We start from the raw sequence: 72,089 nt of genomic DNA on the forward strand, positions 1-72,089 counted from the left end.
TCTAAATCTTTTTTCTTTGAAAATGGAAAGACTAAAAAGGACTACTTTTGTAATTAAAAGTCATTTTAAAATAACCTCAAAAGATTGTTTCTAGATATCAAAACATCTTTATGGTCCCATTTCTGTGGCAAGAAAGACAAGCAACTGGGATCCTGTACATTCTACTGTAGTCTACGTTAATTACCTTCTATTAAAAAATGACAAAGACCTTTTTGAAAGGGAATCTGGCACTCTTTCCACAGAAATGATGGCAGACACCCTACTTTGCTGATTTCTTGACACTTCTAATTACCTGTATTCATTTGAAATCGTTCCCTTTGTAGAGAGTTATTGGCATGATTTTCTGAGAACAAGAGGAAAATGGAAAACATTTGAGCAAGTTAAGGAAAAAAAAAATCAACAGTATCATTGTTTGCCGCTTTTGTTGAAACTACCTACACGAGTCATTTGAGGGACATGAAGGTAAATGAAAGGTTATACTTTGCCCTGCACGTTGTTGCTGGTATTTGTAATGTCAATAACTGTAGAAGGTTGTCAGGAAACTGGAGAGATAAAGGTCAATAGCAATGACAAATATATCATTGTATGTGTTTGAATATGCAATATCAGCCTAATCTGCCAGTGGAGGCTTTCACACCCTGGAAATATCAATCAGGTGCTATATGAAACCCATCTATTGTTCTCTAGTCTCCTAGACTGTGATGGGGAGATCCCAAGATTGAAAACCCATCAGAGATTTTTTGGGGGGTGGCGTCATAGTCATTGCTGACTACACACATAAATGCTCATTATTCCTTTTAGAGTTTAGTATATTAACAGTTACTCAGTTTCTCAGATGGCTTCATTGGTGGCGAAATAAAACATTTTCCTATCACCAAAATGGGAAGACTCAATTCAGTTTTGTATATCATTGCAGTAAGGTAGGTGCCAGAACCTTTCAGTGATAGAAGCAAAATTAAATATTAACTATGTCTTTCATAGAGTCTTGACAAAAATTTAGTTGGGCTAATGGTGAACCTTTATGGCAAGTTCTGCCTCCTGTTGCTTTCGACATGTTAGAAAGTGTGGTCATTTGTATTCCATAATAAATTATTTACAAATGAAATGCACAATAGTTTACTTAGACTATGTCTCCACTAAGAACAGACTTATTAAAATGTATTTTGTTGGAGCCAAACCAAAGTATTCAGATTTAGTAGACAAATGCATCTATCTTCCTTTTAGTGAATTGTGCTAAAGAATTCACTTAAAACCTTCTGGGAAATGAAAAGTAAAAATAAAATAGCAAGAGATCTTTTAAATGAATGTGCTTCAACTTGGTCTTGAACACCTGTGGAACATAAAGGCAGTGTGTTTGAAACATAGAGGGATCATATTTTATGGATATTACTTTTTTAATTTTTGCATCTGCTGGTGTTCTCCATTAACATCAAATATTTTGAAAAATCTACTCTTCCTGAGACGTTCTGCATTTTGGGGGGGGGTTGTCTAATGACCCCTTTCCCCAACGCTGGCCCAGTGCATTAGTCAGCCTTCCCAAATGTGCACACGGACCACATGGGAGGAGATGTGAAAAAGAGATGTGCTTCTGAGGAGTGCACGGAGTGACAGGCAAAAGAGTAGTACATTCAGCCGCACCCTGAGGTGACAGAATAAGAGAAAAAGCTGGAGGGGACAGAGAGGGCCTGAAGGAGAAAAGACATAGAAAGAAAAGTAGAAATGATTTAGGGATGGGAAAATAAGGAAGGGGCATCATGAAGGCAAAATATAAAAATAATTTAACATAATAAATATAATTGTTATAGGGAAGTGAGATTTACTGAACATGGAGAGAGAGAAAAAGAGGAGAAGAAAAGAGAGAGTTTCAGAGAAAAATGGGATAATATTCAGGAAGTTGATCAGAAGGGAAAGTCCTGGATAGTGAAAGGGAAACAAAACTAGTCAAGTGTCTGTTTCCCAGCCAAGGTGTCTGTTCAAGCAAGGGACGATGAATCGGAGGCCCCAACTCACCTGTCTTCTGCACACGCCACATGGAAATGAACCTGTTAGGAAGCTGTGTGTCCTGTCCATTGCAGTCAATCTCCAGTGTGCTTGTACATTTCTTTCCAATTTTAAATATTTCAGAAAGTTCATTAGGGATCTTTTACATAGAGTGTTATTTCTAAAGACCCAATGATTTCCAGAGGAATAATCATTTTAGGAGACCTCAAGCAAAAACCATTAATGGGTTACGTAGGACATGTTGAGATTGGATTATTTTATCTTTCACTGGTTTCCTTTTGTATTTCATTAGTTTTTGATTACATTTCTGACCTCCAGATAAGACTCCTATGTAAGTAAACAGTCCGGCTAGATTCACCATGTGCCAAATGACAGCTATAGTACTCTCCCCAAGGTTTTATTTATTTGGCTTTTGATTTTTTGTAAATTGAAACGATATAAGCAGAAGTAGACCTTGACTTTTGTCCTCTTACTTGAAGGTAATATTTTCTTCATGAAGGTAACTGAAAAGTTTCAGAAACAATAAAAGGGCTCATATGCACTAGACAGATGTTAAGTAGAGCGAACTCTTCTTTGTAATTTCAGCAGCTTGCATGAAGGCGCTGGAAACAAAAGTGTCCCGGACTGTCTATGCTGGAGTGTCTCCTGCTTATAGGCTAATGCCGGAGTGAGAATAAAATGTTGAGGGTTTATATTTTTTCATTTATTTCTTGCCCTCCATTTTGGGGGGTGGGTAAAGGCTAGTTTGGAGATGAATGGATAATTTGGTGTAAGGAGTTTCCTATTTCTTATGATCTCTCTCTCTCTTTTAAGTTTGTGATATAACACAAAGAAATAATGATCATTTTGTGCAACATAGGGCTATTCTTTTCTGTTGGATGACTGCTATTGAAAATCAGCTTAGTAAATCGTAATTTTCTATTGAATCTACATAATTTTGCAATTGCTTTCTTCCCTTTCACAGTACAATATTTGGGCAATGACAGGAGTACACAGTAATTTTTACTTTTCTCTCTTCTCTTCTCATTGTTATCACTGATCATTTTAGTCATCAATGACCCACAGTGGGACGCACTCAGAATTTGCAGAATCATTCCATAGCTTTTTCTCTTCGGACGGAAAACTTAATATAATTTCTAAGTGTAATAACCTCCTCTACAAGGTGAACGTGCTGAAAGATAACTGTAATTCACCAGTGTTAGGGATGGGGGAGATTAGATATAATTTTATTCATATCTATCTTCTCTATCTCTCTATGTAGACAGATAAAGTATTAGACATGACAGAGTGTGCAGTTGTGAGGAAAATCACAGTCTCAGGTCTTTTCTGAGGTAAGAACAGGGTGAAGGCTAAATGCTCCAGTGTTGTACAAGTTAACTTATGCTTACTTACACACTTACACACAAGCACCCGCCGCAACTCTCCCTCTTTCTTTCCCACATGCCACACGAACCAAGTTTTCCTGTCTGAAAGGAAAAATTATCTAGCTTTCAATGTAATATTAATCTTTTCCAGATATTGTTCCTTCTTCAAAACTCACTAATCTTATTTATTAAGAGCGTGCTTCAGGAAACCAAATATACACAGAATTATTGTTGGGATTTTGATACCTCTCCAAGATACTGTGATCTGAATTTAAGCAACGGCGAACACCCAAAGGGAAGGAAGAATAGTCAGATAAGCAAGTAGAAAAAATAGAGCGAGTGTTCTCGGTAAAAAGTAAAACCAATGAACTGGCGGAGAGAATAAAATAAACTTCAAGTCTAAAAAAAGGAAAGGTTTGTTCAATCACAGTAAGAAAAAAGATACAGGAGGCCACAGTGGATCACAAGCTAATTTTAGGGGTTGAAAACAGAAACCCATTGTTCAAAGACAAAATACTGATAGACAGTCAGCAAAGAATTCAGGGAACACAAATAACCATCCACATTGTATGCATTGTTAATCAGTTCCGTGTCATCATACTGTGTTTTTAAGGATCCCACAACTTAAGTGAACGTGCAAAATTTGGAGTTGATCCCAAGGAAGCAGCAAAATAACTACATGGTTGGGAAACAGTCCCAATGAAACAAGGGTAAAAGAACTGGCCTTGTTTAGTCTGGAGAAGAAAAGACTTGGAGGGAATTAATAGCAGGCTTCAAGTTCATGAAGGAACACAGTCCGTTGCAGGTAGAGGTGAACAGCTGGTCTCTGTTTCCTTTGAGGAGAGCACAAGACAGCAGTTTTTCAATGCAGTAGATGGGATTGAGGCAAGATATTGGGAAGATCAGGGGAAGTGCAGGGAGAGGGTTCTCAGGATTTAGAATGTGTTGAGGGAATTATTATTATCATGTTTTGGAGTTAATCCAAATTGCAGAATAAAAAGAGAGAGCAGAAATCTCTAAGACGGGAACCTATAGAGGAAAAGAGACAAAGAATGAAGAGTTGTGATCTATGGATAAAGGCCATCTGGGATGCAACAAATACCGAATTCTAGAAGTGTTATAAGAGTTAGAACACTTGATGATAAGGGAAAATATGCTACAGAAAAAAAGGAGATAAAACAGGTAAAGACAAAACCATGGAGATTTGAGGGTATGGCATGTATTGGGGATAAATGTACAATTCTAATAAAAAATTTGTTTTGGTTGGGGGGAGAAGAATTCTAAGTATTCATGTGTACAATATATACCAGCCGCTAGCAATTTTTTAAAAATTCTGTTATATTGATGTCCTTGAATGTTAAAAATACGACTCACAAACAGATTTGCCATATTTTATGCCCAATTTTATAAAAAAACAAAAAAGTAATGGGGAAACGGGCTAAGTAGCTTCTCAAGTCTTAGCCAGCCTTTTGGTCTCATGACATGGGAAAACCGTGATTGTGTGCTAAGTGAATGGTGGTACCATCTATAACACACCAAACAAGATCCAAAACACATAGAATGTAAAAGGCAGTATTATAATCCAGAAAAAAATGATTGCAAAACTCATCAACCTTCCTTATCACAGGAGAATTAACTGAGTAGACAGTGATCTAGGTCTTATGCAGAGCAAACAAAGAAATGTGATCCACGAATTCAAAAAATTTAGAGTCTGAGATTGGTTGTCATTTGATAAGAATGTTGCATTACAGGTATATCACCTGGGACTGCAGAATCTGTTGCACTTAAAATGACACTTAGGTGTATAAAGGACCATTTTAGCAAGTTGTTGTTAAAGAATGTGCATTAGGTTTTAAAATCATTGCAGAGGTTGAAATTTCCAGTCCCCCTTGAACTACGTTACAGCCTAAACCAATAATCGAAATTGTGTTTAAAGATTACACATATATTATATCACGGGTATGGGTAATTAGCTGGATTTCTAGATTCCTTGGTTAGTTTGATCAATTTTCTAGTTACTTTTATTTCTTGAAATGGTCCCTCTACCTCTTTGAAAATGGAATGGATTCTGCTTATGTTTAGCTTTGTTGAGCAAATGTCAATATTTCACAGTTGTGTTTTGTCATTGATAGGTTTGGTAAATGTGCTTTGTAATGGGCTATTTTTTTTTTCCTGATGTTTGAAAGTTTCCTTCACTCTCAGATGCAGAAAACAGGATAGTCCGTATTTGAATTTATTTTGCCAAGATGATGGTTATGTATATTTTATAACATTCTGGTACACAGATCTTAGCAAATCTAAAAATAGATCCCTACAAATATTTTTTCCTGCTTTTAAAAAATATAGTTACAAACACTTCACTTGTAAAGGATTTTGGTTTGGAAATACATCTTGGTTTCTCTCTCTCTCTCTCTCTCTCTCACAAAGAAAAGCCTTTTGTTCTGGTCTCTCTGGCACTACCTATTCTGTGACTTTCTGCTGTCCCCTAGTGGCATGTTAATCTTCTTGACTACTGTGTGATCGCCTCTGGAACCAATTCTCTACTCTTCTGTGCTTTTTTGTGACTCTCATTAGCAGACATTTAAAATACTATTAAACAACCCATGAGCTGCCTTTTAGAAGCAATAACCCTGTTCTTGAGCCCAAACAGTTTTCCACTCATGAATTCCTACTCGAGTAAACATGTCTAGGGAATGCCTGCTATCTACATACATTGTATTATCTCACTACAATAAACATTTCAGGTTTTCAGAATTATAACACAAAACTGATGAAAGCAAAATGTTATCAGTTTTGACTGGTCTATACATAACATACGGTAGCTTAAAAGGTATTTTGTGACAGGTCAGACTATTTATGTCAATGGGTTTACAAACAAAAAATTGTACTATTCCTTTTCCTTTGCTTTTCAAAATCCTGGTTGGTTACTATCATTGTAATATTTGCTCTTTTCATGGTGACATTTTTCAATGAAATGTTTAAAAAGATACAATGAAACTGTATGTATCTGAAGCATCAGATGTAATTCATTTATGTAAAAGATTTTGCATTGACATATACCATGATGATTTGAAAAAAAAAGTTCTTAAATTTTTCTGGATATTATTTTTCCATATGCATCAGAAGCATTTTTTAAATTTTAAGATGGATTGGTTATTTTATCTTCCTTCTATGGTTTGTGTGCTTGAGATACAATGTTCAGCTGTAATTTGGGGCCAGTAAATTTTTCATACAGTGTTTTGTTTTTCTGAATTAGGCATTTTTAAATGTATGTAATGAGAATGGAATGTAAGAATTTATCAAAAACAATATTTCAGGTTTTTTTAAATATTTAATTTTAAGTCATGCGGAATTACTATAAGTCTGGCTTACACAATTCTTTTAAAAGGTGGCTTGAAAAAAAAAAACCACCAAGGAAAATTTACAAGAAAAAAAGGTCTGATGAAATCTGGCCCATTAACTGAACATTACAGAAATCTGAGATGTATAGTGAACTAATGATTTCTTGGCACTGTCTTGTTTGGCACTTATCATGGTTTTGACAATTATCACATGAATAGCAACACTTTTTTCTTTCTGAACTTGGAGGGGGGTGCAGCGGGAAGGGCTCTGGGGAAAAAAGGAGGCCCAAAGCCCTGGAAACTCCCATATTTTTAGTAATTCGAGTGTACAGTCTGGCCATGTGGAAGAAAAAAAAAAAAAAGAACTAAGCTGTAAGGCTCTGTTAAGTGACAATTTTCTTGTTCCTTCAAAAGAAAAGTTGGTATAGTTTTTGAACTGCCTCTCTTTGGAAAGGTCAGATTCCAGCCCATTTTAGTCCATTTTGTCTGTTTATACATGCCTCTGTTGGGATAAGATATCCAAAAAGAAAGCCTTAGATTACAATCAGTCTTGGCTTATGTGCAAAGCCATCCGGCCAATCCAAGAAATCCTATTGACTGTCATGCGGAGAGGGAAAAGGAAGAGTTTAAACCCCCTAAACTTTTTCTCAAGAGAAAAAAATGAACCACTTTTTCAAACCTCCTTAACACACGAGAGGACTCGTGCCCCCTCAATGTTGCTCTGCCACTCAATTTCTCAGATTCAAATTACGTGGTTTTCTAAAAATACACCCTCCATCAAACACTGTGAATTACAATAGCTATTTTTCACACAGAAATGTCTGATTTTTTTTTTTTTTAGTTGTCTATTCAGCTTGTAAATGTTCTAAAAATGTTCTCCTGGAGTTATTTTTAAAAACTCATGGTATGGTGGATAATAAATATTGTTGCTCTGTCACTGGAAACATTGGAAACAACATATTTGACAGGTTAATAGGAATGAGAACTACATTTGAAATTTTAATTCATTTCATTTTAGATAAATATGATGACTCTTTCCCAATCTTAGTGCTAATGACTAAACGGGCAGAGTTCTTCGCCGTTGTAGAGTCTACTCGGTTAATGATCTCGTAGATTATTCGGAAAATAAGAACAGAAGAAAATTTCCTTTTTTTTTTTAAATTTAAATCCAGGGACAGTCTTAATAAATCTTCTCTAATCTAATATAGCATTATCAGTGGCCTATTCTCTGCAGAATTAGTTTTTCCAAAACAAATAATAAAGCTGAGCAGTCCCACTTTTTACAACTCTGGAGACTATCTAAACAAAATGAACAGATTTATAGGGCTATTTTTAGTGTGTGTCACTTGTGTTACAGTTTACATTTGCTTTCGAACCTTATTTGACATTCTTGGTAGAAAAATACAGGCAGAACCCTCATTAAGAATCTTAATAAAGGACAGTCTCCATAGGGCAGTTACCAAAAAAAACAAAGTCGAGGCATGTATAAAAATGTTCTTTTGGACTTGACTTTATGTCACGCTGTTCCATTTTCTGTTGTCTATAAAGGAAAGCCCTGAGCCAAAATGCAGATTGAAGGTTCTGTTCATAAAAAATCTTTAGGCATTGGTGTAGCTTACTAATAATTAAAGTAAAAGCACATTTTTGAGGGTAGGAATTTTCACACAGCAACAGGTAAGTGCTGCCATACCTAAATAACTATTATTTTTCCATAAATTGTATATTCACATTAAAGCGAAAATTAACTTGCTGGAGAAGTATAGTACAATGTTGTGATTTTCTGCAAACCGTTCATCCGTGAATAAAAATGCTTGGAAAAACCTTATGTAATGTTATGAAATATGTCATCGCACATAGATTTATGGAAAATACCATGTTATATTTCAAAATAGAGATGCGAGGATTAAATATTTGCATTTCGTCTAAACTAACTTTCTTCTAGTGGCTTGTTCCACGTGAGAAAGGCCAGTGCCTTCCATAGTCAACGAGACCCCATTTCACTTGCATATACAAATAAGGAATGAAGAGTTCACCTTCTTTTGTTTATTCTAAAAATATATTAGATCTAGAAGAAAATAGTAGAAAGAGAAAACCAGATTCGTGTGTAACCACGTTGTCACATCTTTTTCTTCTTTGCAAAGGGGAACACTTTGATAAGGTTAGAATGTACAGGAAGCCTGCATTGACAGCCTGCTCGATGCCTTGCGGTACTTTCTATTAATCGTGTTCATGTAAAACTCCCTAGTTAAGGAAATTCCTTAGCTGTAGACATCATTTAGCTGAGCCTTATAAATAGAGCTCAAATTCAAAGGTAAGAAAACAGACAAGAATTTTACACCAACCACCCCTGATAAGATACGTTTTCAAAGCAAAAAAACATGTCTACAAAGTGTTGTGGCATGGAAATATCCGATTAAATACTTAAGAAAACATGCTTTCTCACACAGCAGACTTTTTTTTTTTTTGCATGAAATAATTCCTTAGAATAACAACAACAAAAAAGTAACTTGGAACAACTAGTGGCCCTTATTAAAATTCAGTGTACCGCGTTTAAACCTGAAAGAGAGATTTCTATAAAATTATGGCTTGATAGATTGCTCTCTATGAACTTGAGTAAAATTGAAAAGAGAAAGTGATACATTTGGGCTAATAGTAATATTCATGGCAACTGCTGAAGAAATACAAATTGAGGCGCTTTGGGAGGTTTCAAACAGTTTGCTACAGAGGGGTCTTCTAAGAAAGTGGGTTCGTGGCGAGATGAAGGTTTTTAACTAGTTAGAGACAGTACTACAGTTACCTTAAAAACACGTTGAAAACAATGCCTCAGTTTAAAAGATTGCCCCAGATGAGGTTTGTAAACAACTGAAGCTTTAAATCATCCTACTCCTTAGGCTTTGCAGTGTAAAGGAATTGCATTTTTACAATAAATTTATCAATTACTAATTAGTCTGGTGGTGAGTGCCTAATTCGGGTCTCTATGTAAGACCAGTTTCAATTTCTTCTAGCACTGGTTTATCCTGGCCTATTTAACATATGAATTAAGCCCAAATATCTTTCAAAATTCAGGGCCGTACTTATTCCTGCCAAAATAATAAAAAATAATTTATTGTTGTAATCTCGATTTATGGTTTAGTTAGGCAGAGTGAAAATATGACCTCTGTAGGAATCCCTGTAGCCCCTTAAATTCCAGTTTGCTTTACAATGGGTTTGTGTGCTGGTGAAATTTGGCACAACGAACAGTGAATATGTCAATTTAAAAATAAGCTGCTTTTGATTTTAAAATAATGTTTAAACAAAAGAAGAAGAAACACCTAGTCTCTTCAAATAGATTTTTCTCTTTACAACTTTAAATAACCAAAAAAAAAAAAAAAAGATAAACCAAGTCATATGATTAATCTATTACAAGCAGAGACAGATGAGGCATTTTTCAAAATTAAACTGCTATCACCAGCAGGTGTAAAGCAGTCTGCTTTCTTATTTTTTGGTGGTGGTGGTGGTGGTGGGGGTGGTGTTGGAAATCTGGGGTATTATAATTGAAAATTGAAACCCCCAGCCATGAAAATCTTCTTTTAAATCTTCAAATTCCTCTTCTCTTTATCAAATATACACACAATTAAAAGAAACAATTTTGGTGATCTTTATTTTCCAATTTTAGTTTTATAGCATTTTACAACATCACTTTACGTATTATATACTTTGGTCCATGAAGCATTCTCCAAGTGGTAGTTATTTATGTGAATAATAGAAAAAAAGCATGAAAATATGGCTTTTTTCCCTATTCCATTATTGAAATGGAATATGATCATTAGCCGGGCTGTGGTGTGGTGGCAACATTTTGAAAAATAGCCCATAATAAATAGATGTCAAATTAATCAAGAAAGGACTATTATCATTATTTTTAAAAAAGATACATACCATTAGGATTTTTCAGCTATATATAATTGTCATGAAGAAACTAGAAGGTTGTGTGTTTTCAAAATTAGCAAAGTATGCCTCTTGAGAGTGTGAGAAAGATCCAGTACTCACCATGGACTCGTGAAAATCGTGATTAAGGAACTGTTCCTGATCCTAATAAAGTCACATGATTAACCCTGAATTTAGAACTTGGTGATGCAGCAATAGACACTCCTGTGACTAACACGGTGTCTATCTCTTTCTTTTATAATTCGTGAAAAGTATTTCTGAATCAGCTTCCTCACAGCGAAGGAGCCTGACTTCTGAGGCAAAGAAGTTTACTTTATCCAAATTCCTTCTGGTGCTTTCACTTTGTTACTCAAGTCAGAGACAAAGAATATTTTCTCAGGCATTGATTTTTTTTTTTAACCCTCTTGTGGTTAATAAGAATTTATCAGTTAGAGGTCCTGCAGGTTGAAATGCATATAAAAATCAGTTTTGATTTCCAAAAACCATTTGCAGCGAAAGCAGAAGGAGCTTCAATCATTTTATCATGTGGTTCATATCATCGAGGTATACTTTTAATTAAACACTGCTCCATAAATAAGCAAATAATAGAAGTTAGCAGACAAGCACTTGATCTAAATCATGACAGGTGCTCATTTATCTTTGTCCTAACTAGACAATAGGAAACGACACTAGGCTGTTGTTTTCTATGCATTAAGATTTCCTTCTTAAACAAATGCAATTGAGGTGGTTTGTTTTCCGACAGCCCGGCACACACTGCCAGTGGCCAGAGTTTTGTCTCGTCTTCATCCAGAGGAGGATTAATCTTGGTGATGGTGCAAACAAAATGTATGTCTGGGGTCAAAGTGCAGACTGCCTTTTGGGATCTGCATTACATTAATGTCATTTTTGGGTTCCTGACGTTAATCAAAACCAACACCATAAAGCGTCACTTAGCTAATTTGTGTATTATTGTCAATGTTACCATTAATTATGCGTTTGTGAGGAAAAAGAGGATTAATGAGATGTCACAGGTAATTTACAATGATCAGGCTCCCCAGGACATTAAGAAAACACTAGCTGGGTAAGATTACCATGCAATCATAATAGTATGCAAGAAGCAAAAGTCTTTGTTGAGGGACCACACTAATATTGTCCATTGTTATCAAAACCCCTCTTCGCTAGAGTCACTCCAAACTTTTAAATACCTTGCTCCAATTAAATGTTTGTTTTGGCCTAAAACGTTAGGCACTAGTGTATTAATTGCGAGAATTCTGTTAAGGTGTCTCTCCAAGTTCCGAGGATAAGCTATTATTTCTCTTGAAAGGTAGGCAAGTCACAGAGGATTAATTCTTACCGTGCCCCATGAACTCAGGCTCACATGTATTATCTCTACGAAACCATTTTAGGTGAGTGGTTGTATTTAAATCAGGCTGGGAAACCGATCTCTTAAATCACATCATTTTCTCCAGTCTAGTCCTCACTCAGAGCCATGTGAATAAATGACTTTTGCTTTCTGTCATCCCATTTCTGGAACTGACTCAGCGAGGAGAGACAGAATAGCCTCATGTAAGTATTGTACCAGCACAGTATGCATGGGGACAGAAGCACTCGAGTGTAGTTTTATACTGTAATCCAGAAGGCCACTGGGCCTCAGTTTCCTTCTTTTGCCCACTTTCTGTGCCATGTGGTGACCTGGGGGGTCCGCTCAGAGAGGAATCTGGAGCTCCCAGGGAGAAATCAGAGTGGTTGGTGCAACCTGTTGGAAAAATCAGGCCTGATACAGGTGCTCATCAGGAGCCCAAGAGCTTCAGGGGGGAGGTTCTGACAGTTGGAATTGAGGGAGGAGCTAGGGTTAGGATCCAAGAAGTACTTTAAAGGAATTAGGAGACAGGAAGATTTAACTTGTGAGAAAGCAGTGCCATTTACTTATTTAATAGATATCTGTTGAGCCCTCATCATGCACTAGGGATAGCAATATAAACTGGGGAGCAACCCCAGAGAGTATCCCAGGGAATTTGGAGCTCAGGGCTCTGTTAGAGCTCAGCTCTGCTTGCTTTTTGAAATGATCACGGTGCTGTAGGGTAGAGAACAGCTCAGGAGAGGGTCAGAGCGGTTTATGGAAGACCCAGTAGAAGGGGACTGTTTGGGGAGATCATATGCTATTTTAATTTGAATTTTCACTGACCCATTTTAGCTTTGTCTTAGCCTTATTTTGGTTTATTTGGGAAGTTATATGATAAAAATGTAGCATTCATACACATATCTGCAACCTAGGTTTAAATCCCAGCTCTGGGAGACCTTGTACGAGTTATTTAACTTCTCCGTGGGTCCGTATCTTCATCTGTAAATGGACATAATAAAACTTCCCCAATGTAGTTATGATTAAGTGAGATGATGAATGTAAATCACTCAGCACACAGAGAGTGGTTTTAAGTCAGTGGTTTTCAACCTTAAATTTGTATCAGTAACATTTGGAAATTAAAAAAAAATAAACACAGTGACCTGGGCCATACTCCAAACCTATCAAATTTGAATATCTGAGTATGATTACAATGTATAGCCTAGATGAAAATCGCTGCAATAAAGATTCAATTTTTATCATTTATTATTGTTATTAATGTTAATATATGTGGTGAAACTTAAAAAATTTTGTCTGATAGTCCATAAAGTACATACGTGGTATCATGCATTTTATCAGGTAGTTATGCATGTAATGTTTGGGGGCGTATGGTTTGAATTGTGATGTATAAAAATCTGTTAAATGATATTATATTGCAATTACTCTGTGTGCGTACATATGTATGTGTGTATAGATCTATTTCCCTGGGGCGAGTGCAGAAGTTTGAGATGGCTAGTGTTATATGAAAGCTGTATTTAAGAAAAATTGTCCATGTACTAGAATAAGGTCAAACCACAAGTGAGCTGAACTTCGGCATCTATTAACAAATGAAAATAAAACATTTATTACATTGTCCACTCCTGCTTTTTTATATTTATGGTATATACCAAGGAGATTTCCCTGTTGGGATAAAATTTCAGAAGCAGAGAGGGGAAATCAGGGGGAAGTTTAAATAAAAATGTTTTATTATTGATTTGGTTGTTGCTGGGGCTGACCATATAGATTGTGGAAATAATATAGTTTATTTCTTGTTTTTTATTGGCTCTACAAAGTAATAGCTTAGCATAGCTATTAGTTTATCTTGTAACTAACCTTTGAACTACTTCTGAATTGGTTGTTTTCCAGAAAGCAGTATACTCAATAGAATAAACACCGAATGATTTTTAATAATGTTAAGTGCACTAAAGGAGAAGATCCTTAAAAATTTTTGCTTTTCCTCTGGTCTATGACATTTTACGGATCTGAAATTTCTTACTTTATGATTATCGTCCTTGTAGTAACAAAACCCCTGCTCTGACTAAAATTAGGGACATACCCATCTATAGCGTTTATTTATGTTCTGGAATTAAACGGCTAGTCTGCTTTGTCTATTTGCCATGATGTCATGTGGGAAGAAAGAGCTTTATCCAAACACTCTAGACCAAAAAAAGTTTATCAAATGATCAGATGTAATATGTAAAAGACCAGTCATTATTCCTTTTTATGTAAATGATATGTGGGACTGTGTATGAGATCCATTGAAATTATTATTCAAGATGTCATAAATATGTATATGTTTATGGTCATATATTTTATATGAATGTGTTGTAGAGATCAGAGACTCTGGTATCAGGATTTCTAAGAACCAAGAAAGGACTAGAAGATGTTCCTCAAGTGACCACAAAAGCTTCTCTTCAGCATAATTGTGAAAAAAAACTTCTCAAGATCGAGAGGCTTCCTTTTTCATGTCAAACAAAGCTGGTTAAGTAATTATCACAGCATTTCTATTTGTCCCACTGCTGGTCAAAATATCCCAGTAACTTTCTGTATCATTATGGATCTATATCGTCAATCAGGCATTACCAAACCCATAATGTGCATATGGAGTATAAAGTCATGCCTATTTAACGTTTCCAAAAGAAGAATACTTTCAACACCAGTCCACCAAAAAAGGATGGTATCCTCGTGTTCAATACCTTTGAAAAATAATGCATCTATATTTTCTTCTTCAAGATTCATAATATGCAACGACATATTAAATGCTCCCAGGGTAAATAAAATGTTTCAACTTTATCCGCAGTAAAATATTAACATCACTCAGATTTTCAGCTCCATGGAACACACTCTGGTTCCATGGAGCACGGTAATTATGGTGGTTCATGATCTACACGTTTCAATAGATATTTTCTAGCTCCACCAGCTGGCTGAAGAGCAACCCAGTGGGAGATGGGAATTTTTAGGAAATGTGTCCAATCACGCCAGCTTGATGCAGAGAGAACACAGGGCTATAGCTGGTGCATCAGTGCTGATTGTCAGGTCTGCAGGTTCTGGTGAGGAGAGTCAATAATGTGGAAACAACAGGAAGTTTTGAAGAGAACATAGAATTAAGGGTGAGAAACAGGCGTAGGCCTTTGTTTTGAATCAAACTCCAAGAGAGCGCTAGAGGTCCTTTTTGATGTGGTATCTACGGAAGGCTAAAAAGGTGGGATGGAGGCAACCTTTAGGGCTTAGCTCAAAGACACTCACTGCACAAACACTGAGGGAAAGCACAGTCATGGTCTACAATCACCCTCGGCATTTTACATTTTGAGTAGACCGGGGCTGTGGAAGCTGGGGAGCAAGTTTGATGACTTTGAGAAGTTCTCCAACACCTTTTGATGGCATCATTAGAAATCTTAAAATTGATGGTGCTTCTGTTGCTATTTCCAACGAATAAATAATAAAACTGGCTTTGGTCAGCTGGTTTACAGAATTATATTAAGGAGAGAGTAAGGGGCATGAAGGCCTTTTGCAAAATGTGCCAACAGAAAACTTTAATCTCGATAGATCCAGGAATAGCAAAGAAAATAATCTGAATGGCCATCCATGAACCTCTATATAGTGGAAGAACAATGTTTCTGAAGGATATGTGCCAGGGTGATTGGAGATTTTCATCTCAAGGGCACAACATCATCAAGGTTCGTAGATGAAGAATGGATCCCAAACAATAAATTATTGGTTATTTCCACTTTGAGGAAATGGTCTGGACTTCAGGACATGGTCTGGGCCCAACTCATCTCTGTAGTCTCAGCATGTAACATTCCCAAGAGCACAATAGGCAAGAGCTCCATAAACGTTCGTGTGGATGAATGAATATGCAATTTATGAAGTCAACTGAAGTAATATAATTACAAGCAGGAAAAATAAAATAAGTGTATTAAGAATATCCAGACACTATGTTTTAATTTTTTTTTTTCAACGTTTATTTTTGGGACAGAGAGAGACAGAGCATGAACGGGGGAGGGGCAGAGAGAGAGAGGGAGACACAGAATCGGAAACAGGCTCCAGGCTCTGACCCATCAGCCTAGAGCCCGATGCGGGGCTCGAACTCACGGACCCCGCGAGATCGTGACCTGGCTGAAGTCGGACGCTTAACGGACTGCGCCACCCAGGCGCCCCAGACACCATGTTTTAAACTATATGACGAAATTGTTATAACTAGGTACACATGAAATTAGGTCAGAGAGTTTGATGTGATATGTCAAAAATTGTATAGCCTTTTTTGGACAATTGACCTTGTTTCTGAGATAGAAGCAATATAAGATTCTATGAACAGTGACTATAAGTTAATATAACCAAAAAGCAACTTTCATCAGTTCACAATGTGACAAAGACCATTTTTTCACCTGTTGGTCCTTTCTGTGTATACATATATGTTGGTCAGTTCCATATGTGAGAATGGAAAACACTAATAAAGCAAGTAGATCCATATTCTTCATGCTTCAAGAGGACCTATAGGTAAGTGGAGATGAAAAGACTTTCAAGAGTATACATTCCCCATCCCCTTTTTAACTAGGTAGTCTGTCTATACAGAAATCTTTTATTTTTATTAAAAACATTTTTTTTAAGTAGGCTTCACGGCCAGCGCAGAGCTCAATGTGGGGCTTGAATTCATGACGCCAAGATCAAGACCTGAACTGAGAGCACGAGTCAGGCGCTTAACTGACTGAGCCACCCAGGCGTCCCCCTACTGAAATCTTTTTGTATCTCAGAACTCTGTGAGTGAGCAGGTGGCTTGAGAAGGAAGGATTTTTACCTGTGAACCACATTCATATGGAGACAGAGATATCAACAAGACCTAAAATATAAAAAGTAAAAAGTATAACATATAACAAATTGGTGCAGACAAATGTGTATGAGGTCCTCAGACATTCTCCTCATCTTCACAGAGCTGGAATCACTGGTCCTTCTGTGCTCTATGACAGTTTTCCGGTACCTCTGTCACCTAGCCTTTCTTTATTTCCCCATTCTGGATGCTGGCCAGTCTTCATGTTCATTTTGTTTTGAATTTCAGTCGGGGATTCCGATTCTGATTTTTAATACCTCCCTTATTTAATGGTTTGGTTTCATAGTATTGACCATGAATTGAGCTCGAACTTGATTAAACTCATGGTGACTTTCACTCTAGTGCCTTTCCATGAGAAAACTCCCTTATACACCTGTATCGTATCTCTAAGGAGCAAAGATGGCAGAGCTCACCGAAGCATCCTTTTCTTACCTTGTTTCTCCCTGTTGCCCCTCCGCCTTTATCTGGTCTTCCTCCTCTTCCCCCTTCTTTCTTCAACTCATCTCCTCCTTCGTCCTATCATTTTTCTTCAAATCACTGGGGCTACAAACTCATTACATTTTGAGTTCTTTAAAGTATATCAAAGTGAATATATATTCTAGAATTAGTGGGACCAGTTAACAGATCAAGGTACAAAAGATAAACATGAGGAAGAAAAAGTGGCAGCTGAGAAACGGATGGGGTTCTGAATATTCTTCTTTCTTTTCTATTTTCTTCAGTGAGCCGTTCTTCCCGCACTGGACATTCACACATGCATAGCTCACTGTACTACCCTTCGTCTTTGTTTAAAAGTTAAAATTTTGGGGGCGCTTGGGTGGCTCAGTCAGTTAGGCAGCCGACTTCGGCTCGGGTCATGATCTCGCGGTCCGTGAGTTGGAGCCCCGCGTCGGGCTCTGTGCTGACAGCTCAGAGCCTGGAGCCTGTTTCAGATTCTGTGTCTCCCTCTCTTTGACCCTCCCCCATTCATGCTCTGTCTCTCTCTGTCTCAAAAATAAATAAACGTTAAAAAAAAATTTAAAAGTTAAAATTTCTTCAGGGACATCTTCCCTTACCTTCTAGACTTAAACTTTTGTATGATCTTATTACACTCTACAGATAGAATGTCTCAGATTTAATTAATAATCTAGATGTAGATAAACCATGAGAATCAAATGCCATCCTCCCAGAAAGTTTGTACAATTCCTGGGTAATTAGAAATGTGTGGCGAATTCCTTCCAAACAGAAGATCACTGTGGCAGGCAGCCGGTAAGATGGCTGCCTGTGATCCCCACCTTGTGGAATTCACGCCCTGTGTAACACACCCCCATTCACCTTGAGTATGGGCTGGATATCGTGACTCACTTCTAAAGAACAGAAAACAGAACAAGGGATGATGTGTCACTTTTGAAATTAGGTTACAAAAAACTGATTTCCCTCTTGCTGGCTCTCTCATGTTCTCTCTCTCTTTCTCTGAGCCCTTACTTGCCCTGTGGGAAGCAGACTCATGTTGCCAGTAGCTCTGTGGACGGGGCAGCACAGCAAGGAACTGATGTTTCTGGCCAACAGCTAGCAAAGACCTGAGGCCCTACTCACTGGCCACATGAGTGACCTTGAAAGGTTTCCCCCCCAGTTCAGCCTGGAGAGGTAGCCCCAGCTGACACCTTAATTGTAACAATGCAGAAATCTTGAAGCACAGGACCCAGCTAAGCCAAACCTGGATTTCTAACCACAGCACCAGGGAGATAATAAATGTTTGCTATTTTTAACCCACTAAATTTTAAGTTATGGGATAAACTGTTATACAGCCCTAGGTTACTAATACAGATTTTGGTATCTAGAAGCGGGGTGCTATTGTGACCAGATAATGGGTGGAGGCAGAAACAATTTCGAGGAGCGCAGTACAGAAAGTCTACGTTTCCTTGAACACCCGAGCAAGTTTCATCCGCACCTCCTACAAATTACAGCTAACAGGAAAGCACTAACACTAAGGTCTATCAAATGTAACAAAGTACATTTGATTGTGTTCTCACAAAAAATGCTCAGATTAGAGTGTCTTGAGTATTGTGCATATGCAGCCTGGTGAGTATCTATGATTTAACATATCGGTAGCCTTTTATATGCATAACTTCCATCTTTCTCAGACGTAATGTACACCACGCACAACGGACGCGTATGGTGATTTGATGTGGGGCAGGATGCTCTTCTACAGCTTTTTATGAGGTTCTGAATCTTCCCATTAACTTTTTATAGGTATCTGGCTTGAATCTGTGCCTGTGAATAAATGATCACACTTTCTTTTTTCTCCAATAGAGGCAATGCATGACCATCCCACTTCAAATCTTGATTCCATTTACTAAACGATTTCTATTATAAATATATTCTTAGGTGGAATATAATTTTCTCAAGAGTCTATGTGACCTTAGTGCATAGGTAAAGTCCCTTTTGCAAAGTCTTGGACCAAATCCATTTAGTGTTTTTGCTTTGCATGAGTAGGGAAAAAAATTATTACCTACCCTGAAGAAATTCTCACTCACGGGTAATGGGGAAAGGCATACACATGGTTTAAGTGCCTAAACATATGTGAGTCGAGATAGCTAAGTGTATAATATTGTGTTGTTTTATAGATGGCATTGCTTTGAAAGTAAACATAATTAAATGTTTTTTATGTATTATCAGGTAATATGTATGTATGGTATATGTATCTGATGTCTCTCTATATAAATACTGTAAAATTTATGGTAGATTCTGATATATATGTATATAATATATATATTATATATATTATATATATAATAGTATCCACTTTCATTACACTTGGTAAAGGAAAATGTAAGCCCAATCAATATATAGTTTAAAATAACATTTCACCTAAATTTGGCTACTTGGGTAAGACACATTTATTTGGTACAAACCAAAACCACACTGAGATACCACCTCACGCTGGTCAGAGTGGCTAAAATGAACAACTCAGGAGACTATAGATGCTGGCGAGGATGTGGAGAAATGGGAACCCTCTTGCACTGTTGGTGGGAATGCAAACTGCTGCAGCTGCTCTGGAAAACAGAGGGGAGGTTCCTCCAAAAGTTAAAAATAGATCTACCCTATGACCCAGCAGTAGCACTGCTAGGAATTTACCCAAGGGATACAGGAGTGCTGATGCACGGGGCACTTGTACCCCAATGTTTACAGCAGCACTTTCAAAAATAGCCAAATTGTGGAAAGAGCCTAAATGTTCAACAACTGACGAATGGATAAAGAAGATGTGGATCATATATTCAATGGAATACTACTTGGCAATGAGAAAGAATGAAATCATGCCATTTGCAGCAACGTGGATGGAACTGGAAGGTATTATGCTGAGTGAAATAAGTCAGTCAGAGAAAGACAGATATCATATGTTTTCACTCATATGTGGAACTTGAGAAACTTAACAGAAGACCATGGGGGAAGGGAAGGGGAAAAAATGGTTACAAACCGAGAGGGAGGGAGGCAAACCATAAGAGACTCTTAAATATAGAGAACAAACTGAGGGTAGATGGGGAGGTGGGGAAGAGGGGAAAATGGGTGATGGGCATTGAGGGGGACACTTGTTAGGATGAGCACTTGGTGTTTTATGTAAGCTATGAACCACAGAATCTACCCCCCAAACCAAGAGCACACTTTACACCCTGTATGTTAGCCAATTTGACAATAAATTATTTAAAAAAAAAAAAAGACACATTTATTTGGTACAACCTCACCATTTCCATGTCCCTTGAGAAACACGATCGTTGTAAATCCTCCAATTAAATCTCAATGGGAAAAAGAGGTAAATATGGGAAAATGTTCTCGGTCCCACGGACATGTGCCTATTCTACAGAATATAATTTAGCGGTAACATGGTCCAACCTCCTAGAATCAATCTTCAGTCTTGATCACCACCAAGGACCTATATACATACATATTTTAAATATTACCTTTATAAACGACCATTACACGCATATCTAATCTTCCGAGTAAGTGAGGTTGAGTGCTAGTCAGGTGGTGTGCCTTGACGAAAAGTCTCTCTGATCAGAAATATCTTCCTCCCTGGCATGCCACAGAGTTCTAAATTCCAAATATTCACGTAGCCTTAAAGATCTTTCAAGAGGCTGTACATTGCAACTAGGTTTCGCCATCACTCTCAAAGGAGGTGACCAGTAACTAGGTTGTTAGCAAGGATTAATTAGTCTATGCGAATATTTTGCTACTCATTGCCATGCAGCGGCGGAAGAAGGGCCTTAGGCAATCTGACACAGATTAAATCAGGTTTGATGGCGGTGGTTAGAACCAACAAATCGTATTTAGCGCTACTGAGAGTAGTTACTCCTCTACCCCTATGCTGCATAGACGAGGGCCCTGGAAATATAGGAACAGGGTAATAAAAGAGAGCAAGGTGCTGCGAAAAGAATGGCAGGGCAAGTCTTAAAGACACATTTTATTTTATCACTCTTGCCTAAAGCTGAAACGTGTTACATTTTTCCTGTTTTATTAAATATAAACAATTCACAGGCAAAGCTTTGTAACATAATCTGTGTAAAGAAAGGCCCAATTGTTTTAATAACCTACTTAAAATAAAGAGCTCTTATTTTTTGGATTAATTCTGGTAGTTTTCAAGTGCATATTTTATGATTTCACTGCTAGAATCTTTGTAAATTTATCTATCTATCTATCTATCTATCTATCATTTATTTGAGAGAGAGCGGGATTGATGGAGAGGAAGAGAGAGAGACAGAATCTTAAGCAGGCTCTGCACTCAGTATGGAGCCTGATGCAAGGCTTTACCCCAAGAGCCTGGGATCATGACCGGAGACAAATACAAGAGTTGGATGCTTAACTGACTGAGCCACCCCGGTGCCCGTGTAACTTTTTAATAGATATCAGGTGCGTAAATTGGATCATCCATAATCCTTGGTCATCATTAGTCCACAAATGACTTCCTCCCTTCTTCCCTTCCTCCCTTCAGCTCTTCCTTCCTCCCTCCCTCCCACATGTATTCAAATGAGTCAGACAGTTAACACAAAAGTTGAGACCTTGGAAGTAACTCCTGTCTGGTCTGTGGTCCCATTCTGCCCCTTCACCCCATCTTTTCCTACCTGACATAATCACTATTGCAAATCCTGTGTTCATTTTTCCTTTGTTTTTTTTTAAATATCATTTTATCGCATCTAACTATATTTCTAAAAAGTATATGCTTATATTTTATTTTAGTCATTTAAAAAATTTTTTATGTTTATTTTTGAGAGAGAGAGAGAGAGAGAGAGAGAGAGAGACAGAGTGCGAGTGGGGGAGGGGCAGAGAAAGAGAGACAGGATCTGTGCTGTCAGCACAAAGCCTGACACGCAGGGCTCAACCCCATGAGCCAGGAGCTAATGACCTGAGCTGAAGTCGGATGCTCAACCGACTGAGCCACCCAGAGGCCCCTATTTTAGCCATTTTTAACTTTCAAAAAGAATGATTCTTTACATAGTCACCTGTGACCTTTTTCATTTAATATAAAATTGAGATTATTTGTATTGTGAACAGCTATAGAGTGCACGCATTCATTTTGATCATCATATAACATTTTGCAGAGATTTTTATGAGACTAAATAATCTCCCTATCTCTTTCCTTTATCCCTCCTCTCCTTTTTCTTCTCTCCACTGTCCCTCCTGTTAGTCCTGCTCTCTCTGCTGCATCCAGGACTTTTTAACCGCATCTACCTATCACACATTTCCACCTGTGAGTAGTGCAGACACCCTCAACTCTATTTCCCAAACAAATTTTTTCCTCACATTCCTTCTCTCCTCACAACTCCCCACCAGAGCCCCGGGACAAATGCCCAGCATTCCAGAGAAGAGAAATGGAAAATAACCACATAGAGCAGTAACCAGATGCAGGCATATATTAGGGCTCACTCTCTCTATTAGTTCACTTCAGTGGTTCTCAAACTTCAGGGTGTACCAGAACCATCTGGACAGCTTGTTAAACCACAGATTGCGGGACCTCACCCCTTGGATTCTGATACGTTAAGTCCAGATCGAGTCTGATGATTTGCATTTTTGAGTTCCCAGTTGCTGCTGGTCTGGGAAGTGCACTTGGAGAACTACTGGTATATTTAAAAACATTTTTTTTTTCTTGAAGTGCACCATGCCTAAAACCTTACATTAGTCTCATAGGATAAAGAATCTTTCAGGATGGTTTTGGAAGCTGACATCCAGTGTGCCCAAGGTCAGGAATCTGACTAACAATCCAATAATCTTTCAATTATGCAGGAAAAAGATATCAGTACTTCCCTTGAATTCTATGTTTAAGTTTAAAATGAACACTTGCCTTTCTTGTATGCTGTACAAGGGCATCTACCGAAATTTTTTAAAAAATGAATAAGTTTTAAAGTATTTTTATTTATTTTCATGCTTTTGTAGAACACCTTCTGATTATGTCTTTAAATTCCACTTACAGATAGATATATCTCACTTTACCTAATACATGTAGTTTTGATGGATTGCATGCAGGTCACAGTTCTATATATCAAACATGTTTTTAAACACATTAAGTGACCTACTTCTTTAAAAAAAAACTTATGTGGGGGTGCCTGGGTGACTCAGTCGACTGTCCGACTTTGGCTCAGGTCATGATCTTTGGCTCAGGTCTTTGGCAGTTCATGGGTTCGAGCCCCACATTGTGCTCTGGGCTGACAGCTCAGAGCCTGGAGCCTTCTTCAGATTCTATGTCTCCTTCTCTCTCTTTGCTCCTCCCACCTCACCCCGCTCACACTCTGTGTCTCTCTCTCTCTTGAAAATAAATATGTGTAAAAAAAACGCTTACGTTGAAAAGTCCTTCTGGATTGTGCATAATTATCCTCTAATTTATATCTTCCGTAACTTTAGGGTTCTCCATATAATGTCTTCTTGAATGAGAGCTCACATGCACACGAACTATATGCAACTATATTTCCAGTGCACGAGAAAGGCATGCTGTAAGAGAAATAGTCACTTCCCTTAGATATCCATGTGCAATTTTAATAACAAAAGTTGTACATTTTCATTGTACGTCATGTACAACTTCATGCCTACCTATCTTTTTCCCCAGCTCATAAATACTACTGATTTGCATCTTCTAGGCTGCTACAATATCCCCATAAACCTCTCTTCTTAGAAGAAACACAGCTTCCGTCAAAACAAGTCTTTAAAAATATTTACCTAGCTGTAATAAACAACACTCCTCCAATGTGCTGTACATAAAAAAAATAACCTCTTGAGGGGCAAAACCAGTTTTATCTTTAGTCAGTAGGCTCTGCACCTTTGCCAACATTAGTAAACGATGTGGTCAACCTCACTCATGAAAATAAACCTTTTTTTTGTTTGTTTGTTTGAGGAGATGATCTATAGTCCTTTTCCTGGCGATTCAGATAGATAAAAATATCATCTTTTCAAAGACTGTCCCCTTGGCACTGTGAACGAGGATCTATAGTTAAGCAAACGGGAATGTACTAGATCAAATTATATTGCCTTTAGCAAATAATAGCAATGTTAGCTCCTTGGTACTGACCAGGTGGTTCAATACATTTATTAATTTGTGTTATTGTAAGTAAGAATTCAAATAGCAGAGTAACAATTTTGGCTTGAGTGGGGAATGGGTTGCTGCTCTACTGAGGACAACTTGAAAGCTTGAACAGTGTAGCTGTGGGCTGCGGATGGCCATGAGCCTAAATGAGTCCACTAATAGCAAGGGTTCATTGATCATATTCGGGAAATCGATATACTGGCTGGTCCACTCCATAGAAACAAAAGAAATGGAAACATCAGGAGTCCCATCTTAATGGGAATTAAGCACAAATAATAGAAATAACCATAAATGAACAATTGCTGCTGCTTTATGGGAGTATGTGCTGTTTTAGTTATGATACCTGAAAAATTCTTCCTCTTTTCTCATTACCCAGAAAAATATTTCCATGTATTTTTGCCCTCTGTATTTTCCCCACCCATTTCTTTCTTGCCCCTCTTTTCTTCTCTTTCATTGTCTCTCTTCTCTCTTTTCTCTGCCACTTTGTCTTTCCTATCTTGTCTGTCTTCTTTCCTTTCTGGCTGCCTCTCTGTACATCCACTTTCTCATTCTTTCTCTCCTTATGCCACACATCACCTAAGTACTGAACAGAGAAAGCAGATGATGTGCAGATGAGCTGACTTAACTTCCTAGCTGGATTCTCTTTCACAAAGCAGGCTTCACCATTTATTACCTGCAAAATAGTCTCCTAATGATCTCTTCATAAGCCTTACCATGGCATACTTCCTACAGCTATCTGCATTCTTCCCCTATTTCTCACCAGCTTAAAATCCTTAATTTCAATCAAATTACTCATCCATCCATCGATCCATCCACTCATCCACCCTAGTACCCAGTGATGAATATATTGCTTCTTTCTGCCTGTAGAGGGAAGTAAAAACCCCTTGCCGTAGCCAATGTAGCTATCATCCTCTAGTCTATCTTTTATCTTTACCCTTCCATGAGGTGTGGTAGCCCCTTCCTTCTGTCCATTTCTTATTCATTTTTTGAATTAGCTTAGATATACTTTCTCTTGTGAAGCCTTTTCTGACTCTTTGGTCACCTCGGAAGTGTTTGGTGCTTCTTTACCTTTGAAGCCTTAAAAAAAACAAAAACAAAAAAACACAACACAACACAACAAAACAAAACAAACCACGTTTCTTGTAACATTCACTCTTGCCTTCAGTGTACTGTGGTTATTTCATTTTGATTTTTTGAAAAATATTGTTATCATAAAATTAATATATGCTTCTTTCAGCTCTTGGAAAATGCAGAAAAGCTGAATAAAGGAAAAGATTATTCATAGTTCCACCACCCAAAGACAACAATTGCTAATACCTGGATATGTTTTCTTCCAAAATTTTTTTCTGAGCATAAATTTTATAATTTATTGTATCATCCTAAAGGTAAAAAGCTTCTGCCCTGGAGATTTGTTAAATGTTACTTTACATTTCCTTTTTTTATGGTTGGCTTCTCTTTCCTTATTTTTTAATATTTAAATTTTGTAGCATGTATGTATATTTTATAACATCCCAACTTTACATAGAACTGAAATTTATTTGAGATCCAAATTAGTCATAGTGTGTAATCCCAGAAGAGCTGAAAAATACCTCTAAAACATATACTGACTTTTTTTGGTCATCGCCTGGTCTTTGTACTGCTTTCTTCAAGAGGGCTATTTGGAATCCTCACGTAACCCTGCATGATAAATGTTTTTGTGTCTACTTTGTAGATGAGGAACTCAAAAATCCAAGAAGCTAATCACCTCTTCAAGGTCAAAGAAGTTGAAGTGATAAAATGGGGCTTGACTTTTGCTCTAATGCCAGTAGGTATGGTCCCTGGTTCACTAGGAAGCCTAAGTATAGGATTAGTCTTCTTTCCTTATTTATTTTCAAAACTATATTTTTGGTTTTTGCCTGATGTTTTTCAGATCAACTTTAGAAAGATTTTGTTAAGGTTTTAAAAATATGGCAATACAATTCTGTTTGGATTTTGTGTGATATGCACATATGAATTAATGTGGGAAAAATGGGAATTTTATTGTATGTTGTCTTTTATCCAGAACTGTAGTTTGTCTTTTATATAGCTCAGCAAATTTTTAAAATACTTTTCCTCATTTGGATATTTGGATCCAACGTATTTCCCAATAAGGTCATTAATTTTTTGTTGTTATTGCAAATGATATCTCTTTCACTATAGTTCTAACTAGTTACTGCTTATATGTGTGAAGATATCGACTTTTAAAAAATGCTTGTATACGTGCTGAAGTTTTAAGAATGAAGTATTGAAATCTTTGTTAACTTTCTCTTAAAGGCCTTAGCAAAAAAAAAAAAAATAGAGAGAGAGAGAGAGAGAGAGAGAGAGAGAGAGAGAGAGAGGGAGAGGGAAAATATACAAACATAGATGTATGGATAAAATGAGATAAAAAGCAAATGTGGCAAAAAATTTTAACAATTGATTAATCTTGGTTTAAAAAATGCAGATGGTCATTATATTACTATTTCAACTTTTTTGTACGTGTAAAATTTCCAAAATAGCTGAAAAAAGGATCTTATATTTGGTTATTTTATTTATCTTATTAATTCTAACATTTTTGTGTTGATTCTCTTATGTGTGGGGTTCCAGTCATTGCAAATTATCATCATTTTGCCTTGTATTTTCTAATAGTAACATCTCTTATTTCTGATTTATATCTTCTTGAAATCAGTCAAAATTTCAAGAATGATGCTTGATGAGAATAGCAGATATTTTGATGTTGCTCATCCCATGTTTAATTGACAAGTCCTAAACTTAGTTTCCCTTTTAGGTATAAGGTCAATATCTATCTATCTGTCTATCATTATTATTTTTTAATTATGTTCTGGAACTTCTTTTTCTATTTGTTCCCGATGAGATTTTTTTTTTTTTTCAGCATGACTGGGGAATTTCATCAAAGCATTAGATAACACACTCTTTTCTAATATTTAATTTTCACTACTCTCTCTCACCAGAAGTTGGCAAAGGTCCCAGCAAAATGCCAGGGACATAATAAATGCACAATAAATATTTGATAAATAAACAAGAAGAGGCAAAGCAAAGCAAGGAGAACGATTACAATGAAGAAAAGGAGTGTCAAAAATAATCTGCATTTTTCATTCTTGATGCTGTCATAGCTCTGATTTAAGAGGGGTTGGTTTGCTTAGGATTCTGGATGTTGCTATGATTCAATTACCTTGACATTTGGAGTTGATATTTTCCTCCTAATCCTGTGCTACAGAAATAAAGATCTAGAGTTTCTCAGACCATGGAGAAGGGCTGCTTAGCAAGCTTGATAATCCTGTGATGCTATGCTAATATATAGTGTATTATGACTATAAAAGGAAACTGTTCGGTTATGAAAAGAAACTCAATGTCATGTGTCTACATGCCATCAGGGGGTTCCAAGAGAGGCAACTTAAAGCTTGAAAGCATAAAAATGTGGAGATTAATATTGTTTATTTTAATCACAGTGATATGGGAATAATTATGTCTTCTATATATATTAAAAAAAGATAAATAAATATAAAATATATAAATAAATAAAAATACTAAATATTTTTAAATGTCTTAAGATGTTTCATAATATCTTCTCAACAGGTTTTTACTTTCTTCATGAAAGACCATCTGGTAGCTGAGAGGCAGCATGGTTAATGAGAGAGAGCTTGAAATCTGAAGTCAGAACGGGGCTGTGTCACTTACTACCTATGAGGCCCAGGGAAAATGACTCGGCTCCTCTGAGCATCTAATATACCACGTAGAAGTTTTTGTGAGAGTTAAAGCAATGCCAGTTGGCACATAGAAGGTGCTCAATACGTGTTGGTTTCCTACCTTATCTACTTCTTTTCCTCATATACGGTTTCTTTACTGGTTATAAATGCTCATTTACCCTGTCATGGACAACAAAGACATTGTTCCAGTGGAAGAAAATGACAGGTAAAGATTCTGCCTTTGTTCTGCATAAACTTACAGTCTCCTGGTCATACAAATAGAACCTGTAGGTAACGCCTCAATGGTTGTCCAGCGGGTTTCAACTATTTTCTCATTTTAATATACTTAAAAAAATTGAGGTAGTATCTTTAACAGTGATTATTCAAACCAAATTACCTCTCTCCCCTTCAATATACTTTTCATGGTATCCTGTGTTGGAGACAAATTATAAGAAACCTTAACTTTGAGATAACGAACTAGAGAAGAATTAAAATAAAGAAGAATAAGTTCGAAATAGAGATCAGGAAAACCGCGTAGCTCCTGTAACATGCTGGATAAAGAGGCTGTGTTTTCAAATGTTAGAAGAGTAAGAAAGATCCCCTTTAATACTTTTTTTGAAACTTGCATTTTTGTCAACCTGATTTCCATTTCCTGTTTTAGAGCCTGTGGAAGAACAGCTTAAGGCCACTCAGTGATTGGTTGTTCCTATCCATTCAGCGGCCTGAGCAGAGGGAGCTGCAAACCAGACCTCAGTGGTTGGCTAAGTGCTCCAGTCCACACTAGGGAACGACTGAAGAGGGACAGAGGACACTTGCACAACTCAGGACCAGGCTCCTCCCTCAGGTTGAGTAGCAGTGAGCTCAGCAGCTAAAGCAGTCCACCCACCTTCAAATTCCTCCTTGTTACAGCCTTTTCAGCAGCGGCCCCTCTTCCTTTCCAATCTTCTGGAAGCAGGATCTCCACGGAAGGAGAGATGAGGTGTGGCCTCCTGCAGGAGTTCACAGGGTGGCGGCACCACGCATGCTCAGAACTTCCCTAGGCCTGTATTTACCACCTCAGACCCGCTGAGTGAGCTTCCTTATTGTGGCACGGAATGGCAATGCCCACATAGCACAGAGGAGAGTCTGTGCTACCCAGAATGATGGTGGGCAGGTTAACGTAAGACATCTCCGTGAGAGGCTGGTGGTCGGCCCCGGGATCGGTAAGCACGAGAAGACGCAACTCCAGGAGGGCTGCGCAGATACGGTGCACGAAGCTTCCGGGGAGCAAAGCAGCCAACAACAGGAGTGGCTCCAGCAGCAGCAGCAGCAAACGTCAGCCCAGCTCCGTGGCCCGTGTTCCTGGAGGATATGATACTGACACCAGCTGGGTTTTCAGTAGCGACAATGGCAGGAGCTGCCGGCAGAAGCTTCTCCCAAGTCTCTTCAGATTAATAAGGTAATGCCATAACTTTTCTTTCTGTAGATGACTGTTCCATTTGGAAACAAGTTTGGTGTCGTCTAAATGGTTTTCTGCTGTAAGGAATTTGGAACACCCTCCTTCATTATTTGCAGGCCATCATGAGCTCTAGATATTATAAAAGTTTCCCTTTAAGTTATGACAGAAACCCAGAATGACATTGGATGGAGTCTTCTGGGTAGTGCGGAGAGGCTTGTTTAATGTTGTCACCCTTATTTTATCCATCACAAGAAAAAAACGAGTAATTCTTTTAAAGCTCATTTGTAAGGCAGCGCTTTGAATAAATAATATTTTAGTGATAAACTAATATCTAAAATCTAATATCTTGAAATTATTTTTATTGTGTGAAGAATCATATTTGCAGAATACAATGTATCCATTGAAACATTTCAGTTATTAAGCAGTGGAACAAAACAATGCTACCATTATATAGTACTTAGGCCTAACAGAGGAGAACTGATTCTTTTAGCAAACATGTACTTCGATAAGACCTGCCTGTCAACCCACAAGTAAAGTTCAGTGGATGCAGGACAATGTACTATTGACCTTAAAAGCTTTAAGATGTTGCAAACATTTTAGATATTAGATCCCATCCATCCATCCGTCCGTCTATCCATCCAGCCATCCATGCAACCACCCATGCCTTTATATTTAAGAAACAAATTATCTAATAATAATTGTCTATGCTTTTTAAATTTTTTTTTAATGTTTATTCATTTTTGACAGACAGAGAGAGACAGAGCGTTGAACAGGGGAGGGGCAGAGAGAGAGGGAGATACAGAATCCAAAGCAGGCTCCAGGCTCTGAGCTGTCAGCACAGAGCCCCATGCAGGGCACAAACCCACAGACGGCGACATCATGACCTAGGCTGAAGTTGGACGCTTCACCAACTGAGCCACCCAGGCGCCCCTATGCTTTTATTTTTACAACAGTAAACCTGATTTTCCAAGCAGCGTTACTGTTTTTTTTTTTTTCTATTGAAAACATACATGGGTCATAGGGCAAGGTCCGTAACAAGTACTCTAAATATTGTATGAATAAATGTCTAGGCAGTTGAAATGAGATAGACCTGATTGTTAATTCATAATAGCTACTGATAGCTATTTTAAAATGGTTTACCTCTAAAACTTGACATGTGGTTTCAAATTCCATGTATTTATTTGAATACATATAAGATGCATCTACTTTGTGATAGCATATTTTGGAAGAAATTTTACCATCTTGTTGATGATACAGAGACACGTGGACTACTTGATAGTACAGTTAGTAAACTTTTAGCTATTTGAAAAATGTTCCCAGTTACGGGGCGCCTGGGTGGCTCGGTCGGTTGAGCGTCCGACTTCAGCTCAGGTCATGATCTCAAGGTTCATGAGTTCAAGCCCCGCGTCGGGCTCTATGCTGACAGCTTGGAGCCTGGAGCCTGCTCCCGATTCTGTGTCTCCCTCTCTCTCTGCCCCTCCCCAGCTCATGCTCTGTCTCTCTCTCTGTCAAAAATAAACATTAAAAAGAAAAAATTAAAAAAAAAAAGAAAAAATGTTCCCAGTTTTGATTAATGAACCAATGTCAAACTGGAGTGGTGTCTCCAGTGACCTGTCAAAAGTGTCTATCCTAGATACTTCTTCCTCAGAGTTCACATGACTAATTTGAATGAAGACTTAGGCAGACACATCATATTTGTAGAAGTTGCAGGACTGTGAAAAAGACATTAAAACATTGGACCCATTGAGTCGTTATGGGATAATATATAGATATTATATATATGGGATAAATATAGGGGATAAAATATAAGATATGTTTGAAACCTTGCATTTTGGCTAACAGTATCAACTGAAATATATTTATCAAGATTGTCTCTTTTAAAAAAAATCTGAGCTGTATTCCAGTAAACATTAAAAACAGTAATATTTATGGATAAACAGGTTTGTTACATAGTTGTTTATAATAGTGAAGTCTTTAAAATAAGTAAATTTCCTGGCACAAAAACAGACACATAGACCAATGGAATAGAATAGAAACCCCAGAACTAGACCCACAAACGTATGGCCAACTCATCTTTGACAAAGCAGGAAAGAACATACAATGGAAAAGACAGTCTCTTTAACAAATGGTGCTGGGAGAACTGGACAGCAACATGCAGAAGGTTGAAACTAGACCACTTTCTCACACCATTCACAAAAATAAACTCAAAATGGATAAAGGACCTGAATGTGAGATTGGAAACCATCAAAACCTTAGAGGAGAAAGCAGGAAAAGACCTCTCTGACCTCAGCCGTAGCAATCTCTTACTCGACACATCCCCAAAGGCAAGGGAATTAAAAGCAAAAGTGAATTACTGGGACCTTATGAAGATAAAAAGCTTCTGCACAGCAAAGGAAACAACCAACAAAACTAAAAGGCAACCAATGGAATGGGAAAAGATATTTGCAAATGACATATCGGACAAAGGGCTAGTATCCAAAATCTATAAAGAGCTCACCAAACTCCACACCCGAAAAACAAATAACCCAGTGAAGAAATGGGCAGAAAACATGAATAGACACTTCTCTAAAGAAGACATCCGGATGGCCAACAGGCACATGAAAAGATGTTCAGCGTCGCTCCTTATCAGGGAAATACAAATCAAAACCACACTCAGGTATCACCTCACGCCAGTCAGAGTGGCCAAAATGAACAAATCAGGAGACTATAGATGCTGGAGAGGATGTGGAGAAATGGGAACCCTCTTGCACTGTTGGTGGGAATGCAAACTGGTGCAGCCACTCTGGAAAGCAGTGTGGAGGTTCCTCAGAAAATTAAAAATAGACCTACCCTATGACCCAGCAATAGCACTGCTAGGAATTTATCCAAGGGATACAGGAGTACTGATGCATAGGGGCACTTGTACCCCAATGTTCATAGCAGCACTCTCAACAATAGCCAAATTATGGAAAGAGCCTAAATGTCCATCAACTGATGAATGGATAAAGAAATTGTGGTTTATATACACAATGGAGTACTACGTGGCAATGAGAAAAAATGAAATATGGTCTTTTGTAGCAACGTGGATGGAACTGGAGAGTGTGATGCTAAGTGAAATAAGCCATACAGAAAAAGACAGATACCATATGGTCTCACTCTTATGTGGATCCTGAGAAACTTAACAGGAACCCATGGGGGAGGGGAAGGAAAAAAAAAAAAAGAGGTTAGAGTGGGAGACAGCCAAAGCATAAGAGACTGTTAAAAACTGAGAACAAACTGAGGGTTGATGGGGGGTGGGAGGGAGGAGAGGGTGGGTGATGGGTATTGAGGAGGGCACCTTTTGGGATGAGCACTGGGTGTTGTATGGAAACCAATTTGACAATAAATTTCATATATAAAAAAAATAAAAATAAATAAAAAAATAAAAATCAAAAAAAAGTAAAAAAAATAAATAAAAAATAAAATAAAATAAAATAATTTCCGAATGAGGAACTCAAGTTACTAGAGTCATGACACATTCATTTGATCATGCATCCATCAACATGGAACTTATGAAGAGATAGTTTCCAATGACATGGTAAGATGCCCGTATATTAATGTTAAAAACCCAGAACACCACTGGATGATCTTCATCTATATAAACAATTAAAATTCTATGCAAATAAAAGATTCAGCAGATACGCAGCAAATGCTCTTTGTTCTACTGTGTGGCGTCTCTTAGTTCTACTTCTTTCTGTTTCAGTTTTTACACTGGCGGTGTCTAATTTTTTATAATTATAGAAGGATTTGAAGCCAGTTGCACAAATATGAGACTGAAGATGCCTGGCTTGAAAGCGGTTACTGCTGATGCCTAAGGACAGTCTCAGTTTGCGGAGAATCCTGTGCTTTCCAACCTTGACCTCACTTCGTTCTTACAATAAACTTTGATTCATGTCCGCCTTGCAACAAATGTATGAAGTAGGTATCATCTTCCTCATTTTAAAATTCACGCTTAAAGGCCACGTTATTAGTGTATGGTAGAAATCGTGCTCTGCAAAGTGAAACATGAACCCAGAGTGAAAATAACTATCACTTTGTAAGTTACGATAAGAGATAAGATGTGTAAAGTACTTGCCTACTGAGGCAGGGTAAGAAAGCTCTTATAATGAGCTCTCCGCATGGATATAGTACACAATCACACGCACAAAGATGGTGGTAGTGGAGGCTGTCATGGCCATCTTACAATATTTGAAGAGTTATCACTTGGAAAAGAAAGGAATTTGTGTGTGTGGGGGGTGGGTGGGTGGTTTCAAAGGGCTGCATAGGGACAAACACGGGGGGAAATTACTGAATGCAGATTTCCATTCAATGCAGAATTTGTAAGCTATTGCCTTATTTAGCTCTTTATTTCTGGGAATATTAAAATAGAGTCTGAATGATCATGTATCAGAAATATTTTATAAGGCAGATTTATGTTGAGTGAAGGTTTTCATTAGATCTTTTATTTATTTAAAGCTCTGGAGTTCTTTGATCTCCTAGGCTCTATAATTTAGTTATATTTTAGCTTCCTTAATTCTTAACTATTTTTCCATGTTCTTTATACATCCTATTAAGAAGTGCATCCTTTCCTCAACTGCTTTATTTCAGCATAGGCACTTGTTACTGGGACCAAGTGAATGAATGGTCTCTTCACCCTCACAGCTAGAAACCTCCTATCATTGCTGTCTGGGTTTCAAAGGCCCATTACAAACAACTAGGATATTTGGATGAACCTGATAAGATGGATTTTATCCAAAGAAATCAAATATGAACTCCTTTCCACAAGATGGGGCAGGTGGTGTCTCAGAGGCCTGGTCTGGGCAACGATTTGGAATTTGGAGCCAAAGGAGGCGGAGACAATTAGCAGAGGCAAATCTTAGGGGTTTCCAAGGTCAGTACGCAAGGTAAACAGTGTGGGAAGAGGTGCCAAAGCCAAATGGAACAAAACAAGGAGTGTAAACCAATTCTCAAAGCCAAGAGGGTAGAGAGCAAGAGCAGATGATTTCTGAAATAGCTTAGAGCAATGGAAAAAAGGCAACAGTGGAGAAAGTCTCCAGTCTGGATTTCAGATTATTTCTTACACACAGCCTCAGTGAGCGTGACAGCGGCTGGGAGAGGCAGACGTCGGAGCTCTCACTAAACTGATCTTCTCAGACAACGTTTATTTCTTTAAAAATGTTTAATGGACGCATCTTATGAATAAATCACTTTGCTAAGTACAATAAGAACATAAAAAAAGAAATAGGCATGGATCTTGTTCTCAAAGAGGTCACTTTTTAAAAAAAATTTAATGTTTATTTTATTTTTGAGAGAGAGAGAGAGAGAGAGAGCGCAGGGGAGGGGCAGAGAGAGAGGAGACACAGGATCTGAGGTCGGTTCCACACTCTGAGCTGTCAGCACGGAGCCCGACATGGGGCTCGAACTCACGAGCTGTGAGATCACGACCTGAGCCAAAGTCAACACTTAACCAACTGGGCCACCCAGGCGCCCCTCAGAGAGATTACTTTTTAATGGAGTGGAGAGATATAAATAGAAATATAATTAAAAAATGTAAAAATATGTCATACATAAATTAATTGTTAAAGGAAAATGGACTTATTTTTTGCCTGGTTAGGTAAATATGTAAGTGAGCAACTATGAGAGGAAGAATGGAAATAATCCAGAAAGAAAACATTTCCAAAACTTTCCAAAAAACATTACACCATGTTTTAACTTTCTCATTCAGTACGATTCTACCCTCAAATTGAGCTTAATCTATGAAAAGAGATACGTAAAATGACAGTTTATAATGCGTTAGGGTTAGGAGGGCACTACAAATCGAGCAGTCCACACACTCTGCCTAAAGGTGCTGCACACCAGAGTGGTTGAAGGATTTGCTCACATCACACAGCACTTTTATTTGTTGAGCTCTGTTTGTCCAATTAATAGGCACTCAAAGGAAATGATTGTTCATGTGAGTCTGTATTAACTAGTGTTAACCACCTTTTGTTAAGCACTTTTATAAACTCATGAAATTGCGTGTGAATGAGTTTGATAAATTTGTTGCTCAACAGCTGAAAGCATTAAGACTGATACACTTGCTGAAATCGACGTGCAAAAATTTATACCATTCCCAAACCATGTGATGGTTGACTGATGTATACACTAACACTGTGAGAAAATGCCTTTTGGAGTCCATATTGTTTCTTTTGGGGTTTCCCCAGAAAGTAGCTTTAGGACATGCTTTACTACGAACGTTGTATCTATCTAATCAAACACTAGTGTGGATCATGCCAGGCATCACCTTTCTACCACCTTTAGACCTAGTCCGTTAGGTTTGCTACTATGACAAAATACTACCTATGCAAAATGATACTGAAGCTTGCATCCATCTGTGATGTTGTCTATATTTCTTCTCAAGAGTCTGAAAAACAAAGAGTCACTGAGGACACTAAAAATGTAAAATATGATCTACTTATAGATGCACAATGGTTTTTATTTTACAATATCTAATCCCACTTATAACTTCTTTTGGAATAAATTTAGAGGACAAACAGCACCATTTTGCTTGGGTTTCTGTGAGAAATCTCAGACACAGAAAGGTCACAGTGTGTTAATGACAGAAACACCAAAAACACAGCTGTGGATTAAATACAAGCTTTTTTTTTTTTTTTTTTTTTTTTTTTTTTTTTTTTTTTTTTTTGCTGGAAGCTCATTCTTTTCCAATAAGTATGGAATTTATAAAGTTCAATAAAGACATAAATTCTTTGTGGCCTTCATTTTAGTTAGTATAGATAACCATTTGCAGAAACAGCAAGGTGTTAAAGGAAACGGGTATTAATATTATGGATATATCTGCCAATGCAAAGTAATCTAGGGATTCAGGTTTTTCTATTTTCAGTAATTTTCTTAGACAACGCTTCAATATTAAAAAAACATATGGTGTTTACAATTTTACCCATAGGCTATTTTTCCAAAATGACTTCACTGATGGGCAATCACAGCATTTTCAGAATAGCTTTTCATTTCTTAATTTTATTTCCTCCACCCTCTTTTGACTCTTAACTCTTTGCTACTACCACATCATCCATTCACCAAGATGAGTTCATAAATTTATTATGTTTTGGGAGTGGTAAAATTGCATGTTTTCTTTAGCAGCCTCTGTAAGGCAGGAGTAAATTATTTTATTTATACATATTAAATACATGCATATATATATATATATATTGGGGGTTGGTAGATTGCGTATGTATGTACAACTACTTGTTCTCTGTCTATAGATAAATAGATATTCCACATAAATCTAAAAATTGATGCTTATCCAGGGATTTTGGACCGGTTTAACTTAGTGTGAAAACTAAGCACAACATTTTAGCTGTGAAAACTGGTCATAACAACAGAGATGCCTAATTAGTACAGTAGTGACATTTTCATGTACTTTGAGTAATGGGACATTTATGATACTAGTCTTGGAGTCCAGAGCATTCTAATAAGTCAACAGACACAGAGTGATTTTGGGAAGTAGTAATTTCTCTCTATGCTTTTATGGGCACGTGCTATTTCTGAGACACTTCAAATGCATATTTATTAATTTTTGTATTCTGCCAGCTCCGTAAATTGAGCATTTTGGGGAACTAAGCCACGTGGGAGCAGAGCCATTTGTGTGACATTACACAGATATGAAGGGCTGGACTAGAATTTGAACCCAGATCTGTCTGGCTCCAAGGAACCAAAATAAAGACTGGGAATGACAAACTTGAATGGCATATGGTGGTGCTCTGTTTTTTATTTTATTTTATTTTTTGATGTTTATTTATTTATTTTGAGAGAGAAGGAGCGCGAGCAGTGGAGGGGCCGAGAGGGAGGAAGAGAGAGAGAGAAGGAGAGACAATCTGTCAGTGCAGAGCCCGACACGGGGCTCAATCTCATGAACCCTCGACCTCACAAACCCGGAGATGATGACCTGAGTCAAAATCGAGGGTCAGAACTTAACCGACTGAGTCGCCCAGGCGCCCCTAGTGGTGCCCTGTTAAAGTAGAATGTTGGTCATTTCTATTAAGCCACTATTGATTTTTAGAACGCTGCCTTAGCCCATTGGTGATTAGGGGGTTGGTAGATTGGGTTCACTTGCATGCATGCAGTCTGTCCAAGTACCAATCAAGTGGAAAGGAATGGAGCGTAGTTATTGCATTATTTCTAGATTCATTCGATCTAGGTTGGGGCTCTGGTTATGTTGCATCTGCATTACACAATCATGGCCAAGATACTGACCTTCTTTCAGTTCAAACTTCTCTCGTCAGTAAAATAAACTTATCAATAGCACCTGGCAAATATTATTATTGATCTTTCTTGAGATAAACTGTGTTAAGTCCACTGTAAAGGTTGCTTAGTACATATTAAGCACTAGCCAGTGTGGTGTTAATTGTGATTATGAAATTTCAAAGTTCTAATATTCACTCACAGTTTCATTATAACACAGATATTATTTTTAAAAAAATTTTTAATGTTTTTATTTTTTAGACAGAGAGAGACAGAGAATGAGCAGGGGAGGGGCAGAGAGAGAGAGGGAGACACAGAATCTGAAGCAGGCTCCAGGCTCTGAGCTGTCAGCACAGAGCCTGACGCGGGGCTCAAACTCATGGACTGTGAGATCATGACCTGAGCCGAAGTTGGACGCTTAACCAACTGAGCCACCCAGGCACCCCTATAACACAGATATTATTGATCTAGAATATTCCCGAATGGTACAGGCACCCATCCAATTAGCATAAGTGGTAATTATCATAAAAGATAAATGAGTGCTCATGGTTGGAATACCATACATGGCAAGTGATAGAGCATAGTTTAAAATTCACATTTTGTGCCCGATTCAAATGGTAGGAACAGTAGACTGCTGCTCTTAGCAGCCCTGCTTAGTGACCTGGCACAATAGAAAATTGCTTGATATTCTAAGGAGGTTGGAAGGAAATGAAAACCTAATGAAAATGTTCATTTACAATGCTGTTCCTTTTTCAACAAAAAAACTTGATTTTCGTGTAGATTTAATATCCTGCCCCAAGTTGTGTAGGTGGCCATGATTCACCCTCAGGTCTAACCTGCCTCTAAGCCTATGTCCTCCCCATGACCTCATGAGTTTAAGTGAACTCTTTCATGGTCCACCTGCATCCCTCAACCCAGGACAGTTTCCAGAGGAGTGCTCAGCCGGGTGGGGAGGCAAGACCCGGTGAGTTAACCTTCCAGGATGGATCAGCAATCAGTGTGGAACAAGAGTTAGTGGACAAATAGTCGAGCTGTAGGGACGCCTAGGTGGCTAGGTCAGTTAAGCATCTGTCTTTGGGTCAGGTCATGATCCCACGGCTTGTAACTTCAGGCCCTACATTGGGCTCTGGGCCGACAGTGCGGAGCTGCTTGGGAGTTTCTCTCTCTCCCTCTCTCTGCCCCTCCCCTGCTCACTTTCTCTGTCTCTGAAAAAAATAAACAAACTGAAAAAAATAATTTAGCTTTACCATCTACAGTGACCCAATTTTAAGGCATGTTCCTCAACCTCTGAGGGTCCCCGGCCAAAAGGATCCTCATTTTTCCACAGTGGTAACCCCCACACCAACACACCTCTATTAATTTCCATTGTCTTACTCATTTTCATCTTCATTTCCCTCGCAGTATTTCCTGGGCTGATCTCCCAAACAAAATACCTGCACCTACATTTTGTTTTTTTAGAGGACTCTAAATTAAGACGCATCATTTAAAACAACTGACCATGGCATTGTGCTGGTGGAAGTAGCTGTACGTGCTCAGTGTCCTTGTTCCCCTGAGAAGGCTCCTTGAAACCATCGCTGAACCAGTCATTCCATTGAACGTGGTGTGGAAATGCTGCGCTAGGTGATCTCTGGGGTTCACCCAGTTCAGATGCTGTGGATTTTATCACTCATCTCAAGTCTTAGCACTTGTCTTTGATATTAGAAGAAACCTGCAAGTTGATGGTGGGTGGATACAGGTCTTTGAAGTAGCGCATTCAGTCTTTCTAAAAAAAATTTTTTTTAATGTTTATTTTTGAGAGAGAGAGAGAGAGAGAGAACAAGCAGGGGAGGGGCAGAGAGAGAGAGGGAGACAGAGAGTTGGAAGCAGGCTCCAGGCTCTGAGCTGTCAGCACAGAGCCTGACATGGGGCTCGAACCCACAAACCATGATATCTTGATCTGAGCTGAAGTCAGACGCTTTTAACCCACTGAGCCACCCAGGTGCCCTGCACAGTCAGTCTTTCCTATAAGTTAATGGCACTGCTTTTCAATTAAAAACAGGTAGAATCTTTCAACTATTTCCTTAGACAAATCAGTTAAGATCTCTGGGCCTCATCTGAGTTTTTTTTAATAAAAGACTAGGCCAGATGGGATTTCTTTCAGTTCCAAGATGTATGATTTTAAAATTCTTCAGGATATCCAATTTTGAAATTTATAATATACTTTTTTACATTTATTTTTTTTCTCATTTTAACATCAATCTGTGTTCATTGTAAAAAAAATTGGGAATCACAGACAATGTTGAAGTAGAAAATAAAAATAATGTTTTTTCTTTCCATTCTTTCATCCTCTTTGTATATATAGATGTAAATCATCATGTACATATAAACGCAAATAAACATGTACTTAAAACATGGGGATCAAGTTTATAAATAGTATGTATCATTTGAAAAACCTAACATTGTCTCGCTGTATTTTCTAATATTAATCGATGTCCTTCCAACCGTCCTATCCCATACTTGATTTGATCCTTTTTCTACTTGTGGACAGTGACCCTGTTTCTTATGTGTCACTGTTACATTAAAAAGTTGCAAAAATCTTTGTTTGAATCTCTGATTTAGAATACATTTCCAGACATAGAAGTTCTGCTTCCAAGGGTATGAGCAATTTTATGTCTCAGTACATTTGGTCTTCGAGAAAACCAGCATATTCCAACTAGAAGCAAATGAGATTGGATTTCTTTTTTTTTTTTTTTAATAATTTCAATAGCATCGAAGAAAATGATTAAAAAGCGAACCCCATAATTAACTGAATTTTAGAAGCTCTGCCCAGTATTTGCAGGAACGGTAGATTCTAAAAAAAAGTCACGGTGAACACTGCACAGAGCTTATTAGCGTTTGCTGTTGATGTAAGCCACGATTTAAATTTCATGTTCTTTCCTGGGGAGGACCCGATTAGGTAACACATCATAAAAGCATCGTGGGCTAGCAGAATTGTGGTGAAGAGTTTCTTATTCACACATTATTGTTCATTTTTGGAGGAGGCTGAGTTAGTACTCATTCTTTGTGACATTAGAGGAAAGCAAATGAGAAAAGGGAAGTGTGACCCTTTGCTTTTGGCCAAAGTGAAAAAGAAACAGTTTCGTGTTATACTAGCAGGTGGCTGAACACGAACCACAACTATGGAGTTAAATTTTTTTTTTTTTCCTTCACTCTGTAGGAAAAAAAAATGCTGATATCTCATTTGGATGTTTTCTTTTTTTATTGCGGTATTATGCAAGGAAAGTGGTACTTAAAAAGCCATAATCCATCGCTAAAGGCATTAGTTTCCTTTTACAGTTCAGGTGCAAATGCAATATGCTATGAAAGACACGTTACATTCCTTAATGTTTTTTCTAATAAACAGGGTAGGATAGTGGCCCACGTGAATTTTGATTCCCCGAATTTTTCAACTGGGAACTGCAGTGAAGATAGAGATTTAAAACCACAGCAGGAACTCCATATCCAGCTAACACAGTCCATTATTAAAGGAGACACTTTCCTGCACAAGAGTAAACTTACTAAATGATTCTCTCTTTTCAGTTAGGTATTTAAGGAACAGTTTAAGTGCATGAAAAAATATTTTGTGGTATCGAAAAGCGTTTGAACGTTTCGGCTGAGGAATTGAATAGCCACCTTTTCAGAGACACTCAGGGATTTTCAGCAATTGGGTGAGAACCTGTAGGCACATGTCATGTGGCTAGTTGTATTCTGCAGGCCCCAAGTACTACCCTGTAAACCTCAGTATTTTGTTTCTCCACCCTCGTTCCCTCGGTCTGCTCTGTTTACGTATGCAGGAGAGGCCTGTTGAGTGTGGCTGATGTCTCCCAGCTGTGGCCTCTCCACTCACCCTAATTTCTTTCTCCATAGCTCATTTGGACCCAAGCAGTGGTGAAATTGCTGACTGGTGAGTGCGTCCTGCCACAAAAGCCATAGGCAAGACATGGCCGTAACCAAAAGAGCATGAAGGATGGAAAACACCATCTGGACCGTGCAATTTAAATAGCATAACCCCCTCTTTTTTCATTTAAGAAAAATCAGCCATGCGGCCTTTTGTTGCTTTCTGCTGTGGCCAAAAACCACTTAGGTTGCAGTCCTCTGTTAGTGAAAGAAGACGTCCAAAGGGACTCCCGAAGATGCATGGCCCTCTTTTCAAGTTTTATGTGCAGCTTTTCTTGGCCCATATCTCTGTGGACCTTTCCTCTGCTCAGAGCATAGTGAGTGCCTCCTGACTGTACATCTGTCATCGATCACCCTGAGAGTACTGACTGTGCTTCCTGGGATTTGTGTTCCAGTGGTTGGTAGATGAGGAGAGTGTGTTTTCTGTTTAGATACAACCAATAACCCAAGAATGAGCAGGGCATCTCAGAGTCCACGTTCATATGCATTTGGGAAAAAAAAAATACAACAATACCTCTTTCTGATTCTTAACCAGATTTGGTCATTCTTTGGCGTTGGAGTTAATGTTATTACATTTGGATAGTAGTATTTTATTTAATTTTTAAAAATTGTTTTAATTTAATTTTTTATTGTTTATTTATTTTTGAGGGAGGGAGAGAGAGAGAGAGAGAGAGAGAGAGTGGGGGAGGGCCAGAGAGAGAGGGAGACACAGAATCCGAAGCAGGCTCCGGGCTCCGAGCTGTCAGCACAGAGCCCAACACGGGACTCGAACTCAGGAGCTGTGAGATTATGACCTGAGCTGAAGTCGGACCCTTAACTGACTGAGCCACCCAGGTGCCCCTAATAGTAGTATTTTATAACAAACAGTGATCTGGTTGCTTTTATTTTAACCGACAAAACTGAACTCTCTAGCCGTGAGAGTAATTAAGTAATGGTTTTCTCAGTGATTTGGGTTCGTCACAAATAGCATTCCTCTCCATTGAGGGAGGTAAGAGAAGTATTGCCATAGTAAGGACAATACTGGACTCGGAGTTAGAGACCCAGCTCTGGCACTAACCAGCCGTATGACCTGAAGGAAATCACCTAGCCTCTTTGACCTCAGTGCCCTCACCTGTGAAAGAGTTGAGATCGTCTTCATTTCTGCAAACTTCTTCCTAAATCTTCAGAGGGCAAGTCGAAGAAGAAAGTAAAAATAAATCACTGCCATTTAATGATGCCTACGAAGGGCCAGCAACCTGGAGGAATACATGAGATGCTCTACGTGTATTGTCCTTTGCTGTCATCATAGGGAGCAGGTACTATTATTATGCCCGTTTATAAGGGATACATTTGAGACTTAGAATATTTAAGGGATTCCCTAATGCACAAGAGGTAGAACTGAAATAAAAGCTCAAGCCTCTCCAGTACCAAAGCCTGACTCTTCATAATTGTTGAGCATTTATTATGACCACAGCAGTTTCCACACATTGTCCCGTTTAATCTTCAGAATAACACTGGAAGGCTGACTTCATTATTCCTATTATGCAGATAAAGGAGCTGTGGCTTAAAAATTCAGAAGCCTACCAAAAGTGACATGAAAGATGTGGAGCAGGAAGGCCAGGATTCATTCTTTAGCAGCCAAAATCTTTCTACTACGCCAGTTGAAAGTTTGGACGTATTCAATGTTTTTGGGTAACAGGTAGCATTTTGTTTACTTTAAAGTTTTGGATTTCATTTTAGATTGGCACATTTAAATTCAGTAAGCCCAATGTTAGGTCATATCGTGGAAAACGTTATTTATTCTCATAATCTTTGGATAAGGCCATAGAACAAGTTTAGGTTGAGCTCTAGACCCCAAACAAAACCTTGGATGATGTGGAGGATTGACGGATGGCTGGGGAAGAATGAAGTCATTAAGATCAGATCCATGCTATTCATTTTTATGGAGTAGCCTTTTAAAAGTCAGATAATGTGGGGCACCTGGGTGGCTCAGTCAGTTAAGTGTCTGACTTCGGCTCAGGGCATGATCTCGGGGTTCGTGAGTTCAAGCCCCGCATCAGGCTCTGTGCTGATGCCTCAGAACCTGGAGCCTGCTTCGGATTCTGTGTCTCCCTCTCTCTCTGCCTCTTCCCTGCTCATTCTCTGTCTCTGTCTCTAATAAATAAATAAATGTTAAAAAAATTTAAAAATAAATAAAATGTTAAAAAAAAGTCAGATGACGTAAGAGTTCAAAAGTTCTCTTTGGAAAAGATGGTATACTATCTTGAAATCCAGAGAATATCACAAAACATCTGATGTCTCTCTCATGTTTTTTTTCCCACAACAGTTTTTATAAAGGCATGAATGTAAATGAGTATGGCTTATTGGAACCTTATCAACTGATTGTTATCAAAGAGGGAGGCTGTAGGTGTTGACGTAATGCATTAGTATCAACATGGCCACTCCGTCAATAAGTGGAGTAGCATTTATCTAGTGCCGTTGATGGTTTTTCCAAGCCAAATCAGAATCATTTGGGACACGTTAAAAATTCATATTCCTGGGCCTCCACCAGTTATATTGAATAAGAATCACTAGGGGGTGTGCCCAGGGCATCTGCATTTTTTAAAAGCTCCCCAGATGATACTGATATGCAACCAGGTTTGGGAAGCACTGAGCTAGGTTTGGAATCTGGCCTCAAGCAGTCTGTTTCAGTAAATCTCTGAAAAGGACTAGGGATGCTGCTCTCAGCTTTATTTCTAGGAGGACTTTGGTGTTTTAAGGAAGGCATAAAGGGAAAAGTCACCAGGCAACTCACTGAAATACTACTTTTGAACACTGAGGCCTGAGTCACAGAAAAATGTCTGAAATTAACTTGAGATTTTTTTTTTTGCCTTGCTTAAAAGCATAATTCTTCCATTTTTTTCCCTTTCGAGGGAATAGGCAGTAACAATTTAGTCAATGCTTTATATTTTCTGTGGTTGGAGAGGGAAATGAAACAAAGAAAACGTCTTGCTTTTCATTCTGAAAGTATGGTGCACTCCTTTTAGGAGGAAACTTGGTTCAGAATGTACTGTAAGGAAAATGAAACATCAGTTTTCATGAATTCTCTTGAGAAATATGTTTTAGAAATGTGTGCACCATATATCAGAATATTTTACTTCCTTTAGAGTCAAACCATATATTCTGATACTCTCTCAATTTTACAAAGTGCATCAGTTCTAAAGAACAAACATTTTGACATTATTAATTTGCTTTAGATTTATAATGTCTTTTTCCACTATGTATATGATTTAGATTTTAATTTTTTTCCATATTCTCCTCTGAGCTGCAATTAAATAGGTTTGCCATGAGGTTTTTGTTTTATTTTGTTTTTGAGATGATGAGAAGGGAAAGAATTATATTTGGGCCAGTGTGTGCAAAGAAGGAATAGGAATTCTCTGTGGATTATAAAAGAATGAGTAGATTTTTACACAATGCAAGGAGAAACTAATATTGCAGATGTTCAGGATAAAACCAGTTTCGGGGAAAAACCTTAAATCAAAGATTGTAAGTTCTGTAAATTTTTGAAGCTGGGGTATAAAACTCCCCCCACCCCCCAGCTAGTTACAGTTAGCATTGTTTCCTATCAATTAAATTGGTCGGTTAAGGAAGCACTAACGGCAAATCTAAGAAACAGTTTTCTTTTACCACTTTTCTTGTGAACAAGTTGGTTTAGTTGATGTGTGGTTTTCTAACAGCTGCATATTCCAAGATCAGTATCTAATTTATGTGTGAGGAACATACATTAGTTTTCTTTTTCAAGGCAGAGAGAAAATCAGAATGTTACGGGGTCTATTCCATTGATTTCAGAAAAATAAACATACCGACAGCACAAAATGCCGCCAGAAGGATGAGGGCTAATGACTGTGGGTCTGTTTGCTTTTAATCATTTAAATTCCAGCAGGGAAAAGTCCACTGGAAGGAATATTAAAATCCAAACTGAAATTGTCATTTAGAATGAAGTTCTTGGGAAAGGGGGGCAGGGTAGAGATTGACTATAAATTGTGAATAATGTAACACCGATTTAAGATTTAACTGTATTTTATACTTTCCAGGAGGCCGTTTGGATCAGAGCATTTCTTTGGAGAAATTGCACTTTGTTTCCAAGGCCCATATCTGCTCACAACTGGTCTGTGTGGTGATCACAGCATACCTTGGGTGTTTCTCTGCGTGTGTGTTTGAGAAATGCCTCTCTAGCACGCTCCTGGCTTGGCAGCCATTCACAGATGGCATTGCTGCAGGGCTCTGAGTCAGGAAAGGAGCTTTTATTCTGCTTAGAGTGATTCTCTGCTGTATATTCCTGAGCAAAGTGACCCAAAGATAATGTTCACCTTTAACTCGGGTGAATTATGTCCCTTTAAAGAATTTCCTTTCCCTGAGCTTAATCAAAATACTTTTTTTTTTTTAAGGTTTATTTATTTTTGAGACAGAGAGACAGAGACAGAGATAGAGTGTGAACAGGCGAGGAGCAGAGAGAGAGGGAGACACAAGAATCTGAAGCAGGCTGCAAGCTCTGAGCTCTCAGCACAGAGCCCCATGCAGAGCTCGAACTCATGAACCGTGAGATCATGACCTGAGCCGAAGTTGGACGCTTAACAGACTGAGCCACCCAGGTGCCCCTCAAAATACTTTTTGATACGAGTTCTCATGCAAGCCAATTGGCCTCACTTTGTTCCAGGGTCACATCCCCATCTGACCATAGCTGGCCTTTTTTTTTTTTTTAAATACTTAACCACCAGTCTGTAAAGAGAATTATATTAGGGAGCCTGCTAGTCTAAGAAAAATTTATCCCAGCTACCAGTAAAGTCACTTATTAATTTATGCTCTATGATTACAAGTAATATTTTCACATTAGGAGGACAACATGGAAGAAAAAATGTTATTGCTTAATGAATTCTGATCAATCTTATGACGAATTATTTACCTTGTGGGAGAACACTGAATGAATAGAATTTGGAGTTACTTGAACTCCTTGAGGAGAATTTCTCCTTTGTGTTATGGTCTGGATGACCAGGCACCTTCAAATCTACACACAAGCTTCAGCCACAATCAGCGATCAGCACTTCCTAACTCAACTCACATCCTTTGGATATGTTCAAAGTCCCTGATGAGGACGTGATCGATCATTAAGCTAATAGCTCAGTGAAATAAACAAGCCAATAAATTTGTGGGAATGGCAAGATCAACAAGGGCACAGTGCATCAGGCTTTGTGTTGGATGCCTATTATAGAGTCCTTTTGCACATGAGAATCTTCTAGTCTGCAGTTATGGTAGTGGTTCTTTAAGTTTTCTGGGGATTGATGGTCCCAACAAAATCATGAAAATTTCACTTTTGCTAAAAATATCACAATGTGTAAGTTCAAGCCATTGCATACTAGACACATATAGAGGTAGAAGTTTACATAGCTCTCCATAGAGAATTAAGTATTTATTGGAAAACAACCTTGATGTTGTCTCTCCTTTAGAATGTTCTATGAGGGAGTTTAGGCAGTAACTCAGATCATAGAGCATTTTTAATGTTGGAGATTCTGTGTTTATTTAATGACTCCAGTGTTGGTTCATTCCAAGCCTTGTGTTCTTTTTTTCTTTTCTTTTTTTTTTTCTTCAAGGCAAGACGTGAATGGAGTTACCGTGTGTGTGTGTGTGTGTGTGTGTAAATGTTTTAAGAAAGGGGTCCTCACATACTAACTGTAGAGTTATCAGGAAGTGAATGAATCTTGAAAATGGTTCGTAGACTTAGTGACTAGAAAAAGTTTAAAAAACATAATCACCACAGAACATTGAGATGGTCTTAGGTTTTGTGAAAAATTTAGAAATTGATAAACATTAGGGAATCCTTAATGTGGCCAAAGGTTCAGGACTATATTTTCCACTTTCAGCATTTTGGTTTTCTTATTTTTAGTGTAACAAATAGTTGTGGTTAAGGCTTGAGTGTTGGTATTAATGTTTAATGAAAGTTATATATTTTTCCCTTCAAATATATAATTTTAAAAGACTTGCTGCATGCTTAGGTACAATCTTCTCACATTGAGGAGCCATTTTTTTCCCCTAACAGAATGCATCTGTGATTATTATATGATGGGAAAATAGTTCACAGGAAAAGTGTTTTCCCTCAATAGGTCTTTCCTGAATAGTCCTTCTTCCTGTATAGCCTCTGCTCTTGTAGGAGTTCTTGTAGGAAATCAATCACACTTTATATGGCCTGCTCATTTGAGCAAAATGCACTTCTTGAGTGACCATCTCTAATTGGTAAGACAAAAACTGTAAATAGTGACCCTACCTGAAAAGATCACCTAATGCAGTTAAAATAAAGTAGGTGCTAAATAAATCTTCTAGCCTGGCTCTGCACATGCTTGCTATGTATTTACATCATAACCATATGATACAATCCCAAATCATGATAACTTGCCTTTTACTCATAACACCCATTGACTTATTTATTTATTTTCTAATTTTTTAATGTTTATTTTTGAGGGAGAGGGAGAAATAGAGGGAGAGAGAGGGAGGGGAAGAGACGGAGACATGGAATTTGAAGCAGGCTCCAGGCTCTGAGCTGTCAGCACAGAGACCAACATGGGGCTTGAATTCACCAGCTGTGAGATCATGACCTGAGCTGAAGTCAGACTCTTAACCAGCCGAGCCACCTAGGTGCCCCAACTGATTTGTTTGAAGCATAAGTTACAAAAAATTAACTTGTTCTTTTGGGGTTTGTGTATTTGGAAATGGTCGTCTGTTTTATGCTTTATGAAAATATACCTTCCTCTGCTTCTAAATGATCAGTTTGTCTTCTTCCTCCAAAGTTATTTTTGATTCCAACACATTCTGAAATAAGAAATCAGGTTGAAAATTAAATAATTATGGTCACCTTATCCAGGGTATTGGTTCTGAGGTGATGAAGCATGTAGTTCTTTTAGGGGGTGTGGTTTAAGCAAAAACAATTATGTCTCCTTTTGAGGAACAGATAGAAACATCAGAATACATGACTACCTTTAGGAGGTATAGCAGGCAGAATGATGACTCCCAAAGATGGCCTTGTCCTAATCCTCACAACCTGTGACTATGTTACTTTACATCGTGAAAATGAATTAAAGTTGTAAATGGAATTAAGATGATTAATCAGCTGACTTTAAAAGAGGGAGATTGTATTAGATTCTCCAGGTGATTCTCCATTAGATTCACATGTAATCAAAAAGATCTTTAAAAGTGAAAGAGGGAGACAGAGAAGGAGGTCAGAGCGATGTGATGGGAGAAGAAATTGACCCATTATTGCTGGCTTTGAAGATAGAGGAAAAGGCCACAAGCCAAGGAATGCAGGTGGCCTCCAGAAGCTGGAGAAGACAAGGAAGCAGATTTTCCCCTAAAGGGAATGAATTCTCTCCTAGAGCATCTGGAAAGGAACACAACTCTGCTAACACAGATTTTAACCCAGTGGGACCCATTTTAGATTTTTGACCTACAGAACTATAAGGTAATCAATTTGTGTTGTTTTATGCATTATGTGATCTGTTGCAGCAATGGTAGAAAATGAATACAGGAGGTGTCTCGTACCCAAATCTGGCTTTGCTAATTCATTTCTCTCAAGTGTGATATGAGTGGATTGTGATTTAGCTAAAGGCAAAGGTGAGCTAGTGTTCACTTTCACCCTTCCAATAACTATCACATTCTTAGCACAAAGGAATTCAGAATTGGTGAATACGTTTGTGAAATTTATATACCTCATCCTTGGCTACACACTTGTAAGATTGAACTACATGCTCAATTCCTTAATAGATATTGGAAATATATTTATTTTACTTACACTAAATGGTATGACTAACTGAATTATGTTTTCAAAAAATGTGTTTTAATTTTGAACAATTTTGTCCCACTTTATCAACTTATGATTGGCTAACCGGCAAATAAAATAATCCATTTCCAAGAGATAGGGAGAGAGCGAGAGAAAGCGAGAGAGAGAGAGAGAGAGAGAGAGAGATTCTCAGAAGATTTGACAATTAATATCCTAACCCCAGTCAATCTTGTTGGAAAAAGACTTAATTATGCAGTACTGGTTGAGGAATAGTTTTGCTGTCAAAAAGCTTGTATTTGTTGCGATTGAATGTGATTTAGGTAACCCCAGTGGAATGGTAAAGTCAGATAAAGTTGAGATTTGACTGGGTTTGCATGACCAATAACCTTTCCAATTTAATAGAATAAATAGTGCCTCTCTGTGTGCTTAACATATTGACATTATCTATACCAGAATGAATTATTTTTGAAGGAATGGAAGGATTTTCTGAAATCATGTTAAGGAAGACCTGTGACATAATAACAGTGGATCATCTGGATTCAAATATATCAAACTCAGGGCATAAAGACCTGGTGGGATTAGCCCCAGGTGCAGGTGATGGTCCTGTCTTGCTGTCTTGTATGATAATGATGTCCCACTGTATAGTTTATGAATGGAATCTAATATAATCTGATATGAAACTGCAATATTGTAGAAAAGCCATTTAGAATTATTCTCAATTTTTAAGTCATTAGTTCATTATGTGTGCATATATGTATCTAAATATTTTTCTCATGGTAATTTCACTAGTAGATTAATACTATCAGACTTTGAAAGCATTTACAGAATTGAAATAATTTTGAGCTTTTCAAAATCACATTTAGGAATACGTGTCAAGGCCATCAACAATGGTGATTTGGAATGTGTTGATACTTTAAAGTATTTTTTAGCATTACAAACTACAAATTAAGAGAAAGAAGGAAAATAAATGTGCCAAGTATTTTAGCTTTTCTATATAGGCAAAGATATACAGCTAGGGGCACTGGCTATCTGAAAAGAATATGGTTGATGGGCCAATGTACCTTAATGTTTTGTGGCACACTTACTCCTTTGAAATTTTGATGACACCTATGGTCCGCCTCCTTAGAAAAGGGTACATATATATATACACATACACGCATACACATTTGTATATTATATAATATCCCAGAAAGCTCATATAGCCCCTGAAGTCCATTCATGAGCTTGCAAGGGTAAGAACTTGTTCTTTAAAGCATTGTGGCTTTCTTATCTGGACTACAGTAATACAGTCAACTTGAACTTTGGTTTCTCAGGAGATTCCAGGAATCTGGCACTTCTGTATTATAAGGAATGAATTATTTGGGCACATGGTAACTTAAAATTTTAGCCAGTTTATGACCCAACCTCAGGTAGATCTAGGTAATTATTTCTGCTCAAAGTCTAGGGTTTTAAAGAAAGCAGAGAGTTTTAGATGTAAAGTGACTTCTAGAACTCAGACTAAAGAATTCAGATAAAACCAAAGATTATGAAGTGGAAGAAGATTCTGCTTTCCCCAACCAGATTTGTGAATGAAATTTGATGCAGGTGGGAAAGAACCAGAGTGGTCTTTACTGCTATCTCATCAAGGCCAGCAGGGTTGCATGTTCAGGAGGTTTGACTGGAGGTCCCAGAAGTACTGGAGGAGGACCTGAGAAACTGGGTGCCAAAGTACTGGGCCACAGATTTAGAAAATGATTGGTCAAGAGATGGGGGTGGGGGGTGGGGCAGAATGACTAAGCAATAGGTATTATGGCTGACTTGATCTTGAATCTTGATCTTTGGATTTAGGTAATTTTCATGCATTTTCTCTGGTATTGGGACAAAAGGTAGGCTGGGATGACCTCACAACTAGAAACAAGTCTGCAAATCTGGCAAGGGTAGAAAAGCAATGCTCATCTGGGTTCTTTTGGAAAAGCACATGCATTTCTGTATGTGGTCTACGTGTATCTAAATTATCTAGATTAGCAGGCAAATTCTAGCATGACCTAATGTTACTTACTCTATGGAAGTCTTCTGGATCACTCCTCTTTTCCTAATTAAAATTATTAGCAATGTGACTGAAAAAGATGAGTTTGAATCCCCAGTAGAATTTCTGATGACCTTTGATGACCCTTATCTTTGAAGAAGATTTTTGTGAATTCCTGAAAGATTTCACTAGAGACTTGGGTACTCAACTCCAAGATTTTGTGGCTGTTCTTTGATCTTGTTCTGGCATTAACCCAAATGTGGAACTTTGGCTTTTTCTTTCCTTTGCACACACACACACACACACGCACACACTCAAATATTCGTAAACATTCATCTTTGAAACAAGGCTTTGTAGCGTAGAGCTTACTTTGCTGGTAGTTGTAGGACATGAAGGTTTAATATATTTCAGCAATTCAATTGAAAATAAAATGTTCACAAGTCGGTGTGATGACAACAGATGAGGGCTGAATCTAGCCTTTTTTTGCTCCATAAGCTAAGCCACAGATGGGGTATGGGGTGTGTCTGTCCACAGGAAAGGTCACCTTTTAAAACTCCTGCAAAGGTACCATGCCTTCTGCTTACCAACACCTTTAGTGAGGCTATCCACAGGTGGTGTCTTTCCTGCCTTTGTACAAAGGCTCCATATAGACTAGCTACAGTTCTGCCTGTGTCACAGTCTTTTAGCTACTCTGCCTTATTGTTTGGCTGTTCTGAACAACACTGGAGGCAGACTGCATGGGATTGAAATCCTGGCTCTGCCACATACTAGCTGTGTGACAGTGGGCAAGTTCTTTAATCTATCTGTATCTCACTTTCCTCTTCTCTAAGGTAGGAATAGTAAAGGTTCTACCTACTTTATAGGATCGTTGTGAGGACTAAATCACATGTAAGCATGTGAAGTGCGTAGAAACATTGTCTAGCCATAGTGCTCAATAAATGCTAGTCATGAATATTCTCCTAGATACGTCATTTATGCAATAAATGACAATATTTTATTCTTGTAATAAAATTTCTATTAGTTTCGTGTTACCGACAGAATAAAGTTCCAGCACTTCAGCCTGACATTTAAAGTCTGCTCACCACATCCCTTCAGTTATATACCCTCTTCTTTGACATGTGATGAAGCCTTCACATTAGCCACGTGGTTTGTTCATGGACAGCCCATCTCCCTGTTCACCCCCCAACCCTACGCCTCCTCTCAATGGCTGGACACACCTGATGGTACAGTTCGTATGAAAGATTCTCAGAGGGCCTTGGCAAATGCATGTGAAGGTCAAAGAAAAGATTTCCTTCCCCAGTGATGTGTGAAAGAATAAAGGAAGGAAGAAGAGAGAAGAAATCCAAGAGTTCTTTAGCTGGTAGTCAATGAGACTAAATCAAAGACTATTATTGGAACACTTATTATTTGGAATACAATGTGCCCACCATAGTATGTCTATTTGGAAACAAAACTACAAGGCAGATACCTCCCATAGTTTTTTTTTTCTCCTAACACTTTTCACTTAAATTAAGGTACCAGTATCTCTCCCCAAAACATCTGGTTCTCAGTGAGGATTAAAACCTGAAATAGCTGATGTTACAAACAGTGACAGTTTAGACTGGTGCAGGAGTGGGGTGTGTCATTTTTTTTCCAAGTTGTGTTCAAATATCAACCTTTGGGCTGTTACTTAATTTGTGGGAACATGAGCTCTAGTTTGAATGCTCATTAATAAAAGAGGAAAATGAAAAAGATAAAAGAGGAAGGGCATCCTGACCCCTAGTGTTTATTTTTCTGCTCATAGTGGTCGCACTGTTACTCCAGACTATTTAATTGGCCTCTTTTCCGTCCTTATGACCCAGTTCCTTCTGCTTTGTGACTGTCACTTTGGTGTATGAGAGAGGCTAAATGCCATTGATTTCCTTCTTTAATTTTGGTGATTATTTCCACACCCAGGGGTAACAATCATCCGAGAAGCAATCCTAAAAGCTCCTGACAATCTGGTAAGGCACTCAAGAGAGCAGATAATGCTACAGAGAAGGTTTTGGGTACCCATGGGTAAATGAAATGGTTGGCTTATCTGACCTTTTGCTTTTGAAGCTGGCATACTGACAGAGCATCACACAGCTAAGCAGAAGGGCTTGAAGTTCTGACCAGGAGAAACACTGAGCCGGGCCACCCCTTAAAAACACTGAGCTGGCAACCATAAAAAAAGAATGAGATCTTGCCATTGGTGACAATACGGATGGAACTTGAGGGCATTGTGCTAAGTGAAATAAGTCAGACAGAGACAGACAAATACCATATGATTTCATTTATATATGGAATCTAAAAAACCAAGCAAACAGAAACAGAATCATAGATACAGAGGACACACTGGTGGTTACCAGAGGAGAAGGGGTTGGGGGGAATTAGTAAAATAGGTAAAGGAGATTTAGGGGTACAGCCTTCCAGTTATAAAATAAATAAGTCATGGGGATGAAAAGAACAGTGAAGGGCATAAAGTCAATAATACTGTAATAATGGGGCACCTGGGCGGCTCAGTCGGTTAAGCGTCTGACTTTGGCTCAGGTCATGATCTCACGGTTCATGAGTTCAAGCCCTGCATTGGACTCTGCTGACAGCACAGAGTCCGCTTCGAATCCTCTGTCTTCCTGTCTCTCTCTGCCCCTCCCCTGTTTTCTCTCTCTCTCAGAAATAAATAAGCATTAAAAAAAATTTAAAAAATAATATCGTAATAATGTATGGTGACAGATGGTGATTACACTATACATTACACTGTGCTTACGATGAGCACAGCGTAACGTATAGAATTATTGAATCACTGTATTGTACACCTGACTTTAATATAACATATGTCAATTATACTTCAATTTAAAAAAATCACTGTGAGGGAAGGAGGAGACCTATTTTCTATTCTGCTGTGTCATTAAGTCTTTGAACTGTTCCATGTCTTAGTTTTTCATCAAAATGAAGGGTCATTCATTGAAATATTTATTGAGCACATGGCATTGTTTTAAGTGCTGGGGATATATCAGGGAACAAAACTGACAAGATTCTTGCTCTTGGTGTGTTGGGGTGGGGGTATGCAGGGAATGGAGACAGTCAGTAAACCCATAAATTAATATGGAAGCAAATTCCAGATACTGATAATAGCTATGAAGAGAAGGTAACTGGGTGAAATGGCAGAAAGTGACTAGCAGTAGATCAGGGGAGGTCTCTTTGAGGAGACAGGCATTTAGGCTGTGCTTGAATGATTAGAATGAGTCATGCCATAGGGCAGCAGTTCCCAGAGAGAAGGCACAGTTGGTACAAAAAAAGACTAGAAGGCAACAATTAGGCGAGTGTCTTTGAGGGCCTGGCAAAATGCCAGGGTGAGGAGACTGACAAGAGATGTGATTAAAGAGGTGGGCAGGGGCCATGCAAGACCTCACTGACACTGTGAGGGGTTTGAATTTATTCTCATCATCATGTAAACCCCTCAAAGCAACATTGCCCAGTAGAAATATAACACAAACCACATAGATGATTCTAAATGTTTAGTAGCCACATTAAAAAAGTAAAAGAAATAGATAAATTAAATAAGTAGTATTTAACAAAATATATAAAAACATCATCATTTCAACATGTAGTCACAGTTAAAATTATTGAGATGTTTTACACTCTCTTTTTGAATTAAGTCTTTGAAATCAGTGTATATTTTACATTTATAGCACATTTCAGTTTGGATGCCAAATTTTCATTGGAAATAATTGATCTACATTAAGATTTCATAAAATTTACATTTGAGACTGTAGATGCACATACCCAACTTGTTTCAAACATACTTAAATGCTTTCCAATAATTAAATCAAGAATCAGTTTTTAAATTTAGAATAATCAAAATTAAATAAAATTTAAAATTCAGTTCTTCAGTTGCACTAGACCCAAGTGCTCAATAAACCCATGTGGCTAGGGGCTGCCATATTGGACAGATCAGGCTTGGAGGGTTTCAAGGAGGGAATGACAGGATTTGATTTGCTTTAAAAGGACCACTGATTGCTGTGTAAAGAACTGACTGTGGTAGAGAAAGCATAGGTATAGGGAACTGATGACACAGAGGTCAGCCAACTTTTTCTGTTAAGGGTCAGATAGTAAAAAGGGGCCAGATAGTAACTATTTTAGGCTTTATGGGCCACATGGTTTTTGTCTTCATCACACAATCCTGCTATTGTAAAGCGAAAGAATCCATAGGCAAGAATGAGCATGGTGGCGTTTCAATAAAACTTTATTGATGGACACTGGAATTTGAATTTTATGTAATTTCACATATCATGCAATATTATTCCTTTGATTTTTTTTTTTTACAATCATTAAAAAATGTAAAAATGATTCTTAGCTTACAGAGCATACAAAAAGAGGCAGGAAATGGAATGGTGAGCTGAAGTTTACTGAATCCTAAATTAGGGGTGTTTGGCAGTAGTCCAAGTGGGAGGTGATGGTACCGGGGAGCAAGGGGAACAGCAGCAGGAAGACCGGGATTCCTGTGGTAGAGCTGGCTGGACTTGATGATAGTCTGGGTGTTGGGAATGAGGAAAGGGAAGAGTCGAGAATGAAGGCACTGGGCTTCCTTTTGAGCCTGACCAGATGGTTTCTAACATTCTCTTTAGCGCCAACAATTTGTGATCTATGATTTTTAAGTGGAATTCTCTTTTTGACCAGAATTTGGAATGATGCTTTTCCTCCTCCTTGAGTGGAGACGTTCCAGTATCTGGAAATTGTAAACCTGGGAATTTTCTCCGATAAAGGAGTGTTATATATTTTAGCTCTTCACTGACAGTCTCATGAAACCATTTTGTAATTTTTAATTTTTATGTTGTGCAGTCTCATGGATCTTAAGACGAACTTTGGCACCTACCAGCAATATGCTTCATTTCCATACATCTATGATCCTATTTAAATGGATTAAACTTGCTTGTTTTAAAACAAGTTCTCTGGGAATTCTAGATCATTTAGGTCCTTCCCTCCCCTCTTTATGTTCTGTCTTATTGTAGTTATCCCCTGGGGTGCAAAATTTTCGTGGATTAAAACAGCAATTGATTTTGTTTTTGGCTTTTATTTGAATGTATCCTTTCACCTCAGATATATTATGCATGTCCAAAGAAACTCATAAATTATAGACTAAGCAAAAGTTAAAATTAGATCTGAGAGTGGTATGATGCCCAAAGGAAACTATTTGAAAAGGTTACAAGCTGTCAAAAAACAATTTGTATGGCTAAAAGCCACACAGTTAGATGCTGTTAATAGAGTATCTGCAATGATTATTTGGGCATTGGTTGCCTATTACGTCTCTGTGGCAACTAATCAGTGTATTTCTTTGGAAGCTAGAGAGGGCCGGCATTCGGCACCTATAATACCAAAGAAGTGTGTGGTAGAATGTGTTCCTCCACATCAAACAAACCGCACCTCTTCTCTCTCTCCAGATTTTAATAATTCCCCACCCCTCCCAAATTGTCATTGGTGCTGATTGCAAGAATAAAGACTAGTTACTTCAGTGAAAGGATCATAAAGTCAATCATGTGGATAAAATTACTGAACCATCCAGCCAGCTGGTCTCTATTTGGCTCCACTTTGGTTCATTAGTTTACGGGGTGAATTCACTCCATATTTAAGGAAAGCAAAAACGGCATCAAAACTAGTTTGTAATTAATTGCAGCTTTTTAGAAAGGAATGCATTTGCAAATGAAGACTATGCAATGTCAGATCCTGATTTCTGATTATGTTATGCCTCTGTCTAAAATGTAACTTTCTTTTGTGTTTATATTAACGCTGGGTATAGGTTAGACACTTCTGCAGGCCCTTACCACTTTTATCCGCGTTTTAAGAGTTTCTCTTTGCCAACTTCAAAAACTTTAAAATAGCATATTATTGGCTGGCTGGAGCCTATGCATCTCCAAACAGTACAAGAGCATTTGGATGCCTGGCCATATAATCTGGTGCCTGTGTCAGTGTGTTGTCATTCAGGTGATTAGATGGGCTTGTGCAACTGTAAGCTGACTTGAAATAACTACCCATCACAAAAACATTGTGGTTTCCATGCTTTGTTAGTGGCACAACGGCTAATGTTAATTACTTGGGCATTTAATGGACCCAGAAATAACAAATACATGATTCTCTTGATTTGGAAACCTTTTACAAAAGGACGTAAAAGCAGTCAAGCAACTCTCAAGCTGTGCCTCTACATATCCAACTCCTCATAATAAGAACCAAAGTAAGTGCAAAGGACACAAATGCTTTTAAACAAAAGGAAACCAGTAGGACAGAGCACTAATACTAAAAGCTAACTCTCAGAAAAGAACTGAAAGGAAAAATGTGCTGAACAAAGAAGTCAAATGTCATAAATATGCCTCCCTATGTCAAAGACTGGAATTAGTTCTTACAGAATGCAACCGGCAAAGGCAAAACAGAAGTTCAGTTGGCTACTTATGATGGAAATAGTTCTCCCCAGAGCCAGTCAAATCATTGACAAGAACATTTCTTTGGAAGTGATGGGTACTTAGGATGGAAGTCCTGTGGCTACAGAGTAAGAGCTCAAAATGTGTTTGGGGGGATGTCCAAGTATGCAAATCCCTACCAGATGCTATGAGACACAAGGGCGACAGAACTCACCTTGACATCTGGACCACCTTTGGACCATATCTCATCCCCTTCCAAGTCCCTCATCACCTTACCTTGAAAGAACTTATCCACAAATTGAAAGTTAAAGACAAATTCAGCAACATGTAAATGGGCCACTAGAAAAATAGATTTGTTTGAAATGAGGGTGTTTCAAGACCCTCCTTTGACATTAGGAGACTGAGGCCCAGAGAAATGAAAATTGTGAAAGAACTGGCTTCAAATGACCTATTTACTTAGTCAGTTGGGTTAATTAGCAGACTATTTTACAAAATGGCTTGAATATGTGTTTTAACCCATCCTCAAAAACAACCTTACAAATCAAGAAGGGAAGGTATTATCTTCAAAACATTACAGGTAAAGGAAGTGAAATTCAGAGAAGTACAGTAATTTGCCCAAGACCATCTAGCTAGGAAGTCATGATCCCTTCTAGCTAGTTCTTTTTGACTCTGTGAACTTTCCATTATTATAAATTGCCTCCAGATTGAAGTTGCTTTCTCTTCCCACGTAGTAGCCAAGCATAATGAAAAGCTAAGGCATGAAGAAAGAGAGAAAGGAACAAAGGAGTAGAATTAGCTTTGTGTCTAATTCCACAGATAATAGCTTTCTCAGTTAGAGTAGATATGCTGAATACCTCCTGAGCAGACTGGTGGAGGAGAAAAAAAATCTACAACTTTAGTTATGATACTTCCTAGTGAGCCAGTCTTTGCATTTTGCATTCTGTGAATATATTTTTTCTCTCTTAAAGTCCCTCAATATCCTCCCCCCTCAAAATCCTCTCAAAATTAATATAGGCTCAAGTAAGGTAAACATGAATTGTTGCTTTCAAAAAATGACATAGGGCCCTAAGAAATGTATCCCGTCAGAACTGCAATTTTAAATGGCCTAAGTTATATAAATGACACATAATAAAACATTATAATTCCCTGTTATTTACATGTGTGTTCTAAGAATTACTTAAAATTAATTGGGAGCAGGATTAACAATTTTAATCACCTTATGAAATATTCATGAGCATTCATAAAACCCACAAGGCATTTCTTTAATGAATTAATGATATTTAATATCTTTTCACAGAATTTAAGGGCAGAAAAAGCCGATCAGATAATGCAGTATAAGGTTCTGAAGTGACTGTCCGTCTCCCTGAAGAAATGGCTGCCACACATTGTTCTTAGCTGTCGGGTCTATCCAGAGGTACACAAGTAATTGTTTCCTGCTTTGGATAATGAACCAGATTCCCCCAGCCTAGTCTCTTTGATGAGACAAAACCAATAACAAGAATACCTTTGCAGACAGATAACACTTACAGTTTTCAAAACATACATTCTGATCACTACATTGAAGGAATACCTAGAATCTCAGGCCAAGATCTGAAATTACTTCTCTGTAATGGAAATGAGTAAGAATCAAGGTGAAGTGATTGGGTTAGTAACCTGCATGAGGAGAACATAGCATGCTCTATAGTGGTGCTGAAGTACCTTCTTAAGTCTTTTTTTTTAATATAATTTATTGTCAAATTGGCTAACAAGCAGTGTGTGAAGTGTGTTCTTGGTTTTTGGGATAGATTCCCGCAGTTCATCGCTTACATACAACAACCCAGTGCTCATCCCAACAAGTGCCCTCCTCAATGCCCATCACCCATTTTCCCCTCTCCCCCACCCCACCATCCACCCTCAGTTTGTTCTCTGTATTTAAGAGTCTCTTATGGTCTTCTTAAGTCTTTATTGTTTGTGGTCTCCACCTATCCCTAGACCTTTCCTAATATCCAGCAGGGAGGCACCAACTCTAAATACATGAGATAATCGCATTTTAACACATGGTCAAGGGAGTATTACTGACAAAATGGGGGGAGGTAATAGATGGGAAGGGGATATTAAAGATGGAGTAAAAAAAAGGCAAAGAAGAATCTTATACATAGAATTTAGACACATGGGGCGTTCACCACATGGTAACCTTTACTGTTATCTTTCTCAGTGCATTTCTAGACCTATTCAGGGAGAGGGCATTTAACTGCCGGTGGAAATTTTGGCGATTCCGTTTCTGAAAATATATTAGTAAATTGTTGTTTCACCTAATCTAATGCTAGGTTAATGAGAATCAGCCACTCAGAATCCTATTAATCCTGAGTGAGCTGGGAAATTAGATTCCTGAATGTATAAGTGAAAGACAGAAACTTGGACTGGTGGAGACCACTGTAAGCAGGCATTTAATGAAATACCTGAGTGGACAAGGCTGTTATGGACTATTGATACTATTATCTCTATGGTGAACAGAGATACTTTCTCTTGCCACACACTTGGGCAGTGGGTAAACGGGTACATTCTTGGACAAACTTTGCATTTTATTCTGACTGCATGCTGTCATGACCTCTGAAGTGCAGGTTAAAGATATATAAAATATGAGTAACTTTGCATTTTCTAAACTATGTTAGATGGCTTTATCAAAGACTTAAAATTTAGTTTGTGTTTTTTTTTTTTTAATTTTTTTTTTTTCAACGTTTATTTATTTTTGGGACAGAGAGAGACAGAGCACGAACGGGGGAGGGGCAGAGAGAGAGGGAGACACAGAATCGGAAACAGGCTCCAGGCTCTGAGCCATCAGCCCAGAGCCTGACCCGGGGCTCGAACTCCCGGACCGCGAGATCGTGACCTGGCTGAAGTCGGACGCTTAACCGACTGCGCCACCCAGGCGGCCCGTTTGTGTTTTCTTTAAAAAAAATTTTTTTTGACATTTGTTTATTTCCAAGAGACAGAGACAGAGTGAGAGTGGGGGAGGGGGCAGAGAGAGAGGGAGACAGAATCTGAAGCAGGCTCCAGGCTCTGAGCTGTCAGTCAGCACAGAGCCCGATGTGGGGCTCAAACTCAGAAACATGAGATCATGACCTGAGCCGAAGGTGGATGCTTAACTGACTGAGCCACCCAGGCGCCCCAGTTTGTGTTTTCTGAAGAAGAAAGTATTGTGCAAAGGGCATTTGGAAACTAGCAAAATATGGAAAAATGAAGGAGCAGATCAACCAGAATTTCTCCTGCCCAGCAACAAAATCACTATTGATATTGTGATGTATATCTGTTCTACTTTTTTACACATCGAAGCATGTTAAGCTTTTTACAAAATTTAAAACAATATCTAGGCTATTTAATAAAAATACAGCCCATGTAGAAAAGTTTAGAATACAAAGGACAAATACTTCTTCATCCTCAAGATGAGCATTTTTAAGCTTCCATTTTTTAGTTATTCTGATAGTTACTATAAAGGTAAATAATATATTTTGTCAACTTTTAGCTTTATTAACTTAAAAAATATGATAACATATCAGCATATTCTATTGCTTGACTTCTAGTTTATATATATTCTATTTATGAATATGTTCTGTGACTTAGAAACTTTAGGCAGCGTCTAAGGAGATAAGGTCTTGCACACTTCTTGAACGTATTATTATTTTTACCTTTTCCAGTTTTGTAACATTGACATTTATTATATAACTATAGTTAACTAAATTAACTAAGACTTCTTGCCTTTTCTAGAAGTTGAGACTAAAATTTTACCATTAATAAAACAACCTTTAAAATATTATGATCATGTGAATATTATTCATCGTAGAACCCAATAGTGGAAATGAATGCACAGAAGAAAAACTGAAATAAGCCCTAAGTCACTAAATCCTTGTGAAGGAAAATATAGCATAATACACAAAGGACTGTCAGATTCTCTGTTAGATTTCTTTCACTTCCTTATATTCATACACAGTTGCCTTAGGTCATCGTCTAACTTGTATTATTTTTCATTTTCCCTGAGTATCCTTCTCAAGAAATGGTGTTTATGGAAGTGGGAAGGGAGTTGGGTAGGTGGTGAGTTTTCTGAGTTCTTCACTGACAATTTCTTTCCTTCTGGTTTTACACTTGAGTAGAAAATTAGGGGCTCAAAATTATTTCTTCTCAGGCCATTAGAGGAACTTTTTCCTTGTTTACAGCATTCCACGTCAATTCAAATTATCACTCTTTTGTACTAATCTTGTTTTTTTTTTCTTTTACTCTCCTTCAGTTCATAGAATTTGTTCTCTTTGTGAAAAATGATTTCCTTTACCCCTTTACTCCTGTCTAATTCTCTATCTCTTGCTAGATGGTTGTTAGATATCTACATCTTGTAACCTTTTACTCATCGTTTCATTTCTTTTTCTTTTTGCCCTTAGTTCTAGGAAATTCTGTCAACTCCCTTGTCCTGATCAGCAGTTGGGTTTACAGCACGCTTCTTACCATTATTTAATTTGTACACTAAAGTTTTCCTTTGTCATTCATATTTCTAATATCTCTTTACTGTCTACAATAATCTAGTGTCTTATATTGTCCTTTTCTTATTGTAGCCTATTGTAATTCTATGCATGTATTAACTTCTTTAGTTTCTCCGAGGAAATTAATTAAAATTTTTTGAAAGTACTTTTCTGTTTCTGCAAAGGTCAGGTTTTTTGTTTGTTCACTTTCATGCTTCTATTTGAATTAGAGTTTTTTAAAAGTGTTTTTCTGTTTCTGCAAAGGTTAGATTTTTTGCTGTTTGCTTTCATGCTTCTCTTTTATGTCACTGACTTTCTCTACATGGTCACTGCTCCCTGATTCTCAGTTCATGTTTGTGAATGATGGACTGACTTAGTTGGTGAGGATTAATTTAATTGAATTTATTCTGCAGTTGTAAATGGGGGAAGTGTGAACACACTTTAGTGCTATGGCTTGGTTATATTTTCTTTAGTAAAATACAGGAGAAAATAGAATGGGTGGGTGGAACATCCAAAGGGAAGGCAGCACATCTAAAGGAACAAATGTTCCTGACTCCAATTCTAGGAATCTGTCTATGGAAATATTTGTTCCTTTAGACGTGACTTGAAACTATAGCCAGAACACTGCATGTTACAAATGGGGAAATAGGCAGAAAGTTAAGTGGTTTGTCAAAAACAGCAATTACGGTTTTCCTTTTGCATCGATAATTATATATAGAAAGGAAGCACATTTTAAATTTCTTTGAAGCCACATTGACTTTGCCTTGCATGTGGATTAATCTTTATCGAAGGTGATCCTGAGATGGCGAAGTACTCTGGGATGAGTGTGGATATAGGTCTCTCAACTAGCTATTGATATTTCTCAAATTGTTCCATTCATCTTCTCGGAGTCTAGTCTCAGTTTGTATTCTAATGATAATCTCTGTCACATTCTCCATGCTTTTGTAGAAAATGCATTTTCAAAATGGAATTCAAGAGACATCAACTTCTGGTATACACCACACTCAGAAATGGACAGAGGCTGACACACTTTCAAAACCATACACACACATTACTTACAGCACATGGCCAAGTTTCTTTGAACTTATATTGCATATTGTTGTATGCTTTCAGGTGTCACCCTGGGAAGCAGCAGCTATGCATTTCATTGTAAAATGATATGAACGTTTCTATTGTCAAAGACAGCCAAAAAGAGAAACGCAGAGGCTTTGCATGTAGTACAGAGGCTGTTGATTTAAATCTTGGCTCAGTCATGCATTAACTGACTCATTTTGCATACACTTCTTAACCATTCTGAGCTTCAGTTTCCTTATCTGTAGAATGGTCATTCAACAACACTTACCTTACAGGGTTGTTTGAGGATTAGGATGTAGGAATTCATTAAATAGTAGACTGTATTCTTATTAGAATAGTCAGCTGGCCAGTCACCAAATGTTTGTTGAGTTTATTATAAGATTAGCCCTTAATCCTTTAATTGAAATATATAACCAGCAGAGTTATGGGAAACTGAATCACTTGGGAGGATAATGTGGCCCATAAAATATATGTGCCACTCTACAAAGTTTGGAAGCTTAATCATTATTCTTAAATTGGAGCATGAAGAAAAGACACATGAAAGGCTAGGAGTAATGTTTTAAATTCTTACTAGTTTATTAGATTGTTAAATGAGATTTTCTTTCTGGCTTGGAGTCTTGGTTGGGACCCAGGAGCTAAGGAAATCAGTGATAAGTGTTGCCTTTTCTAAGGAAAGATGCTGGACTCGTCTGTGCAGGACTAACTTTTCTAGTCTGTAGAAGAGAACTCTATAGAGTTCTTTTTTTTTTCTTTTCTGAGATTTCTACAGTCTTGAAGGAAGCAGGGGAGAATATGCTTTTTAACAAAGCTCTGTGATTGTGATACAATTCATAAAACATATGATTTACCAATATAAAATGTATAATTCAATGGCTTTTAATATATTCAGAACTGTGAAAACATCACAAGAATCAATTTAAAAAACATTGTCATTACCTTCAAACAAAACTAGTCACCTCCTATCACCCTGCAATCCGCACCTGCCCTTCCCAACCCCCTAATCCTAGGTACCCACTAATCTACTTTATGCCTCTGTGGATTTGCCTATCCTGGACATTTCATATGAACAGATTCATACAGTTTGTGGTGTTTTGTGACTAATTTATATCACTTAGTGTAGCATTTTAAGTTTCATCCATTTTGTAGCATGTATCAGTATCTCATTTCTTTTTATTGCCTAAAAAACATTCCATTGTTTGGATACATTACATTTCATTATCCATTCATTAGTTGATGGACATTTGAGTTGGGTTTACTCTTGGCTGCTGTGACTAATGCTGTCATAAACATTTGTATACACACTTTTTTTTTTTGGTGCATGTATGTTTTCATTTCTCTGGGTATGTATCTAAGAATGGAGTTGCTGGTAAGTATGGTAACTGTATGTTTAGTTTCTTGAGAATATGCCACACGGTTTTCCAAAGTGGCTGAACCATTTTTCACTCCCACCCATAGAAAGTGAGGGTTCCAATTCTTCCATACCCTTGCCTACACTAATTATTATCTATTGATGATAGCCATCCTCGTAGGTATGAAGTGGTATCTCATTGTGGTTTTGATTTGCATTTCCAAGATGGCTAATGATGTTGGCACCTTTACATGTGTTTATCAACCATGTATATATTCTTTGGAGAACTGTCTATTCATATCTCTTGTCTATCTTTTAATTGGTTATTTGCCATTTTGTAGTAAAAGAAAGCTTGCAATGTTCCTGGTTTCACCCCCCCCCCCCCCCCCCCCCCGCCAACGTGAGACAATCCAATCATTCCCCAGCTAGGATCTTGTGATCTTCAGAAAGTCCCCAGTCCAGGACTGCTGTCGAATTGGAGCAGAGCCTGGACAGAGAGAGCTGTGGTGTGATGGCTTTACTTCTAGAGTTTGAGAGGCACTGGAGTTTAGTTTCCCCCTGGGGCTACCTGGATATCCATATTGTTGATGGCTGGAGCCATTTCGTAAGGACCCTGAACATGAGTGCTGCCTGCCAGGGTGCTGTGGTCTGATTCTTTATGTCCCCCCCACCCCCATTCCATATGTTGAAATCGTAATGCCCAATGTGATAGGAGGTGGGGCCTTTGGGATTGATTAGGTCATAGGACAGAGCCTTATAAAAATAATCCTCTTATAAAAGAGGTCCAAGAAAGCAGCCCTTCCACCATGTGAGGATCCAATGAGAAGTCTGGGACCCATAAGAAGACAGTTACCCCACCATGCTGACATCTTGAACCTGTACTTCCCAGCCTCCAGAGCCATGAGAAATAAATTTCTTTTGTTTATAAGCCACCTGGTCAATGGTACACTGTTAGAATAGCCTGAATGGATTGTGACAAGGCAGCACTCAGGTCCCACTCTGGGGATCTCCAAAGACCACCCCTTCTCCAAAGTAGCCCATGAGATAAAGAGTCTGAACAGCAAGAGTCATGTTCTATAGGTACTGATCAAGAAAATCATTGTCCTTTCTATCTATCCCCTTCCTCAGGCTGCTCCCTATTTCCATTTTCCCATTTCTGATCCTGAAGTTGTGAGTTTGGCATATGTTGGGGCAGGGGAAGAAGTTTTGAAATGATTCAAGTTTGATTTAGATTAGATTGGATATTTTCACACCTGAAAATAATACTGTTCTAATACCCAGAAGTGACCACAGAAGCCACAGGGAACTTTCTGAGATGTTTTCCAAGACAGTGCAAAGAACATCTAACAGAGAACTTCTTAAAATAATAGAGTAGAGAAAAAGAAAACTCATTCTTGATGTACCCTATCAAGTCTAGCCTGTTCAATACACACACACACACACACACACACACACACAAGTACACATATGTATGTATCTTCCTACTCTCACAGTGTTGCTTTCTTTCTAGGTTGATAAAATATCTTTAAGCCCTTTGGTCTATGCATCATAGCCAACAGTGAAATGGAGTTGTTTGGACTTTCCAGTTATAGAAGGTAGGGCAATGATGGAGTCAAGGAACAGAACCCAAGCCTATGACTAACAATTCATAACTAGAGTATGTAGCTCTGTGTTCTGGAACTCTCTCTCTAGGGCAATTAATATTTTCAATGACTCTAATAACTGACTGTTTAGTTCGCATTATGTGATTAAAGATCTTCATTCTCCTGGGAGATCTCAGATCTTTTAGTAACAATTTGATAAGTGAAAACACTTAGTAAATAGAATGGCTCTTTGAAATAGTAGAATACACAGAAATGATTTTCCAAATTCAAATATTAAAATAAACAACATGTTAGTTGCAGCAAACCAACTGTTTCGGTAGTGGACTCCTAGATGCCAGAGTGGAGTGACAATACGGGTCAGTCCCTGAGAGCCTGAACCCCTGCGTTTTGGTCACGTCAGGCCCAAGATCAAGAGAAAGCTCATGTGCTAAAAAGCTTGGCATAACATCTTAGAGACCCAGAGCACGGAGGCCCTTTACACAAACAGAACAAATCCCTTTCAGTGCTTTTAGACCTTAACAAACACGAGGTGATGTATAAAACGTCACTCCCCCCACCACACAGCTAGCCCCCTGCCCCGCCAACCCCTGCACTCTTTTCAGCATTTCTGAAATGTGCCCCATTGAACAATCTGTATTCATTGTAACAAATACAATCTCCTTGAATTAAATTCTGAAGAGACTTTATAACGAGAAAAAAGAGGACTGATCTGTATTCTCTCGAGTTTAAACAAGGGACAGAGCGCAGCAAATGAGAAATCTTGGGTGAGCTAAGTTCACTGGAATGGGTAGGGAGGGAAGGAGACGGGTAAGAATTGGATGAAACTTGTGCTGGGTAAGGAATCACTTTGTAGGTGTTCCAGGAATAGAGAAGCAGTGTTGGTTAGTGTTAGTGCCTTAATCATGCCATTATTAGGTGTCACTGGGTGCGTTTTCATTTTCCTATCATAATGTGATACATTGCCTTTTAATTTAAATTTCCTTGGATGGAAGGTAGGGCTCGGAGTCAGAATCATCAAAATCATAAAGTGGGAGAGGAAAAACATGCCAGTAGCTATTTGCAGATGTAATAAAGATTTGACCAATCTGCATATTTATGGTTTGGGTTAGCTTACTGGCTGGCCATCACCCTCTGATAAAACTTGCATTATCACCCAGCCGCATGCAATTCATTGCCTGGTATCATTGTGATGATCTGTGTTCCTTTCATTACTCACCCATTGCTTCGGTTGTGTCAGGAGTAAAAATAATAAGCCATAAGCTTCCCTGCTGCTTAACCCAACAACAGATCATTCTCAATTCCAAGCCCCGTGTCAACTATACAAAACGAATTAGGATCACACAGACAGATTTCTCCTTCCTTCACCACACAACTGACCTCTCTCCCCTGAAGCTGTCGACCCACGCAAATGCTACATTTAGGAACTTGTCCTTGATTTTTTAGGAGTTACACATCCCTAATAACTTAACAAGCAAAACACAGAGTTACCCTTGTAATGCGTCAGCACACAGATTAGCTAGACAAATAAAAAGGATTTAAAAAATCTTGAAAATAGCACTTATCATCAGTCTCCCATTCAAAAATAATGAAGGAAGATGGCTTATGCAGATTTAGTAATAAGACATGACATAAATGTAAATAATCACATGTCACGACCTTTCTTCTGGTGAATAAGCGTTTTGTTCACTCTTCAGAGCCTCTTTGTTTACAATGAGTGTGGTGTTGAATTGAAGTTATGACATCAATTAAATGACAAGTTTATATTATTTTCATACAGACAAAATGCAGATATTTTAAGACAGGTAGCAAAAATGATGAGTTACTATCTATTCTTGGTTTCTAAATGAGTTATACATATTCAAAAAAAGAACATTAAAGATGCTCCACAAAGCCAGGATCATATATTACTTCTACTCTGAACAAAGATAACATTTGTAGAATCCCATTAGCAATAAATCTTTTAGATTCTTTTCACTTAAAATCTTACGATCCCAAAGGGAAGAAGAGATAATCAGTAAATAGAACTCTGATATCTGTCAGGAATTTGCCGGAATTAAAGTTGAACTAACTTGACAGAGAGATTGAAAAAAAAATACCTTTAGTATTCTGATGAATCTTTCTGATTTTTTCTTTAAAATTACCACTAATAATGAAAACAAAAACACTTGCCTTGTCATATTTGAACAACACCGGATGCATAGTATGTAATTACCAATGATATAAAGTAAATATCCCTGGGCAAAAGATATTCACGGGCTATAGAATAATTTAAAAAAAATTTTTTTTCAACGTTTTTATTTATTTTTGGGACAGAGAGAGACAGAGCATGAACGGGGGAGGGGCAGAGAGAGAGGGAGACACAGACTCGGAAACAGGCTCCAGGCTCCGAGCCATCAGCCCAGAGCCTGACGCGGGGCTCGAACTCACGGACCGCGAGATCGTGACCTGGCTGAAGTCGGACGCTTAACCGACTGCGCCACCCAGGCGCCCCTAGAATAATTTTATAAAATATTGAATTTAATATGTTTTTACAAGTATTACATAATAAAGTACAATAGTTTCATATTATGTATTTCTCCTTTTAGTGTTTTCAACATTAGAGAAAAAAATCAGATTAAAATTGTTTTCTAAACCCTTGCTTTTCTTAACTAACCAATGATTATATCAGGGGAAAAAAAGATGGGAGAAAATTAAAAACATTTGGGAATACCATCTGTAATATATCCAGCAACCCACGGTTATCACTGACTTTTTGGAGCACTGTAGTGTCCGGCTTTGAATGTGATTTGGTTATGGAGGCCCTACCTATTTCCCAGTGTAGCAGAATTAGGATCTTTTCACCTTATTTATGGGGAAGAAAGGGATTCCCAAAAAGGGGGACTCCACCATGCCAAGGGACTTGTCTTGAGAAGAGCGTTGCTTCATTAAAATTTCTGCAGAACTATCTTTGCTTTTCTGTTTAAAAAGTGCCTCGTGCATGAATTTGGACTGAAGAGCACCCTATTAATATCCTGTGCCCTTGGAAGTCATCACAAGATGGCAGAACATGGTGGCAGGAGTGCTAGTGGTGGCAGCATCAAGGGATATTCCTCCTTCCCAAATCAGCATGTAACTGGAACCAGAAAAGAACACTCAGAGTAAATCTACTTGAAATTGAAACAAGGGGTGGGTGCCTGGGTGGCTCAGTCAGTTGAGCGTCGGACTCAGGATTTTGGGCTCAGGTCAGGATTTCATGGTTTGTGGGATTGAGCCATGCGTTGGGCTCTGTGCTGACAGCGTGGAGCCTGCTTGGGGTTCTCTGTCTCCCTGTCTCTCTGCCTCTCTCCTGCTCATGTGCTCTCTCTCTCAAAATAAATGAATAAATAAATGAATAAATAAATACACTTAAAACAATTTGAAACCAAAATTTCAAAGATAGTAGCAGGAAGAAGAAGTATTTGGTTGGGACTGTATCTAGAAATATATAATGAAAAATAGTAGAAATTATTTTAAAAATAAAATTTAGGTACAACAAAAACTTATTCAATTCTTGGAACCAGTGAAGAATTAACCAAATCTGAGATTTTTGAATAATCTTTCCAACACAATTTTAGAATATCAAAGTCTTCATATTTGACTTTCAGAGCATGCTGATAGACAAGATCCATTTTGCAAAAATATCCTATGGCTTTATTAATTTTCAGACAGGTTTCCTAATCATTTGGTTTTTAAATTGTTCTTTTTTAGATCTCATCTTTTTTGCTTTTCCCTTTTCCAATTGCTTGACCTTGATAGACCTACAGTGACTTGAGCAGGCCTTGAATATCACTTTAATAAACTATGAAATCCTGCACTTAGAGGATTTCAGTTTAACTTTTAAATTTGCATTCTATTTGCATAGGAAGTTGCAGACATTAGATTCTTAACAGGATTATAACTCATCAAGATGTTGATTCTCTGGATTCAGATAGGTGCTATGTTAATTGCAGAGGAGACTTTGAGTTGGAACTAATCGTACAAATGGTCAGCTTACTACTGAATATTTTCATGCTATGACAATTTCTGATACCCTATGGATAATTTCTTAACTGGTGAGACTCACAAAATGAATATTCAGATGAGCAATCAGACAACTGTGTCTACTTGACAATCTTCTGGAGATCCAGAAAAAGCAACATGGGTGTAAATAATAGGGAAATAGCGATTTTCTGGAAGTATGTTATAAGCCTTTAACATGTATGGAATTGTGCCTCAGAATTCTTACTGACATCTCTAAGAAGGAGGGAAATTTAATTTCAGTTGACTTATTTTACAGTTAAACCCCTTAGCTTCCTTGACTGCCGATTCTTTGTTCTGTCTATCTGTTTTGCAGGAATATATGGATGCTTGCTCTCTTTAAGATGCGGTGTGAGGCTCTGGAAATAAAAAGATAGATCGTGTGTCTATTTCCACAAGCAAGCAGCTCAGGATCTAGTAAGGAGAAACATCTGAACAGACAAGCACAGTGGGGTGTAATTTGAAAAAATGACTAATGGTTATAATACAGTTATGATGTCAGGCACCGTGCTAGACCCTTCACTTAGATAATTTCATTTAATCCTAACAACCTAGTTGCTGAATCTAGACTCACACTTAGGTCTTCCTGAAACCAAAGCGGTGTTCTTTACCACCGTACCCCACTGCTACTTCACAGTAAGTGCAAGGCAAAGGTTTAGGATCAAGTGTTGTTGGAATATCCAAGAGGGGCACTTGACCTAGTTTGGGGGGTGCTTAGGAAAGCTTTCTGGGGGGCAGATGTTGCTGTATGAGCTAGAAGGCTGGAAGACAAGCCCACAGTCCCTTGGCGAGCGCGGAGCAAAACGGAGATGTGGTGGAGGGATGGGCTGGGTTTTGGAAATTACTCTTTGTTTTCTTCAGTATTAAAAGCACAGTTATAGTATAGACCATTTTACACTACATTACCTAGAATATAACAATGCAATTTCATTTACAGTCATGCTTAGTGTTCCTAACTAACACCAGAAAATTCCAAATAAAATCTCATGTCTAATCATTGTCCCCATTTTTGTGTAAAAGATTTCAAAAGCCTGCAGCCTCAGGCAGTGTACTTAAGAGGGATTGTTACTCAACTGATCACGGCTGCTTCTGATTCCTTCTCCAACGTATATTTACCCAGAAATGTCACATGGGATTTTGCATTTATATAATGCTTTTTAGGGCAATGAAAACCCAATAAAATCAGTCGGCTTATTTAATGTTCAAAGTGTTTAATAAGCTTTTTTTTTGAATGAACCATTTAAATGAGTTTTTTTTCTTTTTTCATTAATTAACTCACCAGTGCACCAAATACGTATCAGATAAATGAGTTGATAGGGTCCCCAGTTTAGTTGGAGATGCAATACGGAAAGCACTAATTAGGCAGGCAAGGGCTCCAGATAATTAAATAGTGATTAATAGATTTTTGTGCTACCAAAATTAAAAGTAACTAATTGGTTGAAAAAATATTTAAAATTGTGTGCTTGGAACTTACATGTTGAAACACGATTCTGAGGGGTACTGAGATTTTGTTGGTTTTGTTACGAGTGAAGGTTTTAATTTTTTACTAGTTTTTTTCCCCTTCTGATAACTTGTGTCAAAGTGTTCCCGTGTTAATAGTAGAATATAATGGAAGTTTATGCAATTAAATACAGCAAGAGAGTTTATAGACCATTTATCATTGGATATGGGTCATATACTGTGAATTTCAGAA

At 38.0% G+C, this 72,089-nt stretch overlaps 1 pseudogene; it reads right to left on the minus strand.

Annotated features, from left to right (window-relative positions):
• Positions 1-29,058: 29,058 nt before the first annotated feature.
• LOC125168062 (40S ribosomal protein SA-like) lies at positions 29,059-58,116 on the minus strand (annotated as a pseudogene).
• Positions 58,117-72,089: the final 13,973 nt, after the last annotated feature.

Source organism: Prionailurus viverrinus, chromosome B3 (assembly GCF_022837055.1).
Source record: "Prionailurus viverrinus isolate Anna chromosome B3, UM_Priviv_1.0, whole genome shotgun sequence".
Lineage (NCBI taxonomy): Eukaryota > Metazoa > Chordata > Mammalia > Carnivora > Felidae > Prionailurus > Prionailurus viverrinus.